The sequence below is a fragment of the Sciurus carolinensis genome, chromosome 7, assembly GCF_902686445.1.
Source record: "Sciurus carolinensis chromosome 7, mSciCar1.2, whole genome shotgun sequence".
Lineage (NCBI taxonomy): Eukaryota > Metazoa > Chordata > Mammalia > Rodentia > Sciuridae > Sciurus > Sciurus carolinensis.
Genome location: NC_062219.1, coordinates 76,942,872 through 77,014,960, shown reverse-complemented (window position 1 = coordinate 77,014,960; position 72,089 = coordinate 76,942,872).

Sequence of the window (72,089 nt, the reverse complement as noted above, 5' to 3'; positions counted from 1 at the left end):
AACCCACAATGTGGGGAGGGAGAATAGAAGTTTAGTGAATTAGACAAGGGGGAATGAAGGGAAGGTAGGAGGGATAGAAATAGGAAAGACAAGGATTAAATCTGACATAACTTGCCTATGTACATATATGAATACATGACAGTGAATTTTACCATTGTGTACATCCACAAGACTGGAATCCTAATCAGAATAAGATATATTCCAGGTTTGTCTCTATATATCAAAGTAGACGCTACTGTTATGTATGACTAAAAAGAACCAATATAAAAAGATGTTAGCTAGCTGGTGATGAAGTCACCTAAAGGCCTAACAGGCTAAAGTTTCTTTTGTTTTTTCTGTTTTTAACTCAAATGACTAACCGTTGACAGGCGACCTCAGTTCCTCACTGGTTCTGGGCAGGAAGACTTAGTTCTTTGCCATTTAGAACTCTCTAGAGGGCTACTTGAATCTAACAAGTATGGCTCATGCTCAAAGGGAGAAGAACTAGAATCCACCTCTTACAGGAGAAGTATCAAGCAATTTGAAAATGTATTTTAAAACTACTGAGGTATGTCTCTCTGCTTAGATCTTTAACTTCTCTCAGAATGTTCTATAACTTTCAGGCACAGACGTTTACATAGTTGTTAAATTTATGCCTAAGTATTGAAGGATTCTGATGTCACTATAAGTGAGTTTTTAAAAATGTTCCCTCCCATTTTTTCACTGATACTATTTAGAAATAATTTTTTTTTTTGCATTTTGAGCTGATATTGTGTGACCATGCTAAATTCACTTGATGATAACAGTAGCTTTTCTGAAAATCCTTAGTAAGAATACAATTATATCTACACATTAATAAATGTTCCACAATAGTCAGAGTCAGGAAACAGAAGCTATATCAATTATTTTCATGGTTGTATATATGTGTGTATTAAAGATCTGAATGAGGGCAAGAATAAAATAGAACATTAGTGAGTAGCAATAAATAGAGATTACACTCAAAACTTGGAGGGATGAACAGAAGAGCTTACAATTAATGAACTGTAAAACTTACAGAAGGACATTGAAATTCAGGTCTCTGAGAAAAGTCTGTTGGCGTTAATGTTTCTAAGTTTGGAGAGGATTTCTATGGATCTGTAACACCAGCTGTCTGGTTCTGAGAGTGTGCAATGAGGTCAGTTCTTCCAAATGCTGGAAAAACTGCAAATTGGATTCAACTACTGCGACTAGAGTCAACTGTGATGGTTTGTGTCAATGGTGAGCCTGAAGTGCCATTGGTAGAATGAGAAACAAATAGGAAGCTCATATAAAACAAGTAGAGTGAACATGTCCATTATCTTCCTCCAGTATTGCCCTCTCCCTCTAGACGTACAGTGTTCTCTTTTTGGTATTTGTTTACAGCACTTGCTTGCCTAGATTTATAGCACCCTCTATTGACTCCATTGGGGGCATTTAACAGGTTGTCAGTAGGCAAAAGAAAAATGTGGAGAGTCCTCAACATTACAAGTAGAACATATAAGAATGATTCAGTAGCATTACTGCATTTACATGTATCTTATAGATCAGAGAAACCCAATGAAAATTGGAGACTTTGTACCCCATAGCAATTGCTCCCTTAATAAGAGATGTCAAAGTGGAAAGCACTGTAAAGCAGGGCAGAGCTTTCAATACTCTTACAAACTAATGATTAGAGGTTAGGACCCATCAGACTCTAAGTTGAAAATTAAATAACCAGGAACATGCCAAATATAGACTGACTATTTCTATATCTGAAACCTAGCCTTGACTTTCATAATGCCTGATTTATAGAATGGATCCGTCACCAGTAGATAGATCAGCCAGAAAGAAGGGTGAATCTATTCAGAGAAAAATATACAATTTTGCACATGTACTGCTGGAATTTGAATAAAATTAAAAGATTTGCTAAAAACAAAATAAACCAAGACTTTGTAACCACTGAAGGTGATCCAAATATGGGAGTTAAGTGAAGGTGTTCCAGATATGAGAGTTAAGTGATAAGGACTTCAAAATAACTAGTATCAATATGTTCTAGAAAAAAAGGAGGTAACATGGATAAATATCAGTACAAAGATAAAATAACCAAAGAATAGAAATATAAATACATGATAGAATTGAATGAACATCTAGAACTGAAAAATATAAAGTCTTCATTAAGAAATCATTAGATTGGTCTAGCAGCAGATTAAACACAGCAGAAGGCAGGATTAATGAACTGGAAAAGAGCATAATGAAAATATCCAAATTGAAGTAAACAAAGAAAAAATAGTGAAAAACCAAAGAACAGCAGAGATATATGGGATAAAATGATAGAATCTAACATGTATATAATTGGAATAGAAGGAATCAATAGGTCAGGAAAGAGGCAGGCAATATTTGAGCAGTTAATGACCAATATTTTTCAAAACCTGGTTAAATAGCTCAACTCACAGGTTCAAGAAACTTAGTGAACCCCAAACATAAGGGTAATTTGGGGATAAATTAGGTAGGATAAAAATAAATATGATCATATGATATATATTATAATTAAAACATTTAAAAATCCAGGAAAGAACTCTTAAAAGCAACCAGGATAAAAACAAAAATAAGGTTCTTCAGAGAAACAAAACCAACAGAATAATATACAGAAATATATAGAAAGTGATTTATTGTGAAGTATTGACTCATGTGATTAAGGTTGAGAAGTCTAATGACCTGCTGTGTGCAAGTTGGAGATCCAGAAGAGCCAGTGGTGTAGTTTCAGCCAAGGACCAAGACCTGAGAGTGCCAAGGGAACCAATAGTGTAAGCACTCATTTTAGTCCAAAGATCCAAGAATCAGAGATTAGATGGTATAAGTCCAAGTTTGAAAGTCAGGGAATCACAAATGGCAATATTTGAGGGCAGGAGATGATGGATGTCCCAACTGAAGCATAGAGCATGAATTCACCCTTCCTCTCCCATTTTGTTCTATTTGAATGCTCAGCAAAATACCTACTCACACTGAGAGGGTGACTTTTTTTTCTATTCTACTGATTTACCTTCAAAGGAGCAACAATAAATTGAGAACTGATTTCATGAATGAAAATAGGAAGACAGAAAACAATTAAATGATGCCCTTAAAATAGTAACAGAAAATGATCACCAGTCTAGAGTTTTATATCTAGAACAAATATCCTTCAATAATGAAAATAAACTAAAAATATTTTAGATATACAAAGACAAGAACTTATCACCACTAAACAAAAAAAGAGTTTTTAATCAGAAGGAAAATTATTAGAGTAAAATATAGAATTTCAAAATGGAGTACAGAGCAATAAAAATGTTGAGTATGTGACTAAATATATTAACTGCATATATCGGCTAAATGTCCTGTGGCATCTGAAGTGTATGTAGAATTAAAATACATAACAATAATAAGGAAAGAGGTAGGGGATGGTAAATGGAGTTCAAGTATTCTAGAATTCTCAAATTATCAGAGAGATGGAGAAAATAATGACATGTAATGGACTATCATAAGCCAAAATGTGTGTTGTAATCTGTACAGAGACCACTGAAAGACAAATAAAACATGCATCAGAAAAGAAAAATAGTAAAATAATAACATTTCATTGATTTAATAAAACAAAGCAATGAGAAGAAAAAGACCACAAGTAGATCAATAGAAAATAAAAAAGTACATATACAATAAATCTAAATATATAATATTAAATAAAAGTGGTCTAAAAATCTAATTAATAACAAAGATTATTATTGTAAAAATTTTTTAAAAGTACATACTGCTTATGTGGTTTAAATATGACAGTATAGTTGAAAGTGAATTGATGAAAATATAAATATACTAAGACAGTTAGATATAATTATACTGATATTAGACATGATAGGATTTAATGTAAGAATATTTTCTAAACATATAAAGGGATATTTTATTATGATAAAGGAATTAATCTACCTGGACTATCACACAAATCTAAATCTGTGTGGGTCAACAATGCAGATGTAATAGAAAAAAATGAACAGAACTAAAAAGAAAAAGTAGAAAAATACACATTCATTATATGACTTTAACATACTTTTTTAAATAGCTGATTTTTAAAGAGCATGTAAAGTCAGTAGATATATAAGATTTGAATAATTAAGAAACTTTGTCTAATTGGCATATAATGAATTCTACACTCAATGAGAAAACATATATTATTTTTCAGTGCTTATGCAATTATCAAAATATATTTTTTGGTCATAAAACAAACCTCAATAATGTAAGGATTGAAATTATTCAGGCTACATTCTCTGAACACAATGGAATCACGTTTTAAATACATAATGAAAAAGATAACTAGGAAATCTCTAATATCTTGGGTACTAAATATAATGTATATCTAAATAACAAATGAATCTAAGAAGGAAGTGCAAATTTTAAATGTTTTGAAATCAGAGATAATTTATATGAGTCATATTTAAATTGGAGGAGAGGTATCAAATGAATTCTTCAAAGGAAATACATAGCATTAAGAACCTACATTAGAAAAAATTTAAAAGATCAAAATCAACAATTTATGCAGAAAAATGGACCATTAAGTGAATGAAATAATAAATAAGAGAAGAAATAAATGAAACAGAAATCAATGAAACAAAATAAATTTCAGGAGAGAGTATCAATGTATACAGTAGTTATTTCTTTAAAGAGCTGAATAAATTTTGTAAGCCTCTGACAAGACTAATCAAGAAAAAAAGATGAAAAAACAAATTACTGATACAGGAATAAGAAGGTAACATCAGTATGAGATAACTGTATTTATGTGGGTTTGTGTCTGCGTCTTCTATTCCATTGGTCTTCAGGAGCATCAAGAGAGAGCCTACAGAATTGGAGGAAATCTTTGCTACCCACACCTCAGATAAGGTGTTCACTTGAAAGAACTTGAAAAGTTTAACACCCCCCAAACAATAACCCAATAAGTAAATGGGAAAAGGAACTACAGACGCTTGCCAAAAAAAGAAATGTGAATGGTCAAAAAATGCATGAAAAAATGTTCAATATTTATAGCCATATAGAGAAATGCATATTAAAACTACACTGAGACTTCATGTAGTTTGTTCAGAATGGCAATTATCAAGAATGCAGGAAATAATAATTTTTGGCGGGATATGGGGGAAAAGGTACTCTCATAGATTGTTGGTGGGACTGCAAGTTGGTGTAATCACTCTAGAAAGCAGTATGAAAATTCCTCAAAATCTAGGAATGGAACCATGATTTGACACAATTATCCTACTTCTTGATGTATATAACCAAAGGAGTTAAAATCAGCGTACTATAGTGACACAGTCACAGCAGAGTTTATAGCAGTGCAGTTCACAATAGCTAAGCTATGGAACCAACCTAAGTGCCCTTCAACACATGAATGGATAAAGAAAATGTGATATATATATATATATATATGGATGTATTTATATCTCATATATATACATGCACACAGTGGAATATTATTCAGCAATAAAGAAAAGTGACTTTATGACATTTGCCAATAAATGGAAGGAATCTGGAGACTATGATGCTAAGTGAAAAAAGCCAATCCCAAAAATCCAAAGGTCTCTCTGACATGTGGATACTAACACACAATAAGAGGGGGTGGTGAGAAGAATAGAAATTCAGTGTAATAGACAAAGGGGAATGAAGTGAAGTGAGGGGAGATAAGAATAAGAAAGACAGTGGAATGAATCTGACATACCTTTCCTATGTTATATATACAAATATGATATCACCACAGTGAATCTCAACATCATGTACATCCACAAGACTGGGATTCTAATTAGAATAAGATATATTCCATGTTCGTATAAATATGTCAAAATAAACTCTACTGTCATATATAACTAAAAAACAAATAAAAAATACAAGCCTCCCTCAGAAAACAAAACAGAAGAAGTATCACTGAATTCTTTGGGAATAATTGGATCCTTTCCTCAATGATGTCAGTAGCAGTGAACCACCAAAAACAAGATATGCATGGCTGTTCCAATCAGTAGGACTGGAAAAACCATCAGAATGGTTGACTACCAAAGTTTTGGTAGTTGTTGACTGGACATGGTATCCCTATGATCAAAATACAGTGGCAGCCTGTGAAAACCTTATTTATATTATTTAAAGAAAACTCCAAGCCTGGAGGAGAGAATCCTGTGTCCACCATAGTAGAATACCACGATCTCACTCACTTCTCAGATTTGAGCCAGTTCACAGACCCAGAACCCCTTGAATGAAGGAGGAACAGGGTTTCCTTGAGAAAGGCCTCAAGTGCATTTCCATAAGTTTATATCAGGAATCTTCCTCCTTACTTTTCCCAAAGTGAATTGTAACTATTTATCGGGGTACTCATTTTTTTTGGAAAAAAAATGAATATTTTTAAACATAGTGAATACTGAATTCTGGTTTACAATGCTGCTATTTTTTGGGTGTCTCAAATCACATAGTAGTCCAAGAGTCATGGAAGTGAAATAACGAATGGATTATTGATCTGGGTCCACCCAGAGGCCCTGAACCCACACCAAGTTTGTTTCCTCAGTGCCTGAATGCATAACTGGAGTAGACATAGCTAGAAATCTGCAGAATGCCCATATTTGTTCTTAGACTTGCAGAGAAATGGTTCTTCTGGCAGGAAGGGGAAAGGATGAAGTAGACACTTTTTAAACTACTGTCTTATCAAAATAATTTTAAAAATAATAAATCCATACCACATTCCTGGAGAAATTAGTGCACCAACAAAGATTTCAAAGATGTGAAGTTGGTGATTTTGAGTGAATTTTCAGGACTTGTTTGGCCTGTTCAGGACATAGGAGAATTTTCGAACATGACAATAGGTTACCAAAGGTTTAATTGATTTTGTAATTGAATCCAATTACAGTTGCTATTCCAGATACAGTCTCTACTGTATCAAATCAACACAAGCTCTGGCACCTGGTTTGTAATTGGTTTAGGGAAATTTTTTTTTCTTTTTGTTAATAAACTCTGTCACACATGCTTTGCTTTTCACTAGTGTGTACAGCAACACCCTCCACACTTTTACCTAAAAGCCACACTAGCTCTTTACTCTGTCATAATCTTTCCATCTTCATGGCATTATCTATCATGTTACTCTGAAAGACGTTATGCTGGTACCCTATATTGATTACTAAATCTAATGACTGAGAATTAGCAAATATACCAGATATCCTGCTAAACCATATGTGTTCCCAAAAGTGAGAAATATTTAAATTCCTTTATGAATTTGCAATATCTTGTAATTCTGTCCATTTTGCTTTACATATTTCAGTGATATTTTAGGTACATAATTTTTCCATACTCCTGTTAGAGCATTCCTTGTTATTATTATGTAATGTTTCCCTTTTGCTTACTAATTTTTCCTCTCCATTTGGTTCTTCCATAGAATTAGAATTAGATGTTGCAGTAGCATTTCCCAGCATTTGGCCAGTGGTGATATTAAGGATAAAGTAGATTGTGTCAACAAGCTAGTGGGATATTAATTTCAATTCCTGTTTGTGAGATGGTATCCAATGTATACTGATGTTTCACCAATATTGTGAGCCATAGCCCCAGGCTGTGATGACAATTTTTTCTGTTTCCATTTGTAGAACAGGGTTGGGGAAGACATCATGGTTTCTGCTCTCACTCCCATATCCTGGTTTAAATCAGTGCTCCTGGCTCTGTCCTGCTCTCCCTTGGAGTAGATTTGGATGCCTTTAGTCAACACTGGTTGCATTCTTGATCATTATTTTGTATCGGAGCTTAAGAACTTTGCAGTCATATGACTTATCTGCTCCATACTTGGCACATTACTCCATTTCTGGTCCGGTGATACTAGTTTTGTATTTTTCATTTTCCTTTTTCAAAGTCTTATCTAATATTAATATGTGCTTGGAACACAAGGAGATATTCTGGTAGGAATACACTGCTATTTTAAACTGACATCACCAACCATTGGGTTTATTACAAAATCATTGGTTTGGTTAAAATCTACTAATTTGCAAATTGTGGTGAATAATAGCCAGTGTATAATTTTTATCATAGTTCTTTCAGAGAACATTTATTTCTTGTCCTACAGTACTTTTGCATTGGCAGGATATAGCTATAAAGGCAAAATAATTTTCATTTTTAAAATGATACTGGAAAGGATACATTTTGAAATCTAAACCATAAATATGTTTTGCATGAGTGAAATAGATCAAGCAAATGAATTCTTCATAATTGCAGGAGCTGTTTACTGCAAATGGGCTTTGGCAATGTGGAAATTCTTATGAGAAAGTAGAAACATTATTTTTATCCTGATGGGGATTTTTAAGTTTTATTATGCTGCTTATTTTGAAGGTTTTTATACATAATTTGGTGAAATAAATTGTTTAAGAGCAAGTTCCCAAAGTTAATGCTCCTAAATTATCCCAAATTGGGACTAGAACCCAAGTATTTTTATTATATTATGCCAGCTAACATTATAGAAAAAGGGTAATTTGGGACTATAACTGGAGATTTTTTAGTTCTAATCATTTACTTCTGAAGTTTTCTGAAACTAAGCCTCTGAAGCATACAACTACTTTTCTTGTTTTATCTCATTGTCTTTCACTGGATTTGATAGCCCCAATCACACAGAAAATGCTTATTCAATGAGTGAATAAATCAAACTTTAACCATAAATAAAAATTTTGGGAAGTAAATCAGATAAACTGAATAGAATTGGGTTTGATGTATCTAGACCATTAGTTCAGTATAGAAACAAATTTGTGAAGATGTCTGACCTACAGTATGTGCTTAATAATGTGGCACCTAGTTAGTGCTTACCACATGCTTGTTATTAAAAATATTAAAAGGTCAAACAAATCTTTCCTTGGCTTAAAACAACCAATAAATAAATAACTCCTTCATGATAAAGAAACCATAGTCAAAGAAATATTATTTCTTGATAATAATGGTGCAATAATAATTTCTTGAATAATTTTGTACATGTGACTAAATTGTTTCCTTTGTTTATTTTTCAAGGTTTCCTTTCCAAAGGAAGAGTTTCTGTTGGAGTGGAATGTATGGATTAATCCTAAATGAGCATTAGTAAAATAGTTCAAAAAATATGTACTGGCACTTGGGAACATTTTTTACTTTCTCTATCCTGTGATTAAGTCTGGACTTATTGGATAGAAGGTGTGGAGATAGCATAGCAATTATCTGTTTAACTTAAATTACACAGACAACCAAAGACGACGTTTCAGGTGACTCAAAGCCAATTATCAAGTTTGGCCATGTATCCTCTCAGGATACCTACTTTAGCCACATTATTACCAAGACTCCTCTTCATTTTTTTCTGTGTGTTTTAGTCAGCTTTTGCATTACTGTGACCAGTTTCCTACAAGAACAACTTAAAGGAAGAAAAGTTTATTTTGGTTCAAGCTATCAGGAGTCTCAGTCCATAGATGACTGATTCCATTGTTCTGGGCCCAATGTGAGGCAGAATATCACTGGAGAAAAGCATGGCAGAGGCAAGTTGCTCCTTTCATAGCAGCAAGGAAGCAGAGTGGGAAGGAGTTACAAAGAAGATGCACCCTTCCAGAGCACACCCAGTGACCCACCTCTTCTAATCACACCCTCACCTCCCTAAAGTTATCACTCAGTCAGTTCATTCAACCCAGGATCAACTGATTAGATTACAAGTTTCATAATACAATCATTTTACCTCTGAATATTCCTGCATTAACACAGTAGTTTTGGAGGGGACCTTATATTCAAACCATAACACTGTGTCAACACTACCAAAACATGAAAAACTTGATAGCCTCAGGGAAACAGGACAAAATTTAGTTTGTATTCTTCTTCATTAATATACAGGGTTGTGGAAATACCAACTTCCACCCAAATCATATATTTATAACATGTATTTGTTTTGGGAGACCAAATTAACTCTTGAAGCACAACAAAAACAATGAGATGTGCACATCGAACTATACAACAGACGAATCATTTTCTAAGTATGTGGCCAATTCTGGCCAATGGAGAGGGGTATGAATGATGTGTGCCCTTCCAAACTTGACTTTCAAAACCACACACAGTCTCTTAACTCTCTTCCTCCACCATGATCTTGGATATACTATAATATCCAGGTGGTTTAATCAGATGATAAAGCTCCCTGAGTTCCTCAGGCATGGTTTAGAGGAGAACCCCAGCTCTACTCCACTCTCCAGGCCCAGAAAATTGCTCACTATGTCAGTGAGATAAGCAATTTTTTATGCCAAAGATATTTGGAGGGATAATGCTTTTTAATAGTAGTGTCTTGATATACGGATCACAACAATGCAGTCTGTTCTACATTTTGGGAAGGAGAAAGGGGGTTGTACTTTAAAGTAAAGAGGTAATTTGTATGGAAGAGATTCAAAAAGTTCTCATACTTTTTAAGGCAAAGTAAAACTCTCAACATTTAACTTTAAATTAGTTCAAATAGAATTAACAGTTAAATTTGAGGTTTTCTTAGTCTTCTTATGGGGTGTTTTGTGTGCCAAAAAAAAGTAAAAACAAAAAATACTCTTGTGAAGCTTTCTTTAGCTTAAAAATTATTGTTTGAGTCATTAAAATTACAACTCCCAAACCTAGGAGTCACTTTTAAGAGACTTTGAATAATGTTTATTCCCTTTTTAAAAATTGTTTAAATAAAATTACTTTAAATGCATTAAATGACACACAAGCATTTATTGCATTTATTTGGTTTCTTTTTAGAGGGTGCTCACTTAGATGACTTAATAAAACTTTTCCAAGTACTGACATAATTCTCATGTCTAATATTTAAGCTAATATTAAGTTAATATTAAGTACTATTAAGTAATATTAAGTACTATGCATATGATTGTTAAGATTTCAACTTAAAATACAAGTCTAAAGAAATTACTCGTGTTCATTCTAGATTGAAATTTTTAAACCTGACTTATAGTAGTTAAAACTATCTTACATATTTTAAGCATGTTATTAAATATGCACATATTATTTAACAGAGAAATGTAAATTTTACTATTTTAAGAATTTCTATACTTTATTATAAGCCATGCTTGAATTGAAAGATGCCAATCCTCAAATAAATAATTTTGCAGAGCAAACTTTGTCCAGTCCCTTATTTGCTTGGTGTTGTATGATGACCAGAAATGCTACTAGATTCTTTGCAGTGACACTAATGGGTTTATCACAGGGACTACTCCATAACTTAACTTTTTATGTTCGTCTTGTTAGCCTTCTTCGTAGTCTCTAGTGAACACGGAGTATTGCTTATTTGATTCTTAAACTTAAATGCACTTCGATGCTCTTTCTTCTTTCTTGTTTTCTTCCTGTTTAAGTCTAAACTAGTGACATCCAATTGAAACGTGGATCTCTCTTATGGCTTGGAGATCATAATCATAACTGCTAAGGTCTTCTCTGATGCGATTGGTGTATGTTGATTGAGCCACACACTCAGACCAAGAGCTCTGCCTCACTGAGTACAGACATTTGGAACTACATGAAGTTTTGCATCTTCATGTTCAATGACCTGTCATCAGATAAACACCACTGGGCCTCCCCACACATTTGTCTTTCACAAGGATATGAGAGTTTGTTAAAAGTGGTTTTGTAATCAGCTAGTCTAATACAGTTGTTTTACAGAAATTAAAAATGAAACTATAACAGCCAAGTGTCCTGCACACATAACGAGTTGTGAACAAAAACCAGTATGTCTCCATGAACTTCTAAGGCTAGATCATTGTCCTTTCTTTAAAAACAAAACCATAAAACAAACAGAAAGAGCTTAAACTTAAGATGAGCAGGGGTCACTCCAGTCCAGAAAGAGGACCCTGTCCCAATACTGCCAGGTCAGCAGCTCCCACCCACCAAGGCAGAAGGAATGCCCTTCCCCCACAACCTTCACAGCATCTCTGCTGAACTTTGCCTCTGGTGAGTTTATTTCTCTGAAATTAGACCCTCAACAACCACACTGATACCTGTGACGACATATTTCTGTTGTTCAACTGCATTACTGCTGAATGGATATCATTCTAGTGAATGCACAAAAGTTGAATTTCAAGAAGAAAATTTGTAGAATGTTAGTTAAGGGTTAAAAGAAAGAAAGAAAAAGAAACAAAGCTGCTTCACTTTCCCAGATGACTGACACCACTAGAGATTACTTCAGGGAAAAAAATATCCTTGAACTGTAATGACTTCAGTTCTCAAATCTAAAGTTGAAAGAGATCCCACAGTTATTAAAGTTAATAAATCAAAGAGAGAGAGAGAGAGAGTGCTAGAGAGAGTGAGAGAGAGAAAGAGAGAGAGAGAGAGAGAGAGCAGACAGGAGAGAGAGAACCTACTTGTGAATCTGAATAGCTTTTGCATTTTTCTGCAAGCAGAACTTAAAGGGTTTCTTCTCCTCACTCCCTCCCCCTTCGTTTACCTCATTCGCCATGGGTATCTTAAAAACAGCAAGGAGACTCATGGGACGTACAGTTCTGTAAGATGTAATTATGATACCTTATTTTTAAGAGTTTAAAAGTGCATCTTTATGGTCTTATGCAGCCAAAGTTACTTTTACATGTTTGATTGACATAAACCATGCCTTGGCATAAAACATTTCCTCGAACTGTAGAAGTGTAGAGATTTTAGTCACCCTGCTCTCCCCTCCTCCAGTGACGTCCCCTCCATTCTTCCTGTCCCTCCTCATTTGTTTAGTAATATTGATCAGCTATAGTTCACAGAAGGCAGTTAGTAACCCCAGAACAGCTCTTCTGGTTGTTGTAAAAGCTAAAATGAACTGAAATAAAGTGCATGTGATTCAAGGTCTACACAGGCATGTGGAACTCAGAAGGACCCACATTTATAGATTATTAAAAGGTGATTTTTCATACAAGGAGGCTTACATTGTCCCAGTTTGACTTTTGATTTTTTTTTTTTTTTTGAGTGAAAGGGGCTGCCTTTCCCTCTCAGATAGAAGATGTGTTTTTGTATAGCAGATATACATACTTCTAATGTTTTATAGGGTGAATAATACCCTACAGGGATAAACCAGGCTGTCAACTTTCCTGAGAGTTTTGGCTAGAACCCCATAAGTTGGCTAAGAACATCAAGGCAAGATCCTCATCTTTAAGAAAAATTTCCTTTCTAACAAGAGACCATAAATTTATGTTTATATAGAGAAACACACATTTACCTCTTCTTCCAAAACTATGGTAATTCCAGACGCAGAAAGTAATCAAAGCAAACTTAACAGTTAGCTAAGTTTTTATTTTTATTAGAGATAACTTCATTGTGTTGTCAAACATGCAAACAAATAAGCATTGACTATTGTTCCTTCAATATTGTTTGGGAGTCCTTTAAAACAAGATTGTCTACTTTAGGGAATAGCCTTCTGTTTGTTAGATCAGAAAGTGTACTGAGTTGAGAAAGAGATAGTTCTCTTCACATTTTAAATTATTTCCATGACCTCTCTGTTGATAATAAGGGCTTTTTCTGATGATTAAAAAAAAAAAAAAAAAAAAAAAAAAAAACCTTACTTCAAACACTCCCTTCACATATTACTGAAATATTTCGTGTAAGTGTTTACCGAAAGCAGCTCCAGTAGTCCCTCTCAAAGTTTTCTTGACCCGCTGTCTATTTTCAGTCACTGTGTGTAGCCACTAATAACTCTTCCTTTGGTTGACTGAGGAAGAATGGTGACTTGGCTAATTTATTTTACCTCCCCGTTTTCCCACAAGTAGACCAGGAATTGTTGCCCAATTAGTCAACATGTATTTGCTAAGTGCCCACAGAGTTAAAGTGGTAGACTGCATTGAAACTTTTGGTCAATTCATCCTGAGAAAACCTGTAGAGGTTTAACACAGAAATGTCAGCTTCCTGATGTCTGCATTTCCAGGACCTGTCGCTTCTAGAACAATTCCCAGTTCAGGAATAGTCAGGAAAATGAACAAATATCATTTTAAATGCAGTCCTGAATTTTCAATGACTCATAAGTGGTAGAAAAAGGAGGGGAAGCCCTAATATACTGTGATGGGTCAGGTAAGTACTCATAAGGAAAAGACCATTGTGATTGGCTTGTGAAGATGATAATAAAAAAGATTCTATACCTCCCATTACCTATTTTTTTCTTTTTTTTTTTTTTTTTTTTTTTGGCTACTAATGAGAAGGAAGCAACAGAAGTAAAACATAGGAAAAACAGAAAGAAAGTAAGACACTTATTAAATTAAATCTCCTTTTGGTTAGTTAATATTTACAAATGGTTACTAATTGGATATCTTTTTCCTTGCATTTGTCCCTGTTCCTTTTATACCTAACTCTGTGTGTCAAATCTTTAGATAAAAGCAGAGAGTAGAAGAGGCCAATAAGATTCTGGATTTGTTTCTGAAAAGCTAAACTCATTTTTAAAAATAGTCTTTTAACTGTGGTTTCAAAAAAGATTTAGGAGTAAAAATCTTCCCCTGAGTAAATGGCAAGTCAGCATTCCAAACATACATATGTGTTCTCCAGACTGGGAAAAAGGCAGAGGTCTGTGGTTCTCAAGCAAAAGAAACCAAGGACTCTTCTCTAGAGCCCTAGCCACAAGAAGGAATTAACTCTGGGGTGCATCTAGGATGACCACAAGTACTGGGTTCCTAAGCATGGCAAAGATTACCACATCCTAAACTTAGTACAAAAGCAGAGTGCTACTGTGGTCCACGTGCCAGTGCTGGCTTATGCATAGAGGATATCAGAGATGCCTATGAACACTGGAGACCAATGGTTCATATTAACTGAAATCATTTTCTATGCAACACGCAAGACTTTGCAGTTCTGGTATGAGTGAGTCTGATGATAACTGGGATGAAATTCATTACCATGCAGACAGTGTGGCTTTGAGTCAGAAAATAATGTGATCTATAGGAAATGAAGTTAGATTTATTCCATACATACAATTAGAGAAGGAGATTCCAACATTCTCCGCATCCAGCAATGCTGTGTAACAGGTATTATTTCTGTTTTACAGATTGGGAAAACTGAGTGGTAAGTTAGGTGACTTGCATAAGGTTATGCCATTAGTAAACAATGAATCTGAGATTTGAATTCAGGGAAAATGGCAGCAGAGGCCAGCAAGTCTGTTGATTAAATGAAGAGAAAATGAAGGTATAGAAATTCAGTGTCTTAAAGGAAGGAAGAAACTAAAGATAAGGAAGATGTCCAATGAGTGATGAGAACCCTGTAAAAGTGTGTGTTAGTCCTACAATTGGCAACAGTCATGCAGCAGTAGTTGTTATGATACAATGACAGCATCAATCCTAGGAAATTCACTTATATTCTAGTTCCACAGCAAACCAAGGCCCATAGATAGAATGTTGGGTACAAACTTATAGGGAGCTGCCTGCAGTACAATAGATTTGCTTAGAAACAGTTATATTTTTAATGATACTGCAATCCAAAACACATAGATAGCAAAATGGAGGAGCAAAACTGATTTTGTAGAGGTCAGAAAGTAAAACCTGAACAGGAGTTGCTTCAGCTTTGGTTTATTAATTGTGTAGCAAGATATTTCTTTTATACATTGATCACAATCCACTTACCTTATTAAGGGAAAGGGGAAAGTACCATTCCTTATCCTCATAAAGTGAGAAGAGGAGAGAAATGGGGAAGAAAGGGGAGGGGGGAAGGGGAAGAATACTTCTTGTCATTAAATTCTAGAATTTCTTCAGAAGTTCACTTTTTAAAAAAAGTTTTACATTGTTTTTATTTGCTTTTATTATACATGACATTAGAATGTATTGACATATTATACACACATGGAGTATAACTTCTCATTCTTCTGGTTGTACATGATGTAGAATTACATTGGTCATGTAATCCTATATGCACATAGAAAAGTAATGTCTGATTTATTCTACTATCTTTCCTATTTCCAATCCCCTTCCCTTCCCTTCATTCCCCTTTGTCTAATCCAAAGTACTTCTAGTCTTCCTTACTCCTTCCACTTATTGTGATAGAACAAATCAGAGAGAACATTTGGCCTTTTGGGATTTGCTTATTTCACTTAGCATGAGAGTTTCTAGTTCCATCCATTTACTGGCAAATGCCCTAATTTCATTTCTTTTTATGGATGAGTAGCATTCCATTCTGTATAAATATATATATTATATATAATATATATATATAATATATATATATATATATATACCACATTTTTTTTTTATCCATTCACCTGTTGAAGGGCACCTAGACTGGTTCTATAGTTCAGCTATTGTGAATTGAGTTGCTATAAACATTGATGTGGCTGTGTCATTGTAGCTTGCTAATTTTAAGTCCTTTGGGTATAGGCCAAGGAATGAGATAACTGGGTCAAATGGTGGTTCCATTCCAAGTTCTGAGGAATTTCCATACTGCTTTCCAGAGTAGCTGCACCAGTTTGCATTCCCACCAGCAATTTAAGAGTGTACCTTTTCCCCCACATCTTTGCCAATTTATTGTTACTTGTATTCTTGATAATTGCCATTTTGACTAGCATGAGATGAAATCTCAGAGTAGTTTTAATTTACATTTCTCTAACTGCCAGAGATGTTAAACATTCTTTCATATATTTTTTGAAATACATATTTCTTCTTCTGTGAAATGCCTGGTTAGTAGTCCCTTTGCCCATTTATCAATTGGGTTATTTGTGGTTTTTTTTTTTTTTTTTGGTGTTAAGTTTTTTTAGTTCTTTATATATTCTGGAGATTAATGCTCTATCTGAGGTGCAGATGGCAAAGATTTTCTCTCATTCTGTAGGCTCTCTCTTTACAATCTTGATTGTTTCCTTTGCCAAAGAAGCTTTTAGTTTGATTCCATCCCATTTGTTGATTCTTTTTTTTTTTTTTTTTTTTTTTTTTTGCGGTGCTGGGGATCGAACCCAGGGCCTTGTGCATACAAGGCAAGCACTCTACCAACTGAGCTATCTCCCCAGCCCCATTTGTTGATTCTTGATTTTACTTTTTGTGTTTTAGATGTCTTGTTAAGGAACACACAATTCACACAATTATCTCAATAGATGCAGGTAAAGCATTTGACAAAATACAGCACCCCTTCATTGTTTAAAAGAATAGAAAAAATAGGGATAGTAAGAACATACCTCAACACTGTACAAGATATGTTATGTTAAATCCAAGGCCAACATCATTCTAAATGGAGAAAAATTGAAAGCATTCCCTCTGGAAAAAAAAAAGGAACAAGACAAGAATGCTTTCACCACTTTTATTCAACATCGTCCTTGAAACTCTAACCAGAGCAATTAGACAGAAGAAAGAAATTAAGGAAATAAAAATAGAAAAATAAGAATTCAAACTATCCCTATTTGCTGATGATATGATTTTATATTTAGAAGACCCAAAAACTCTACCAGAAAACTTATAGAACTCATTAAAAAAATCAGCAAAGACCTAGAATATAAAATTAACACCCATAAATCAATTTTGTTTCTATACATCAGTGATGAATCTACTGAAAGAGATATTAGGAAAACTATTCCATTCATAATAGCCTCAAAAAAATAAAATACTTGGAAATAAATCTAACAAAAGAGGTGAAAGAGCTCTAGAATGAAAACTACAGAACACTAAAGAAAGAAATTGAAGAAAACCTTAGAAGATGGAAAGATCTCCCTTATTCTTGGATAGGCAAAATTAACATTGCCAAAATGGCCATACTACCAAAAGCACTATACAGATTTAACCCAATTCCTATTAAAATCCCAATGATATTCTTCAAAGAAATAGAAAAAATAGTCATGAAATTCATTTGGAAAAATAAGAGACTCAGAATAGCCAAAGCAATACTTAGCAAGAAAAGTGAAGCAGGAGGCATCACAATACCAAAACTTAAATTATGCTACAGAGCTATAGTAACAAAAATGGCATGGTATTGGTACAAAAACAAACACAAAGAACAATGGTACAGAATAGAAGACATAGCAACAAACCCACATAAATACAGTTCTCTCATACTTGACAAAGGTGCCAAAAACATACACTGGGGAAAAGATAGCCTGTTCAATAAATGGTGCTGGAAAAACTGGAAATCCATATGTAGCAAAATGAAATTAAACCCCTTCCTATCTCTCACCCTGTAAAAATTCAATTCAAAATGGATTAAGGACTTAGGCATTAGAACAGATACCCTGCACCTAATAGAAGAAAAAGTAGGTCCAAATCTACAGAGATTCACTTTTAACTCTTTGTGCCCACATATCACTGATAATCATAATAGTGATATTTTCAAGATTAAACATTTATCAAATGCTGTTCATATGAGGATAATTCTCATTCATTAATGTCTGTGTATATTGGTAAAAAAGAACTCTTGTAAAGCAAATTGACAATACATATCAAGAACTTAAAAATCTTCACATTATCCAACTAGGAATTTCATTTCTTATAATCTATTTTAGATTATGAATATGTTAATCACAGCACCATTTATAAATTAAAAGTTGGCATTTAAATAGTATACATTCAAACCAAGGAGAATTATTAAGTAAATCATTGCAGTGTTTTGTTGTTAATTAAAATTTTAGATTCAAAATCCACATAAAATATGAAAAGTTGCTCTTCTTGTGAAGTTCCGTGAAAAAAATCAGTATAAAACTTTTGTGCTTTTATTTCAATATGTAAAATTCATATGTATGTGAAAAATACTAAGAGTGTACATTAGTACTGAAAATGCATAATTGTTTTGAGGAAGGTTATTTTATACCATTTTTTCTTTATTATTTTCTGTTTTTGAAACTTAAGGTATTAAGTTTTTCCATATATGATTAGATGTCTCAATTTTTTGGACAGAGTATAAAGTTTAAATCAATCAGAATTTTAACAAAAAAGTGAAATTTAATACCAGAAAGAATTTGGCTAATTATCATATTTTATAAAGATTTTTACTTTAAATATGTTACATTTGCAAAATATAAGGGTTTAATCATATAATATTTGGAAAAATAAGACTACATAAATTGACTTCCAAATGTTCTACCTAGTGAAGTTTTTATTGAAAGGCTAAAAAATCATTTTTTCTACTAATTGTAACTGCTATGAACTTCAATGGCTATAAATACAAGAATGCATCTTGCATGTGTGTTGAATCTGGGATTAATCACACTGATATATACATCCATTTCTTTTTTTAGTAGTTCCACTTTTTTTGTCTCAGACCTCCCAAAAAACAAAACTAAAGGAATGTAGAAGCCAGAGTCAAACATGTAAATACTACCTGAGATCTGGATAGACAGACAAAATTAAAACCTAGCAAGAATTTTTCAGCCAGTTTTGAAATAATAAAATTGTTGAATAATATGATAGTTGAGTTGTAAAGGCCTTAAAACTGATCACGTGTAAAAGTATATAGAGAGTTGGTCTTTTACTCTCATTCCTGTTAAGATTCAAATGACTGGTGAGGCTTGATGCATTCACCACCCGAAGAATTTTGACAATGGGCAATGAAGGAACTCTTAATCTCTGAAATTAATATTTAATAATATGATCTCAGCAATCAGTTCAGTGATAGGAGAATTGGAGATGAATGGAAGTTCCTTAGATTCTTGAAATCAAGCACTGAAGACAACCATTGATTTAACTTCAGGATGAAACTGATGTTGGCTATTTGCCTGTATACAGTGGCAATTCACAGATTTACATTTCAGGACTAATGAGCCCAACAGCTGAGTTTGAGCTTCAGGGAAATCCTCCTACTGAAAGTTACCATGTGCATCAGCATTGGGAATAAACTGTGTTTTGAGAGTTAGTAATCGACCTTATCATCATCTTTCTGCATATTTACCTTCCTTCCAAATTTGGGTAGTATTACTGATAAAAAGCTAAACTATTCGTCTAGGAGGTCTTCAGAGGTAGGCATCTGATAGAGACTAGAAAGTGAAAGAGTTAGCCACTACATATATAATTTATGTTTTTTTGACTTGAGATCTCATACCATTGAACAAAGGCTTCTCCCTATTTCATCGTGCTAGAGTGGCTCCGTTATTGGATAAAGAAAGTTGATGATCTTGTCTTCTTTGGTTATTTGGTTTTTTCGGTATAACACTGCAGAGTAGCCAGAATCATGTCCTCAATAGAGTTTTCAAGAAATATTAGGTTTGCAAAAACCAAAAGGCAGTAAGTTTGAAAATATCAGCTGGAATAAGGTATGGGTTACATAATGCTCCTGGTTCCAGGATGGCACCAGTTCTATATTCTATTATTATTGATTATTAATAGGTCACTGCACATGCAGTTCACGTGTTTGTCAAATGCTGAATAGGTGGTTTGTGCTTATGTTTGTGTGGGGAGGATTGCAAGCTTTCATGCCTGCCTAGATAAAGGTTGAATCTGTCTTACTAACTGAACTCAGTGCTCTGGGAACTTCTCTAAATAAAATCCAGGTTTTGGATGTGATCATGATAATGAAAATGATGCTTATCTATACTAATGCTCTTCAGGAGTTCATAAAAACAATCACACTAATGTAAATGACTTGAACATGTCTCCTGGGGTAGGTGGGGTAATTTTCAAGGGTATATAACTGGGAGAAAATGACTGGTTTGTAGAGTATGCCTTCAAATTCTTTATTGACATAAACTAATTTTTCTCCATAATTATAGTGTGAATGTGCACACCACCTAGAAATATCTCCTCACCATTTTATTCTCAGACTTAAATGTTTGCTAGTCTGATAAATATTAAACTGTACTGTTTTATTTTTGCATTTTCTTGATTAAGTCTGAAATTGACCCTCTGGACTTATATTCTTGACCATTTACATTTTTCCTTTTGTGAATTTTCCTTAAATACATATTTGCCCAATTGTCCACTGGATTGTTTGGTTTCTTTTCTAAAACAAATTTTAGGAAAAATCTTCATATATTCTTGAAATTTATCACTGCTTCTATGTTGTTCCAAATATATATTTTTCAATCTATTGCTTTTTAAAATGTGTTGTGTGCTTTTGCTATAGAATTTTTATTTTAATGTAATTTTAATCAATATTTTCTTTTCTTGTTTCTCCTTTTTGTGTCTATTTTAAGTGACTTACTCCTGTACAATGTCAAAAAGATGCTCTATTTTTTCTCTAAAGATGCCCAGGTGTCAAGTTTGTTATTTCACATTTAGGTCTTTCATTCAACTAAATTAATTTTTATGTATACTGCAGGTTGAATTAAATTTACATTTTCCTATATCAATGCCCAGTCATTCCAGTCAATTTCATAAATAATAAATAACTAATAAATAGTCCATATTTGCCCTATTCTTTTGTAATGCCAGCTCTGTCACATAATGAGTTCCCATAAATGCAGGGTCTGTTTCTGGGTTTCTTCTTCATCCTGTTGGAGTATTTGTTTGCCTGTGCACCCTACCACACTGTTTCAATTATTATCTTATAGTGTGACTCTTGACTGCTTTTTCTTTATTCTCAATCTTTATTGGTTATTCTGTGCACTTCATTCTTCCATATACATAATAAACTTTTTAAGAGGTTTCACAAAAATTTCTTTTGGAAATTTGATAAGAATTATATTAACTTAAAGATAAAATGTGGAAGGATTGATATATTTGTAATATAGATTCTTCCTGGTATACTGCTGCATTTATTTAAATCTTTTTTATGTCTCACAATAATGTTTTTATTATTTTCTCAAGAAAGATCTGGCAGATCCTTTGCTAGATATAAGCTACTTTATAGTTTCTCTTGCACAACAGAATATGCAATTACCATGAGGTCATCAATATCAGTGTCCAATGTGAATCTATGGAATGTCAACATGGTTAAGGTCCCTGTGAATTGTATTGTGACTTATAGCAGTTCACACAGTTCTGGGGTAAGTCTGAGAATATGGACTACTGCCAGTGCCTTTGCTTCAGACATCTCTGCATCAGATGCTCTGGTTGCTCTCAGGCCTTGCTGTCTATCATAGTAATCATATCCTCCATCCCTATTCCCCAACCATATTCCTTGTTAAAAACCACTGAATCTCTGCTATTCTAGAATCTTGCATCCTCATTAAAATTGACAGACTATATAGGATGAGATTTTGACCCCACTGACACAATTCCACAGCCGTAATCTTTAGTCGTTAATCCTGCCTGGCTTCAAGAGAACAGGCACTACTGAGCTTCTGTGCTGGTGTCCCTCTGTATTAGTCAGCTTTTTTGTCACTGTGATCAAAATATCTAACAAGAACAACTCAGAGGAGGAAAAGTTGATTTGCATTCATAGTTCCAGAGGTTCGGTGCATGGATGGCTGACTCCTTTGCTCTGAGTCTGAAGTAAGGAAGAAGACCATGACAGAAGGGTGTGGAGGAGAAAGTGGGTCACTGGGGCTTGCCTTGGGGATTATATATTTTGTTGATGGCTCCTGACATTTGTTCTGCTTCCTGGCTGCTATGCCCTTCAGTAACTCTCCCCAGATTGCTTTCATTATAAAAGAAGCTTTTTAAAGTCTAACTATTTAGGGCAAGGGATCTTATATTAGCCTCCCTACCTTTGGAAAGCTCAGACTATGTATTCTGAACTCTATCCAAGGAATTAATTAAAAGTTTAAGTCACCCAGTCTTGAGAGACAAACTCAGAAAAAAATCTGCTTAATTCCCTTCTTACCTCTGGAGGACTTCCATCTTGAGATAAACTTTGTCCTCATAAGTCTTGATTGTATTTTCATCCTTTTGATGATTTTAAGAAAACAGAATTTAAATATTTAATGTAAAATTTCAAGGTTTTCTTCTGATGAGATGAGTAATCTGAATTTATAACCAGGTATGTTAAAAGATTCAAAAGCATACACTTACATTTTTAACTTACCTACTTCGCTCAATAAAATCTAACATCACTTGGCATATTAATTATGGTTCTCCATAGAACAGAATCCATAGGACACACACACCTCACATGATTACAGAGGCTGAGAAGTTCTACAATCTGTTGTCTGCAAGCTGGGGAACCAGAAAGTCAGTGCTGTAATTCAGTCTAAGTCCAAAGGGAAAGAAAGTCATTCTCTCACTTTTTTTTTTTTCTTTTGACATTTAAAAGGAGATTTATTAAAAATGAGCCTAAGTTCTAGGAACCAGAGGCTCCAATGTGCAAGAACAGGAGATGGTTGTCCCTGTTCAATGAGAGAGAATTCTTCTTGCACCTTTTGTTTTGTTTGTGCCTAAACATATTGAATGATTCCTTCCAAAACTGATGAGTATGGAAACTCTTCATTCTATAGATTCAAATGCTAAATTAATTCTTCTGGATTTACCATCACAGACACACCCAAATATAATATTTTACCAGTCCTCTGCTCATCTCTTAGTCCATCTAACTGATATAAGATCAACTATTATAATTCAGTTTTACTTTTTTAAAATAATTAAATTGGTTTATATCATTAAATAATCATTTTAATAATATATAATCATTTATATCATTTCATATCATTAAGTTGTTTTATTTTTTAACTTTATTTATTTATTTTAACATTCCACTTTATTAGATATTATGGTTACACAATCTTTTGATTGGTAAATATTCTTCATCATTTTGCTTTTATTTATTTATTTTATTTTTTTATTGTTCTATTTACATGATAGCAGAATTCATTTTGATTCATTTTACACAAATGAGGGGAGGGTGTTAGTGAAGAATGGAGGAACTTTGGATTGTGTAGGGGAAGGGTGGGGTGGGAGGAAGGAAAGATGATGGAATATGACAAATCTCATTACCCTGTGTACATGTAAGATTATATGAATGGTGTATCTGTACATCAAGTCCATCCAGAGAAATGAAAAGTTGTACGCCATTCTCTCACTTCTAATCAACATAGTACTGGAAGTTCTAGCCACAGTAATCAGGCAAAAGAAAGAAAAAAAAAGGGGGGTGCATGTAAATTGAAAAGGAAGAAGTTATGTTGTCTTTGTTTTCAGATGGCATGATCTTATAATAGAAAACTCTAAAGATTACCAAAAAAAAGTTGCCAGAACTGATAAATTCAGTGATGTTGTAGAATACAAAATCAACATGCAAAAATTAGCATTTCTATACAATAACAAACTATCCTAAAAGAAATCAAGAAAACAATCTCATTTAAAATAATGACAAAGTATTTAGAATCAGTAGAGGACACAATCAAGGAGGTGAAAGACTTGTACACTGAAAACTATAAAACATTGAAATAAGTTGAAGAAGACACAAATAAATGGAAAGATAACTTTGTATACATGATTTGGAAGAATTAGCAATGTTAAATTTCCATACTACACAAAGTCAGCTACAGATTCAATGCATCTCTATAAAATTTCAGTGGCATTTTTCACATATGGGAAAAATAATTAAATTAAATTTATTATATTATAATAATTTAAATTTTTATATATCCACAAAAGATTCCCAAACACCCAGAGAAATCTTAAGATTTTTGCTTAAGCAAAAAGATCAAAGATGGAGGCATCATACTACCTTTCTTCAAAATACACTACAAAGCAGTATTAATCAAAACAAGAACACCAGACTGAGGAGATAGCTCAGTTGGTAGAGTGCTTGCCCCACAAGCACAAGGCCCTGGGTTCAATCCCCAGCACCGCCAAAAAAAAAAAAAAAAAAAAAAAAGAGAGAGAGAAAAAACAAGAGAATACAAAAAGAGGAAAAGATAGATTCTTCAATAAATGATATAATGAAAACTGGGAATCCACATTCAGAAAAATAAAATTACATTCTTATATTATACACAAAATTCAACCTAAAATGGATTGAGGATGTAATGGAAACTTGACACCATAAAAATTCTAGAAGAAATCATTGGGAACAAAATTGCTTGACATTGGTATCTTCCATGATTTGGGGGATATGATCCCAAAAGTTCAGGCAACAAAAGCATAAATAAACAAGTGAGACTACATCCCTAAAACGCTTCTTTATAGCAAAGCGAAAAAGCAATCTATAGACTGGGAGAAAATATTTGCAAACCATATATTAAGTAAAGTGTTAATATCCAAAACTAATAAGGTATTCAAACAACTCAAAAGCAAGAAATACATAACCAGACTTTTCAAAAGGGCAAAAGTTCTGAACAGACATTTCTCAAAAGAAGACAAGTGAATAACCAATAGCGATATGAAAAGCATTCAAAATTACTGATCTTCAGGGGAATGTGAGTCAAAACCACAATGAAATATCACCTCACAATTAGGGGGACTGAAATAAAAGACACTGAAGATAACAAACGTTGACAAAGAAATGGAGAAGGAAGAACCATTGCATACTATTGGTGGGAAAGCAAATTAGTACAGTCATTAAGGAAAAACAGTATAAAGATCCCTCAAAAAACTATAAATAGAATTTTCCATATAAGCTAGCAATCCTACTACCAGGCATGCATCCAGAAGAAATGAACTCAGGATATCAAAGAAGTATCTGAACTCCTATATTCATGTAGCATTGTTCACAAGACAAGGAATCAACCTAAACACCCATCAACTGATGAATGATAAAGAAAACGTGGAATACCTACACAATGAAATTATTGTTCACACAAATTACAAGATTTCCTCCTTTCTTCCTTGATGTCCTTGTGTCAGTTTCTTCTTTTAATTGCAGAATGATAATATTTCACTGTACCTTTTGCTAAATAAGATTTTTTAATAAGATGTCAAAAATTCCATTTGTGATGACATGGATGAACTTGAAAGACATAATGTTAAGTGAAATAACTAAATAAAGATCCCACTCATAAATGTTCAACTAATTCAACAAAAACACCTTTGCCCATTAACTTAACTTGTGCTTAATCACTTCACAATTCATTTTTGTGCCACTAGACTCAAAAAGACAAGTACTAAATGATCCTACTTATATAGTGAATCTTTTAAAAAATTAATCAGTAAAAGCAGAGAGTAGGGGCAGTTGGTAGAGTACTTGCCTCACAAGCATGAGGCCCTGGGTTCAATCCCCAGCACCGCAGAAAAAAAAAAGCAGAAAGTAGAATGAAGATTCCTAGGGATTGGAGAATGGAGGGAATAATGAAAAGTTTTTGGTCAAAGTGTACAAAGTTTCAGTTAAGTAGGATAAATAATTCTAGAGATTTGGTGTACAGCAGTGACTACTATTGTTAATACTATGTTGTATAGTGACATTTTTAAGAAAATAGTCTTCAGTGTTTTCACCACACATACATAACGCACACCCAAAAATGGTAATTTTGATGATGGATATTCATTAGCTTGACTGTGATAATGTGCACAGATATCAAAACATTACATTTTATTGTTTTTACAAAACAAGAAAGTGAGAATGAAAAAAAGTTATTGATTCTCAGAAAACTAAATCTCTGAAACATTGACTAAAAGTGAGTTTCAAAAATAATCTTTTAATATTAGATATGAGCAAAAAGTTCTGGTAAAATCATGTCTAGGATTAATCTGGCCTTAGATAGTTTGTAAAGGTCTTTAAACTTTATTTTTCTCTAAATAAATGGAGACTGAGAGTCTGGATAAAGGAACTCCAGTCAGTTCTCCCAGTCTCATCCAAAGGCCTTGACCCTTGGTGAAGGGAGTGGGCAATGTGAGCATCTTGAAAGATACAAACTTAAGACATAGATATTTGTGAATCCTGACTTGATTAACTTCTTAAGTGGACCAAATAACTTTTAGTTCCAAATATGTCAAAGAAAAATAATGCAATTTAGTTTTTTGTCTTCCTATATTGCCTACCATTCTTGAAGTTATAAGTCTTCTATTTATAGCATATTCTGACTCTCATGGTGTTTATTTGTTTTGTTGTTACTGTTTGTGGAAGTCCGGTATGCCCTAGGTGGTGGAAATAATACTGTATAGTAGTGTATTTGCTTTTCTAGGGTTCTAGATATGCCACCAGTTCCAAGTAAATTATCATTTAATTATACTGTTTGGGCTTCCACTGTTTGAGGAACTCACTATGAATTCCTAAATCCACTGAAGGATCACTGGTTTGTTGTTGTTGTTGTTGTTTTGTTTTGTGTTCTTGATGTTCTGTAGATAACTTACGTCTGTAGGCGCTCTAATCAATCGTAATTTTCCTATAGTTCCTGAACTGATGAGTGGAGTTTTCCTTGTCCCTGTTCTTCAGAAAAGGAAGTCTTTTGAGGCTCTAGCTTTACACATCCGTCTGCTTTCCAGATATAAAAAAACTGACTGCAGCCCTTGCAGCCCATGTCTAAGGCACACAAACTTAAGGGCCACCACAGACTCAGCTGCTGCTTGTCACTCAAACTTTGAGGTCTATTTCCTGGGCATTTTCAGTTTTGCCCTTTGCAAAGTTTTTTTTTTAGTTATGTTATATCCCCAGTCTGTTTAGGACCTGGATAAAATATGTCCACTTGGGCTTCTCTATTCTTCCCTTTATTTCATAAATAAGAAAACTGAAAACAGGGTAAAATGTGACCCGTCCAAGCTTCCAGATTGTGTATCCTGAAGTGGTTTCCTCACTCCCAACTCAGAGCTTTGTATTATCTTTTTTTTAATTTAGTTTTTCACTTGTTGATGGACCTTTATTTATTTATTTGTATGTGGTACTGAGAATTGAACCCAGTGCCTCACAAATGCTAGGCAAGTGCTCTACCACTGAGCCACAACCCCAGCCCTTTCTTCCTTGCATTATGTAACTTCTCAGCATTGACACATGGCTTTCTTCCCTCAAGATCTTTTTCTATTTAAATCCCACCCACCGACATGCCAATGCTAATATAAATATACCAAGAGACACAAATCAGAATAGAAATCCTTCGCTTACCAACAGGGTGAATGGGGGGTGATAGTAATAAGAGAGCAGAAGTCAATAGTTTTGCCAAGGTGGTGAGAAAATTCCAGTGTTGAGAATGAATTTCGGATATGAGACGGTTTTTACCTGATAGACTGAGAAACTTGCTTCCACAACTCTGATGGTCTGCCCTTGTATTTTATGATAATTACTAGTATTGCTCTACTACTATCAATGTTAATACCCTGCACTTATTTATTTGTAAGTCAGACACATACATGATCTTATTTAATATTTACCTCGTTACAACTAAGGAAACGGAGACAGAAAAGTTAAAGTAATTTGCACACAGTCACAGGGTTTACTATGTGGCATTGCCTTGATTGTCATTGTTGTTTATTTTTATCTTCAGAGCTTCTGTGCTTAACCCCAAGATTATACCAGCACCATCATTTGCTCTAATCATTGTAACTGTTGGTACATTTTCTCAGAGCCTCCAAATAATTATTAGAGCTCACTAAGCGTTTCTTTAAAAATCACCAAAAAAATGGCAGATGACTAATTCAATCCAACTAATGAACACTTACCATGGGACAAAATACTGGGCATAGTATATAGTTATTAAATTTTAATATCGATTTCTTATTAAGCACACTTATGTCTAAAATTGAAAGAATCCCTTCATAAGTCAATAAATCTCCCAAGTAGACTCAAAAAGTACATGCAGAATAAAAAAGTGAATGATTATCTCTAGTGATCTAGTTTAATAATGTACAAACTGTTGCTTCATTGCTATGAAATGCTCTAAAATTTACGTTGAAAATATCAACCATTGAGAAGATAAGAATACAAAAAACTAGGGAAGAAACTTAGTGTCATATTTAGTCTTTAACATATTTCTAAGATGATTCCAATTTTAAAACATTTCCTCTAGGGACTCTTTTGAATTCCCCATTCCAGGGCTTTATTTGGAATTTGAACTTTGTAACAAAGAGATTTTTTTTCATAGAGTCAGCAGTCTAGAAAACAAAGTAAATGTTATTGCTTTAATAGCCTGGTTTATTTCACATTGAACTGGGGAAATGGAGAATGAAAACCTTTGTTTTTCCACTTTTATAGGTGGAAGATGTACCGTGGAAAAGGGTGCCAGTTCTAGTTTTTGTCCCACATAAAATTCAAACTCATGGTGACTTTCTAATAGTTTTTGAGGTGGAATATATCTGCACCTGCCTTTCTTTGATACAGTCTACAATACCTTTATATATTTCTTTCAACAAAAACACTTAGGCATTTTGTAGCACATGGGTTAATAACTATAATAGCATGGTTTGGGTTTTGCCCTTTCCATGTTGGTTGACTGGTTTTGTAGACTTCTTGACCACGTGGCTTCCCACATCACGAAGACTGTGTTACTGTTTAGATTACAGTGTTTCCTCACTTCATATGCCAATATGTTATGTGCCCGGAGCCAATATCTGTGTCAGATGTGATTTTTTCAAAATGCATAGCAACCAGCATAACACAGACACTATACAGAAAGGATAATGGAGCAGAATCCAAGTCATCATCCCTTTAGTTGCCATATTTATTATACAAAGGTCCAAGGGAGTCCCAGGTGAAGAGAGAGAGTTATATATAGGAAGCTTGGTGCAATGGGTATTTTTCTTCTGGTTCAGAATTATTTCAGTATTTTCACAAGACATGTAGCTCTCCTTGTATATTTTTTATCCATATTATTTCTGTGTGCGTGTGTGTACGCATGCACATGTGCACAAAAGATTTGAAGTGGCTTTTTAAGTATCTGGAATCTTTTTTACAATGGGGACATTTATAAAGGAAAAGTCTCCTGACTACAGGATCTTATCTTAATTAGTCTTCCACCAGAACTCTTCAGTGAACCACACTGCCAAATGAGGATTTAAGAAAGAGTTTGAGTCCAAGATGGTTTTAAAAGTTAATAGAAAGAAATGTTAAAATGTTTTGATGTGGCTCTTTTTTGGTGCTGGGGAGGGGATCTTTCTGGTATAAGAAAAATGAATTAGAAAAAACTATCCATGTTCTTTTCATCTTCATCATAATTGATTCTACCTGTGTACCATTTTGTGTCCAGTTTCCTACACATATTTGTAATGTGGGTTTCATTTCCATAAAATGGGAACATAATAAATATAGGGTTTACTAACGATTGTTTTATGTGGCTGCCAATCTGCCAAGTAGCATTCTTAATTATTACCAGGAAACTAGGCATTTTCCAAACATATGTTTTAGATTTAAGACTAATATGTCATGTCAGCCCTCTCTACTGGACTGATGGGAACCCAGTGGGACTTCAGTGTGTCTGCTTTGGTGGGTGACTTTTTGGGGTTAGATAAAAGCACTAATAGAAGGAGATAGAGCAAAGCATCAAAAGTTTCTGAAAGCAAATCCTGCAAAGAAATACATCAAAGGGTTATGTTTTCATTATAAACTGATATTTTTACTAGGCAAGGATAGAGATCGATCTTCCTCTAGAAGCCATGGAATAAAGAAAACCAGACCCTAACCTACATTAATGAACGTAATTGCAAGGCTCTTGTCTTCTTTGAACAACATTACCAGGAGTTTTGCCTCAAAAAATTTTTTAAGTATATGTGGCTTTTTCATTAGCCTGTGCAAACCCAGTATGTTCTTTCAAAGAATTTATTCCATGACTTGGAAAAAAGGAAACTTAAAATCAAAAAGATCTGGTCCAAATGAGCTATATTTCTGAATGTTTCTCTAAAAAATGAGATGTTTTCAAGTCCACAGAAATACCTTTTTGTGGTTTTAGTTTGTTCATCCAATATCCTTTGCTCATGACCCACAGTTCTCTGATCTTGGTCAAAGAGCTAAGATACCTGTTTTTGCTTCTATAGTAAATACTTCTACATATCTTACTCAAGAAAAAAAGGTTTTCCTTGAAAACTCTTTTTTCATTGTATAAGAAAAATTAAATTGTTCTTTTTATTTGTTTTCATTTTTCTTAACAGTTAAACTTCCCAGGAACAAATGTGAATAACTCTGTCAAATAATGTACTGTTGAGAATTTTCAGAACCATATATGAGAACAGCACAGGTTTTGTGGTTTTGAATTTGTCAAGACCTTAAGCAGATTTCCTATCTTTTCTCATCCTTTGTTTCTAATGTATATAATGGGAATGGGAGTAGCTCTATAGCATCACCACATAAAAATATGATCGTGCATGCAGAGTGCTTGCCACAGTGTCTAGCACCTGGGCAACCTTCAATGAATGGTGGCAGTGACTCTAATGGAAGTCAGACTGTGTAGTGTTGGTCTTCATGCATATGGCAGCATCACTGCTCCATAGCAATGCTGCTTGGCAATGTTGGCAGAGGAGTATTCTCAGCTCAAAAGAAAATTGTCAGAGATGACACAGATCTTCTTTCACCAGATACATCTCCCTCTGGCTTTGTGAACTTTTGCCCAGTGTGGGTCATGGATATGAGCTAAATTACTTTGTGATAAAATGTCCAGAACCAAATATTCTTTCAATTTCACAGCAAGTTAAAGATAGCAAGCATTTTCAGAGGAATTTGGCTGGATTTCAAAAAGGCTTTTTTGCATTGATTTTTTAACTCTTTTTCTTTCCAAAGATCAACAAGCAGAGGAAGCCAGAATTGATCATCTGAATTCCATAATGTTACATTTATTTATATTTTTTCATTTTGCAGTGTGTGCTCTTTTCTTCCTATTTGGGTATAAATTTCACTAAAATGTAGAATTTTGAATTATAGCAGCAACATTAAATTCTCTCCTAGCATTTACATTAAGTTTGTTTTAAGGTATTCAACAATTACTCATTTCACTAGTCATTCAGTCATTCATTTCTACCTAGGTAATTGTATTCATTTATACGTTATCTCTATTCAGGGTCTATTTGTCTCTGCCTATCAAATGCTTACCCATCCTCAGATCTTTTCCCTAGAAGTTTATAACAACCTTTCCAGCCAACGGAAATCTGTCCCCTCCTGTGGCAACTGTCATATATTTTGGATGGCATATCTTACCACTGCCTTGAATGGAAGTTTTACATATTGCATGTTTTACATTTACCCACAAAGAACTTATACTGTTTGAAAAGAGACTCTCATTATCTTTTGATTCTCCATAATACAATGACTTATATTTGCTTTCAAAAAATGTTGGTATACCTCTGTGCTTACAAAAAAGTTAGGGAGTTTCTAATAATAAAGTGAATTAAAAAAAAACTGTATTATTTCTTCTATGTTGTGAGAGTAAAGATAAAGGGACAAAATCCTGAGTAATGCAGAATCAAGATGGGTACCTCCACAGGGGAGGAAAGTCAAAAGAAACCCAATGTTTAACTCTACAGCTCACAGTTCTACACACTATTGTCACCTTGAAATCTGATTTCTGAGCTCAACACCAGCAAAATGATTCCTGAAGAGTGATGACAAGAAACAGCAAAATGTACCATGAACTGTCACCACCTGAGTTGGGTAGGAATGTCCACCCCATTCTATGTCTCCTTAGGTGGGGCAAGGGATCAGAAGGGAAAACAGAGCTACATGGGTATGACTTTCAATCAATTGGAGCAGGAAACAAAGGAACAAATAAGAATTAGATTGAGGCAGAAAATATCGGTGGAAAGGTTAATTTAAGAATCTTATGTTTCTAAAATTCAACTATATGTAACTAAAACAATTAATAGGGTTTAAACTGGACACTAAGCAACCATGAAAGTTAAAAAGAAGCATCTAAAATACAAAGAAATAATTCCTATGAGGACAATGAAATGTTAGGAAATACATCCTGATTTCTGAAAATCTCTAAGAGAGAACATACTGACCTCTGTGAGCATGGTGTGGGCAGTTGCTCACTTGCCCAGGTCCATGACAGACGGCACAACCCCTTCCTAAGACCGGCTGGGAGACTAGGTGCTGGAAAACTGTCCAAAAGGCACACTGACTAAACAACTTCCCTGAAAATAAAAGTATATCTTGAAAGAGAATACATCTCTAAGAAATGTAAAAATGAATTAGACATTTATAGATAGTTTCAAGATTGAAAAACAAAACAAACAAGTTACAAAGAAGGCAGGAGCACTGGGCATCATAAAAGGAAGGACAGGTCTTAATGAGTCCTAAGGAAGGACACCCCTTGTAATACAGAAGGAAAATCTGTTCAAACACAAAGAAACTATAGTACCCTAGTCAACTTTGTTCTTTTTGTAACTTATGTTGCCCATTAAGACTAAATAGTGCCAATTTATGCTGAGAAATATTGTTCACCTGGCAAATGAATGCATGTGCATTTATTGAGCACCTGCTCTTTTTTAAGCTCTGTACTAGACACTTTCTCAATTATTATCCCATTTATTTCTCACAACAATCCTGTCACTTAGGAATAATTATCCTAATTACAATAGTAACAAAACAGACTTGTAAAGTGTAGATAAAAAAGCCCAAGGATACACAGCTAAAAAGGAGCAGGGCTAGATTTCCAGTCCAGATCTTTTGATTTCAACCTGAATTATTTGCTCATAGGAAAAACCATTGCTTCGCTTTTTAAAAATAAATCATCACTGCTGGCAAAATTGTGTTTTGGGAAGACAATTCATTCTAAGGCTTGTCCAAAGAACTTCTGAATCCACCTTGAGACCTTTGGAATCAATCACCAAAATGGAAACAATTTAATGAGAGTCTGGGCAATTATTTCATTATGCCCAACAAGCGGGGGGAAATGAGCCTTCAGCCTGACTCACGTAATTCACTGTTGTTTGAGGAGAGGCCTGACAGGAAAAGAGGTTATGTCAATTGTGCTTTAACAGAGTGACTAAGTTGTGAGCACTTCCAAAAAAATATTTTTCTTCAGAGTGTAGTTTTACTAGCTTTGGAGACAATGAGTCAAGCATCTCTTTGTTGCTCTGCTCTCTAATTAGCAAGTTCTAACGACATCACCTTCAGAAAGGGAGGAAAAGTAGCCTTCATTTTGTTCAAAACCTCAGTCATATCATTCCCCTAAATGAACTTCTAAAAATGCTATCTAGCCATTCTGGGAAGTTGATGAAAGGAGAAAGTATACCGCCTGTTACGACAAGCGTCCCCGGCAGCACGAATCCAGTCCTCTGACACTATCTTTCAGAGGTTTCCAGGGCTTCCAGACATGCATTTAATCAAACACCTATTTAGTCCATGACCCCTGGAGTACCAGTCAAGTGCTGGTGGGCCATAAGATACACAGTTTTATCACCACTTTCCCAAGGTGGAGAGAACCATAACCAGAACACATAGGAGAACAGGACAGGAGGGGAGAAGGTGAAGGGAATTTTTTCCAAATTGGCCTAAGGGAAAACTGGGCCAAGCAATTTCTTTTTCAGTCTGAAAACATTATGAAAAAAAAAAAAAGCCACCATTTGTTTTATGGGATTTTGGAAGAAACTGTCTCAGCGCCTTGCTCCCCCAGAGCTGTAACGCCTCTCCTATTCCCTGGGCTGCCCAGTGACTCTGGCACGGAAGGGGCTGCTGAGTTTGCACGGAGTGCGACTGAGCAGCGGCTGAGCAGCAGCTGCAGTCCGGTTGTGCGCCTTCTGATAGTTCCAGGAGAGACTGATGTGGGGGCACTTAGGCTTCATCATCACCTAGGTGTTTTCAACAGAGCAAAATTCCTGATTACAGAGGAATGCGACTAGGTTTGTTTTACATGGTTATCAAAATCTCCCAACATTTTAAGAGACCAAGCATTGAACATGTTACATATGGGCAGAGTGTGGGGTGATCTTGTGGATAATGAATTAGCAAGTGTTTTTGAGTGACCCCTGTTTAGAGCAACAAATGAGATGCTGTAAGGAAATTCTAAATCAAGGTGTGCAAATAAACTACCCATAAGTGAAATCACTCCCCAGATTTATTTTCTTTTGGCTTTGAGGGTTTAAAAAAATACTTATTTACAAAAATTGTTAAGATATTTTACACAAAAGTGCAAATACCTACCTTCTCTTTAAGAATTGAGAGATTTTGCAACATAGGGAGGCCTATATTTCAGCAAGATATCAGCAAACAACTGACACTGTGAATTGCTTTATCTTTATTTTTATTTATTTTATTCTATTTTTTAATCAGCAAATAATAATTGTATGTATTAGATTTTTATAGGTTACAGTGTATTATTTTGATATATGTTCACATCATGGCATGATTACATCAAGCTAATTAAATCCATCATCTCACATACTTAGCATTTTTGTGATGAAACATTTAAAATATACTCAGTAATTTTGAAACATACATTATTATTATTAATTATAGTCACCATTCTGTACAATAGATCACTAAAGCTTTTTCCTCCTCAGTGAAATTTGTACCCTGTAATCAACATCTCTCCTTCCTTCTTCATCCCTCTGCCCTAGCCCCTGGTAACCAGAATTCTATCTACTGCTATGAGTTAGGCCTTTTCAGAGTCTATGTGAGATTATGCAGTATTTGTCCTTCTGACCTTTAAATGGGTGTGCAAATTCTAGTAGCACAATCCCCACAACTTCCTAAGGTATGCCTACTTAAATCATGTAAGTTACATGCCTGGCTCTACATTTGAGTTTGAAATCACAAGAAATAAATGGAAACCAATAACCTCAAATCTGGGGAGGTATAACCAAGTAAGAAGTAGTGAGTCAGCAATAGCAATTATATTATAGCACAATTTAAATTATTTAGGTTGTATCTTTAATGTTAACTGCAAAATAAATTGGTTGAAATGACAATGCATTATAAAAAAGAAATAATATAAACATTTTCCCCAGATTTTGAAAATGAGCAGCTATATAGAAAGCGGAATTTAGATTTGCTTTCTTATTCTTTAAAAATTATGTCTCATACTATATGTTTTCACAAATAATAAAATCATATTAACTTTAATTATCAAACTTGTCAGCTTTTTCAAACTACCTTTCTAATAAAACTTCTGTGGTCAGAACCTTTAGTATCTTCTAGATAACCAATTTCTGAGGATATTTCAGACCTTATCCTATGTGCCCACTCATCAACCTCTACAGAGATCTAGACTCATGTTCAGCTGCCCACTCTGCGTTCCATTTGGGTGTCTCATCAGCACATTTATATGAAACACTTGATCCTCCTCCATACCTTCTACACCAATATTCCTCATCTCAATGAATAGCACCAGTGTCCTTCAGACTCTTGGGAAGAAAGCTAGGACACCTGGGAGCCTCCCTTTCCCTCTTTCTCCACACCCAGCCAATCCCCAAGTTTGTCACTGGTCTATAGAAACAGCCCCTTTCACTTTTCTCCCTCCGTCATCTCTTGCCATGGCCTCTAATCTGTCTTCAACAACCAATGTGGTTTCTATAAATCCTTGGGTTAGCCCTACTTAGAATACATCCCAGCTTTCATTGCTTCTAGGGTCATCTAAACTTTTTAACATAAGCCTTAAGAATTCCCCTTAAGTCATTCTTCCCAAAACTAACCAAGTGCCAGCCACAAGGGCCTCTTCCCACTGCTTACATCAATACCTTAACAGGTACTAGTCATTTTCCAGAAGTACTTTTTTCCCCTTCTTCCCTTCTCTACCCTGCTTCCTTCATCTCACTGACTCCTCATTCTTCATGGGGTCTGTCTGAAGTGACTGTCACTTCTTCAGTGAAGCTTTCCCAACCTACATGAATATAAATCTCATAACTCCTGGACTTTTCCATCAGAGCACATATATCTGCATTGTAATTATTTAGTTGCTTATAAAATTATGATGTCTGTCTTCCCCTTAATAATAAGACCTCAGAAGGCAGGAAACATTTATCCTAATCACAGACACATATTCCCATGTGCCTAGCACTTGATGGGTGATCAAATATTGAATGAATAAATACAACCTGTGTATCTTTAGATGGAGCAGAAGACCATGATTTGAGGTGTATCATTTCCCCCAAAACACCAATAGAAACATGCAAAGCAAATTGTAATTCCAGGCACTAAACCTTAGTGACCAGTAATTCCATTTGTATGCAAAGATATCATTATAATCATACAAGGTATTGTTGTCATTAAAACTGGCATATTTGCAGCCTATGAAATCATCACAGGAGAATTCTATTTACCCATGAAAATTTTGATATCTGTATCTTAGTCTATTTTTGGCTCAGTAACATCAGGTTTCCATTATACTCTGATTAGTGGTATTTCCACTAATATGTATTCATATGTTGGCATTCATATGTTCCTTATGGAAGGAATAAGTTGAATGTTTCCAAACAAATTTTATTCAATATTAAAAGCTATTTCAATATTAAGTCAAACATTGGGGTCAGACTACAAAAGTTTGGCTGTCCAACATTTTCTTTTTTTTTTAATTTGTTCTAATTTGTTGTACATGACAGTAGAATACATTTGTACATTTTGATAGATCATACATAAATGGGGTATAATCTCATTTTTCTGATTCTACATATTGTAGGATCATGTAAGTCATGCAGTCATATACGTACATGAGGTGATAATGTCTGTTTCTTTCTACTGTCCTTCCTACCCCCATAATACCTCTTCCCCTCTCTTCACTCCCCTCTACCTAATATAAAATAACTCTATTCTTCCCCACCCCCCCCTTTTAGGCAGAATTAATATTGTCAAAATGGTCATACTACCAAAAGCATTTTACAAATATAGTGCCATTCCTATTAAAATCCCAATGATATTCTTCATAGAAATAGAAAAATAAATTGTCATGAAATTCATTCATTTGGAAAAATAAGAGACTCAGAATAACCAAAACAATTCTTAGCAAGAAAAGTAAAGCAGGAGGCATCACAATACCAGACCTCAAACTATACTACAGAGCTATAGTAATAAAAACAGCATGGTATTGGCACCAAAACAGACATGTAGACCAATGGTACAAAATAGAAGACACAGAAATCAACCCACATAAATACAGTTCACATTTTCAATCAACATATAATTGCCTGAGGGAGGTCGGTGTTGCCCACAGAAACACAGGTTCTTCAATTATTTCCTAAGAATTGTTTTTTATCAGTAGATCTTCTGGGGTTTATCCAATTTTTCAAAGATGTCTTATTTGTGGAGTGTATACTCTGTATCAGTTACTGTTCTAATGTTTTCATATATTTATCATTTCACAATCCCCTGAAGTCTACATTACTGCTGGTATATTTCCTATTTTACTACACGAGAAAGCTGAGGTACAGGATTATAAGTATCTTAGCCAAAGTCAGACAACTAGTAAGTCATGAAAATGTGGTCCCTCCCCAGGCACTCCTCCCAAGGACCTTCCTTACCCTTAACCTTTAAGTGAATACCTTTTCTTATTTTTAACATCTCTTCTATTCACTATAGGGTTGCCGTATATTGCCTTTTCCTGGAATTTGTTTGGAAATTATTTTATGAAACAGTCTGTCATTTTCATGTTAATACAATGACTTTTTATTTGATATAATTATCCTTTAGAATCTTGGTTTCATGTTGCAAATACAGGTCGTGAGGAGGTTATCAGTTCATAGTTATTGCACCACTTATTTCAGTTTCCTAAATATTAAGAAATGGGAATAATAAAAATCGGTTCTGTTTTCTTTTCTGACTCCAACACTAGAAGATTCATGTGAGCTGTTTTATAGAAACTGTGACACCTTGTTCTCCAGATAAGTAAAAGTTTTTTCCAACAAGTTTGAGATTTCCTGAGAAACCAGATGACACTGAATTCCAGGCTTGTACCTCATGTCGGACTCTGTGGTTACCTTGTAACTTATCAAATTCTTTTCACACCAATTGACAGAACCTACAGAGAGAACACTTTCTCCCTGGGTTGTTTTTTTTTTTTTTTTTTTTTCTAGTAGCTTGAAAACTGAAAGAAAAAGCAAGGTCAAAATGTGTTTGAAGCAACATTTGCTTCACATTTAACTCCAGAGTACTACATAAATTCCCAAGGACTGTACTAGCCCATGTGAGGTCAAGCCTGTTGTGAAAGAAAGGGGTGACAATTGACCCTTTCTTAGAGCAAAACCTCCTGCCTTCTATTCCACTAGTCAACTACAGAGTCAAGATGCTGAGAGCTGACAGCTTCCTCTATAGATAAATTGTAGCCTGCTCCAAATGAGCTCTTTACTCATGAAACCATAGAACCAGCAGAGAACTCTGGGACTACCTAGCCCAGCAATTTTCAAATGCTCCTCCAGTCAAGATTCCATTTTTCTCCTCTTCCTCATCTCAGTCATGGACCATGAGCTGAGAAAGGTTTTCAACTGAACTGAGTATGTTAAATATAACAAATTATATTTGCCAATGTTGTTCATCCAAAATAAATATAAATAAATATATTTTGACTGAGCTTCTGACCCAAGGTCTCCACACCACAATGACTTGTAATAATTTTTAACCCTAAGCAAGGATTATTTATAATAAGTTTCAGAATTGCTTTTAGAACTTCATTACTCTCTTCAAGAAAGCTTAGGTGTGTTTAGATCTGGAAAGCAATGACATATATCTAATCTTGTATTTTATTTCGAGACACAGAGATACGGTGACCTACCCAAGATTAGACTACAAGGTAGACCAAAAATTACATACACACTGGACCCTGATCTAGCAGGTTGGGTGAGAAACAGGCCAAGCCACTAGAGACAATATTTATTTAAAACCAAGGTCAACTGCTTAACCCAAAGCTGATACCAGCATCAATTCTGCATCAGAAAATGAGAAACAGCATTTAAAACCAATTTGCAGGAATTAGATTTAGCAAGTATCATATGACATTCTGCAAAGAGGAATGAAAATCCACATGTATGAAAAAAAGCCTGGACTAAGCTATGAACTTTTATGAAAAGTGTGTTAGCTGGAATTTAGCTGACAAAGACGAATGCAAGAGGTGAGGAGTACTCAGAGTGAGTGCTCATGTCTTTATAGAGGAGGAGGAACCCAGGGGAAAACAAATTACATCAGTTAAGGCTAACAGGATAGAGATAAGTGAGGCAAAGGAGCCAAGGGAGATAAGGTAAGCCCAAAGGGTTAAAGAGTATTAGGAGGGCAAATCTATCAGAAGGGGAAGGATGATGAGAGAGAAGTCAGGGCTTTGAATAAATAAAGAGGAGGGGCGGAAAATTAATCACGAGTCTGAAATTTGCTGAGATACTGAACTCATTTTTTAAGTTAGCCCTGCTGATGAAAAATCCAAAAAAGGTAAGAGGGAAAGAAATATGATTAATTTGGAAGGACTGAGAGGCTTAGGAAAAATGCCTCTGACGAGAAACAGAAAATGGTTTTCTACATGGATGAGAAGGCATGAAATCATTCCATCCCATTTCTCTAATGGTGATAATAACTATGAGAAAATAAGCCAAAAAAGAAACAAATACTAGATTTAGTCAAGCAGTGTGTTTCTACCAGTTTCTAAATTTAGCCATTTAATTTAATTAAATCCCTCTTTTGAGGGTATACATTTTAATTTCAGAACAAATCTCAGTGACCCCTGCATAGTGAAACTGAGCTTCAAGCTTAGGAGGCTGAGACAGGAGAGTTACAAGTACAAAACCAGCCTCAGTTTCCCATAAGAACAACTATCTAAATATGACTTCAACTATCTAAATATCTATAGATGTTAAGTTCCTTGCAATTTTATTATTTTAAATGCTAAGCAGACCCAATGCACCACCATCCTACATTTCAAATACAAATCAATACACCTAAATGTGACTATGCTCAATGTGTTAGTCAGCCTCCCACTGTTGTGACAAAATACCTGATAAAAAACAAGTTAAAGGAGAAAGACTTATTTTGGCTCACAGTTTCAGAATTTTCAGTTCATGATTGCCTGGCCCCATAGCCTTGGAGCTATGGAGAGGCAAAACATCATGGTGGAAGTGAGTGGTTGAAGAAAGCAGCTCACCTCCTGGCAATCAAGGAGAAGGGTTCAGGGACAAAAAATAGGCAAAGGCACACCCCCAGTGACCCATTTTTTTCTAACTAGGTCATACCTCCTAAAGTTTCTACCATCTCCCAATAACAGGACCAGCTGGGGACCAAGCCTTTAGCCCATGAGTCCTTGGGGGATGTTCCAGATCCAAACTATAACACTCAACTTTTCAGAAATATATCTACATCAAACAAAGTAAGGCTTACCCTGTAGAAATTATAATAAAAGAAAATATGACACTCTGGTTCTACACTCTCCAGGGAGAGATTTATCCATCTTCCCCAAACAAAGAAAGGAGCATTTCCTCCATGAAAAGACTAACTACTATATCCTACTGATTATTTCATTGGTCACCTAGCTGTCAATCTGCCAACCACCATTCCCCTTCCCCGCTCAGAGAAACAAGAAACTAAACCTCCTAGAACTATAAAGAAGTTAAATATGATACAAAAAAAGGGGTTATTTCTCATTCCCCTACCCAGTTGCAAAGAGAAGGAAAGATCTGACAATTTCTTTAATATTAAGATTCCCTATCCACTAGTAAATTTCTAAACTCATTTTGACCAAAAAACACAGACATTTAATTATTCATACATATTACTTCCTATTTTCTAAGTAAAATTGCTCTGAAACAGTACGACTTGGGTATAAGAGGGCATGCTCTGGAGTTGAAGTCCAGCTCTGCTCAGTCAGGCTGGAGAGAATCTCAAGCCCAGTGTTTTCAGATATAAAATGAAAGTACTAATTTTACCCATTCCGATCCCTGTATGAATTAAATGATACAAAATACACAAACTCCTTTGACAATAGACACACTGTTCTTGAGCATACTTGACAGAGGATACATGCTTAATATACAATAGAAATTATTATTTTAGAACTAGATTAGCAGTTCATACCAATCAACAAAGCATACTGTCTCTGTTAAGAATAATTTAAATTCTTACGACAATAATAAAAATAATAGTTGCTCTTTTTGAAGAAAAAAGAATAGTTCAAATTCTCACATTTTTTCTTCTTACTTAAATATAATTCTTATTTTCTTTGATAAAGCATACAAGTTTTGTTTGTATTTATTTGTGGTACTGAGAATTGAACACAGGGGTGCTTTACCACTGGGGTATATTTCCCAGACTTTTTTTTTTTTGAGACAGGATTTTTCTAAGTTGTTCAGGCTGGCCTCAAACTTTCCATCCTCCTGCCTCCTCCAGAATCTCTGGAACTATAGGTGTGTACCACACACACTTAGCTCAGGCGAGTATTTATAACAATAGATTTGCATATTTTTAAGAAGAAAATACTAGAAATATAGTCAATATTGGGAAACATAAAGCATCTAGTAATATAGACCAAGACATCGCTAAACATCATTTTCTAAATCTGGTCAATCAATTAAACTAAATGTCTATTCTCAGTATTTCCTTGATTATAAGAATTTCTTATGTAGACATAGGGAGTAAGTGCATAAGAAATGCCCTCTTCATGTGATGACTTTGGGAGAGAGAAAGAACTAACAAGGTGCTAAGTTTGGTGAATGAACAATGTCTGGTGTTGAGTTTGAGTTTCCTAGCAAACACAGGAATGTCTACCAAGACTTTTTGAGAAATAGGTACAGTTTGTAGGAAATTCATCACAAACCGTGGACCTCAAAATATTGATGTGAGAAAACTGAATATAATAAAAATGCAATTGTTATGCTAAAAATAAGGAATTTAACTCCAGTTCTTTATTATATACTTTTCAGAAGAATGACATTGTCTCCAGATTAAATGGGCTGGAATATTCAAAAAAATGCCTCTGACTCTCTGAGATATTTTTTGGAGAAAAGACGCACATTAATATCAAATGTAATGTGTGGGTTTTTAATTTGCCAATCCATCTGCCAGTGAAATTCAGACACCTGACACCTTCATCCAATAAGTTAATAACAAAAGAAAGTGAGGGACTCTGGAGAGTGATTTTCAGGGAAAGAAGTTATAACGAAATGTCTCTGGGGTACATCTGAAAGGAGGCAGCAGGAGAATGCACAGTCTTTGGGGAATCCCAAATCAGTTGTATGTTTGTTCTAAAAACACTATGGTATCATCAGAGGATAAGATTTAGTATTATCCAGAAAGATAAATATGCAACCCTGGAGGGTATAACATCATTGAAGCTGATTTTTCATCATTAAGATATTTATGAGGATGCAAGATTAGAATTTGCTCCATCTCTGAGGCATTTCTCAAAGCCTGCACTTTGATCCCCCTAGGCCTGTTTGAAACCCTCTGCTTCTCCTTCTTGCCATGTTGTTTATGTACACAGTGCTATTGTATCTCTTGCTGTGACCCAACAGGTTTATATTTTTTTTCTTTTTCTTTCTTTCTTTTTTTTTTAGTATTTTTTATTGGTTATTTTAAGTTATACATGACAGTAAAATTTATTTTGATATAATTTTACAAGCATGGAATATACCTTATTCTAGTTAGGACCCCATTCTTATGGATATACACCATAGTATATTCATATACGTACACAGGAAAATTGTTTAGGATTCATTTCACTGTCATTCCTTTTCCCTAAAATTCTTCTAAAGGTGACAAGTGAAGCTAGAATTTAGAAACACATTTACTGAATAGTGTTCTTGCTATTTTGTTAGTACAAAAACTCACACTGTCCTCTGTCTTGGTGTTTTCTCCCATATAGATCTGATCGTTCAACTTAACCCAAGGAGTAAATGCAAATAAGATGTTTTGGTTTGTTTGTTTGTTCTTATTAAGGTTGGCAACTGTAGCTCTTCCATGGCTTTTGGTAACTAAAGGCAGAAACACAACTGCATTTGAAAAATAACATGCAAAAAAAGTTCTGAGAAGGCTTAAGGTAATATATAATCTTTCATTTTGGTTATCCTACTTGGATTACTGAATAGAGATCTGATTTTTCAAGAGGCAATGCTTTTCAGACAGTTTCTAAAACCCCTCTGCTCTAGCTGTCCATCACTGACACAAAAATACTCTTCAATAAATATTAGTACAATGCTAGGCCGGAGACCAAACATATTTCCTTCTCTCCACAGTCCTGCTTAAACTGTAACCCTCTGAGCACTCAGTCTTTCTACAGAAAATGTTCCTGCAGCCCCTGACCTCCTGCCAGCATGATGGCAGCTGGGATTGGTCTGGTGCCTCTGTCCTCACATGCATGCCCAGCTTTCTTTTGTCAGTCATTTACTTTTCTGGAATGTCCTCTCCGACTCTGCCTCCCCACCAAGATTGCAGTTATCAGTGTTCAAATACCAGTTACTCCCCAATGAAGTAAGAGGAGATATCCACAACAGTCTCAGTGAGGCAGGAAAGTGCTGGCATCTCATCAGTTTTGGGGGTTAGAATTTCACTGTCAAGTGCACTATCTGCTGGACCCTCCCAGATAATCAGTAGAGGGGGGTTTCACAGCACATTCCTTTCATGCTCACTAGTTTCAGAAGAGCCCTCTGCAGTCCACCAGTAAATCTCCTGAAGCTGGTCATTCAGGTGATGCCTCTGGCCTCCTGGCAGTGATCAGGAAGGTGTTTTGTCCTAGCTGTGATGCTGTGGGCGTTTTTCAGTTAATACTAAGGACTGTCATGTCATATGTTAATCCTGGCTAAGATTTACAAACTGTATATGCAATTCAAGTTATTTAAAAATAAGATATATATAGTTAATTTGCATACACACAATACCTGCTGTTAGAAGGATTTCTAGTCTGAAACAACAAACAAAAATATCCTTTTTGGAAATTTTAAATGGCATTTTAAATGATAAATAAATTCAAGAGTTAAAACTTCCACCTTACCCAAATTGGCTGCAGACAATTTACGATGACGTTTTTCCCATTTCATAGGGCTTCCCCTTTTTGTTAAGTTAAATTCTGTTCTTAGAATGCTTTCTCAATAGCAACAAGTATCATTATTCATATTAGTCTTACACCTTGATTCTGTCTCTCACCAAACCCAATGACCCAGGGAGTGAAAAACACAGCATCAAGGTAGGCATTTGTCCTCAAGGCCTGATTTTTCTTCAGCGTCTTCTCATGATTTCAGCCAAGATTCTTTCCCTAAATCTTCCCACACCATTGTGTCCACCGTGACCCTCTTCCATCTTACCCTTGTGAACATAACTGTGGACATTCTTTTCTCTTTGACCTCATCTCATCTTTGCTGAGTCTTTTCCTTGCATCAAACATTTCCATTTGAATTTTTTGCCAGCTTCTCAGACTTAACAGGCCAAAACCAACCTCACCATCTTTGTCTCTGACTCCCATCTTTCAGTCATGGTACCTGTACTCTCCTATGACCTCCTGTCCAGGCTTTAATCCTTAGAACCATTGTGGGCTCACATTTGCTCACTGTTTCTCCTCTAATGCCTGCCACATTCCTCTTGATTCTACACTCAGTATCCCTCTCATGTCCCCTTTACTTACATTTATACCATCCCCACTCTAGCTAATATGTCATTCTGTATCTCTGTTCTGTCTATTAGGAACACTTTATGGAGAGTCTCCCCACTTCTAAAGATTCTAAATACTCACCATTTTCCTGGTGCACTCATTAATGTTGACTATCTTTGTTCAAATACATTTGATGTCTCCTTATTCTCCGTGGGAAAAAAAAGTACAAAGACCTGTTCCTGAAAAATGTGACTCTGTGCTATTTTCCCCATCCATATAACACCTCATTTTTTATCCAAGTAAAACTTTTTACCTACCCTTTACTTCAGTCTGAAGGAATTCCAAGTACTTGAAGATACAAAAGTCTCGCAACTCTCAACTTTATTTGACTGTCTCTTATTTTTAAAAGTCCTGTTTCCCTCTCTGTTATTGAGCTCCTACTTATTCATCAATACCTAGATGCCATCATTTAGGATCCAGATTTCTTAGAAGAAAGGTGATTTCTCCATCCTCTATTCTCCACATTACTTTGTATTTCCATTATGTTAGTATATAATAGGAAGGGCCTCCTTATATTATAATTTATTTGCCTACATTACATTTAGCACATTGAAAACTTCAGAGTAGGGCTTTCCTTTTAAGAACCTCCATAGTGATTAGTATAAACCATGAATTCAGCAGAAAATATCATTTGCAATTAATAAATGCATCACCCTAATGTGTAAATATTGTCATATACAAAGGCATTCTGCCTGATCTTTATGCCTCAATATTGAAATAAGGTAGTGTTTCTTGGAATACATGCTTTTTCTTCTCCCTTAAATATGATTAAGCACAGGGATGGGTAAAGGGAATAAAATTAAGAAATATGCCTTTAGCAATCCTGAATGAAAGAAGCATCGAACAACTAGTCTAAATCATGAAATCTTGCCATCATTCCTCTCTACAGAAGACAGAGTAATAACCCCTAAAGACGACTCCATTCTCATCCCAGAACCAGTGAATGTGCCAAAGGTCCTCAGCAGATATGATTAAGGTTATTTACCACATGACCTTAAAATAGGGAGATTATCCTGGATCATCTGGGTGAGTCCAACATAATCGCATGAACTCCTAAGTGTGGAAAAATCAGTCAGTCAGGGAGATGTGGTGGAAGAAGAAGCAGAAGATATTCACAGAGTGGGGATTTGAAACCTCCTCCTCAGCATTGCTGGCTTCAGTGTTGATGATGAGGGCCATGAGCTAAGGAGCATAGGGGCCTCAGAAGCTGGGAACAGCCCTTAGCTAAATTTGCCTTGTAGAATCTCAGTCCTGCAAAAAAAGTGAACTGAATTCAGCCAACAATATGAATGAACAAGGAAACTGATTCTCCCTGGAGGCTCCAGAATGAAACAGCCCTGCCAACACCTAGTTTTCAAACTTCTGAGATCCACACTGGACTTCTGACATAACACTCTGAAGTAACACTTTTGTGCTATTTTAATCCACAAAGTTTGTGGTAATTTGTTACACTAGCAATAGAAAACTAATATACCTTCCAAGTGGCTACTCAGAAATATTTGATCTATGGTGTTTGAATAGTTTAGAACCGAGAAGAGCATATTTGTTGAATTAGAAAACTAAAGGCATGTTTTGTTATTTTTCATATGGAATCATGTCAAAGCATTACAGGTACTTGGTCCATTCATTCATTCTTTTAGTCAATGACTCTACAGACATTTCCCAAGTGCCCATTGTCTAGGTTCACAGCATGTTTTTGTAAGAGTTTGAAAATATTCTTGATTTGATTTCATCATGGGTCATAATATAACCTGAACCATGGCAGGCACTCAATACATGTTTAATGAATAAGTTTAAGTGCAACTTTGTCATTTAATTTTCCTCTACCTGAAAGTCTTCCTCTGTAAGATATAAATGACAACTTACCTAATTTATAGGGTAGCCTTAAAGACATATGCCTAAGTAATTTTTAGAAAGTAAGTTGTAAATATCCCCATAATACTGCTTCTACAACCTGAATCCTGATTCTTTAGTGCCTTGACATGTACATCTATATTTTCATTTTCCTGAAATGTCTCTCATTTCACACAATTACTTTCTTAAAGTACTAGTATATGGTTACTTTCTTGCTCAAAATTCTTTAATGACTTCTTACTGCTTTCAGGCTAATACAAGTTCTTTTATCTGGCATGCAAAATTTCATGATATGTCTACCCAAAGATCTTCTCCCACATTAGTGACCCACACTCCCCTCAACTAGGGCATCTTCCAGCCCTTTTCCTAGCTTAATATATGAATACACAACCAGTGTTAACTCCACATCATGTACAACCACAAGAATGGGATCCTAATGAGAATAAGTTATACTCCATGTATGTATAAGATGTCAAAATAAATTCTACTGTCATGTATATCTAAAAAGAATAAATTTTTTAAAATGCCACATCCAGCCTGGAAGCCAAACCTTTGATCCTGTGGTACCACGTCTGCAGTATCCTGGCCTTCCTGGTTTCTCAGAAAGAATAGTGTATTTTTCTTCCAAAAAGCCTTTCCTGAATATATCAACTTGGAGTAATTTCCCCATTCCCAGGTATTTCCCCTCCTCCTGTTATAATAATCACCTGGTTCCAGGACTTAATCTTCCCTTTTTCATATTTGTTTGTATTCTTCCCCAGTTAGATCACAGAGAAAATTTTTCATAATTTATGCTTTTTTAAATATCATTTTTAATATCATTCCACCCTCTACTCTGGTAAAAGTACTGGCAAAAATTTTTGACATATTTAGTGCTTAATATGTTTAGATTCTATTCTAAGTGATCAGCCAATTTCAAAACAATCCTATGAGGTAGATTAAACAATCCTCATTTTACAGGTAAAGGAAAAGAAGCACAGATACTCAGTGTCTATTCTTTGGAAGAATTAAGAAATATGGAAGGAATTCTACGTGTGTAAAATGATTGGAATGTAGTTTAAGGGGAAACTCATAACTAGGAGGTTTAAGTTTTGTTTTATTTTTATATAATGAAGGGTAATATGTGTCTAGCAAATAACAGTAAATCAGAAAGACTGTAATGCACACCTTTTAATACTAAGGGGAAGTTGACTATAAAATCAATGGCACACCAAATCACAAACACTTGAGTGGGGTTGGGGTTATATCCATTATAACAAGCTACACTCTCAGGCTGGTAAAGTTATATGTGGTAGAACTATAAAGTCATGATCTCTCTATATTTTGCTATAATCCAGTTTGCCACAGCTCCTGCCTGTTTGACTTGTGGCACTGTGTGAAGGATTTTTGGTTTTGTTATTGGTGGTGGCGGGTATTGTCTTTCTTACTTCACAAGCCACCACAAGCCTGTAAGGAAAGTTCCATAAACACTGATGCTCAGGTATGAAATTCAGTCCACTCCAAAATTAAGCCTTTCCAAGCTGGGACTCACAAGAGCCTCATGGTAGTTGTGTTAGTAGCAGTGAGCTTTCTAAATGCATGTCTAGAACAAGTATAGCCACAACATTTAAAGAGCTAGCTCAAATATATAAAACCCAACTCATGGTTCCTTGAACAATGTTTACATTGTTGATTTCAGACAGGTCAGGTGATAGTTCTCAGCTCAGTATTCTTCATCAGTTATACTGCAATTTTTAATTATTTATTCACACCATGATTAATTTATTAGTTCTTTCTAGCTCATCAGAAGATAACAAAAAAAGTCTGTCTCAAAACCAGTTTACATAAAGTTCAAGGAAATTTTAAAAATTTAGCTTCTCTGAATTGAAGCAGCTGTATAAGCTTTTCCAATCAAGATGACAAAAGTGTTATCTGAAGGCCAGGTCCCCTCCCAGACACTTTTCTATTCTTATCTCCTGCACCATCCACCACTGGGAGAAGCACAAAACCTGCTGTATGTTCCATGGTGGAACATTGCTTTCAATTAAAGATAAACAAAAACCTATTCCTTCCAGCTGGGGATACTTGACTCTCCCTATTTTTCCATGAGAGAAATGAGGCAGAAAGATCCTTTAACTCTTCTGAAATGTCACAAGTGTTTTTACTGGGATTGGCAAGTCTCCTCTTCGCTCTGAAATGAGGACCTCCAGGGCTGTGGAGATTCTCTGCCTTCCCACTTTCCTGGCATCTGTCTACCTCACCGGCAGTCATGCAAAGACAAATTGACCTTTCTACAGCTAGCTGGGCAATGAACTGGAGTGGTCTTACAAAGATCAAAGGATCAGTCGACTTGCCAAAATAGAATCTTCTGCCAACTTTATAAAGAGTTGTAAAGAAGGGAAGAAAAAAATAACGATGAACTAATGGAAATACTCTTCATTTGCATCAATTGATGGTTTTGCTTTGGGGACAGATTTAGGATTCTGTGGTCCATAAGAACTAGACAATTTACATGATGTGGCTTCTTGGTCAACCAATTCAGCTTCAAAAGTCCTTGAAGCTGAGTGCCATAAATTGACTATACCCAAATTTATCTATAAAATAGCTTTAACCACTTTTCAATAATTTTACTGCCCTCGGTATTTCTTTTGTGATGGAGACCTTAGTGAAAATAGTTAAAAAATGCACTTTAGATCAAAGTCCTTCATCTTCACAAAATCCTTCGGTCTACTTCCAAAATAGTCCTAGGACCTGGAATATTTTCAGTGAATTTCCTTTAGCAACATGAGGAGATTGAAGATGAGGAGCAAACAGCTAGGTAACCACAAGCAATAGGAAAGGACAGAAAAGGCCCCAAAGAGGCCTGTGGTGTAAAAGCCCACATTGCCAGCTGAACACATTAAGACATATTTTCTGCCTGAAACAATAACAATCATAAATGAACTATTGTTAACACAAAAATAGCAAATACTGGTAAGAGCTGTCATTTTGGTTTTCTTTAGACATGATAAATTACATTTGCAAATTAGTGTCTGATCTGAGATGACATGGAACAAATGGTAATATTTACATTCTGCACATTATCCTTGTCAGATTAAGCTTCAGTTGGCCAGTGTAGATGTAAAAAGGCCTCGGGAGGCTTGCCTGCTAAACCAGCATGTAAATCATCTCTAAACCATCCTTAAACCAGGAACAGACATCCTATTTACACATCGGTTTTGCCCAATTGGGGTAAGTTTACCAGGAAAAAGACTAGTGAATAAAACTTCCTTTAAGAAAGTACTTCAAAGTAGGCTAAGGACCACAAAATGCATTTTGTAAAGAACTTCTCAAAGGCTTTCTATTTCTTTAGCAGTTTAAAAGGAAAGAGGAGGCTGAAGACAAAAATGTGTCAAGGTGGATCATATGTTATCCCATTTATCCTTACAAATTAACGTCCCATATAGACATTGTCATATTCATTCATGGACATGTACACTGGAGTTGAAAGACGGTGAGTAATTGCTAGCACATTGAATGAGACCAGTTAGTATTTGAATAAGAGAAACTGACTAAAATAATCTGTGTACAATATTACCATGGAACACTGGCCTTACTTAGAGCTATCTGAATATGATGGCAGGTTGTGGGGCTTTGTAGAGAGTATAACCTACAAAAGAGAACCAGACTCTTATCCATCCATTACCATATTTTGCAGAAATGCAATACAGAGGGAAGAGCAGGGGGAACCATTGCTAAGTTCTTTCACAGGATGCAGTGAACAGCAAACTTCCCTCCTCACTTTCTCCATTTTCATTATCAAATCTGTAACTGAGTCAAGACATCCATGTGAGGGTGGTTTAATTTGACTTCATAATAATATCCCTAAAACTAAGCATCAAAGACGTGATGTGCAAGATGGCATGAGAAAAGAAGTTGCTTTTCTTGCTCCCAGAATTTGTGGAGGGAGAGGGAAGGGGCAAACAGGAAGAACTGGGGAATTCTCCATGCTTGTTTTAGGACATAAAACCTTGTGATTTGATAGGCTACTTTCATATGTTTAACTCCAGAATTTCTCACTAAATGAAATCATTATTGTGCAGATCCTTATTTAAATCAACCATCTGGAAAAAGACATTTTTAGACATTTCAGAAAATTTCATTATGGACTGGGTAGAAGATATCAACAACTAATAATTGCTAAAGGTGATAATGGCACTGTAATTAGGTAAGAAAATGTCTATTCTTTTTTTGGAGATTGTTCAACATATGTAAGGATGAAATGACATGGGAGGTAGGGTTAATTTTCAAATACTCTGATAAAGAAATAAACAATAAAGAGTAAATGGAAACAAAATTAAAAGGGAAAATACTTGATAATATTTGCCTTTGGATAATTGTCTAAGAGGGTTCATTATACAATTCTTATTGTACATGTGTTTGTGTTTATAATGGCTCATAATTTTTTAAAAATAAAGTATCTCGAAACACAGAACTGATTCATTCAAAAACACATTTAATAAGCAATGTGTTTTAAGTGTCTTTGAATCTTGGACTTTTCCAAGTTTACTCAGCCAATAACTAATGGACAACTCTGGGAAAGCCTGCAGCAAAATTCTGCAGTCTGTCAATATCTGCTGCTCACTCCTTAACAAGAAATCTCATGGAGTTACTATTACGACATGAGGAAGGAAGTGCTAAAGTTGCCAGTGTTAATAAGACATGTTTAACTCCCTGCTTGGGGAAAGAGGTCTGTAAACTACAGAAGAGAGTGGTGTTCCTATAAATCATACTTTAAGGCCTACCCTTGCAGTGGGAAGCCAGTGCTTTACAGGATGCCTTCCATTGGTTCAGTTTTCAACCAAAGCTAGGAAGTTAGTTCACTTTGCCTGTAGAGATTTTCACACGCTCCATAAGGGTCACAAAAGATATTTGGGGAAGAGGGATGTGAGATGAGAAATGGACTCTCTGGGAAAAAGGTCACACTTGCTATCCTACCAATAGCATCCTCATTACCAAGGGAACAGCCCACATCTGGCCTTCCCGGGACCTGGTGTCTGAATGTGCTCTCCAAGTACAGAACAAGGTGGAAAAGGCAGAGAGGAGGGCTTTGGTCACTGCACATCATGTTTTCATTGTTTGACGTTTAAAGTTTTTCAAAATGAAAGCATGTTTTTAAAAGAAATATATAAAATACCTGTTTCTTTGGTGCTACAAAATATCTATTAATATGATCATCAGGAAGGTCTAGATGAAGTGAGATGGCAGAAGAAATCAAACTGTGACAGGGATTTATGATCATACAAAGTGTTTCTCAAAATGCAATAAGAAGGAACCAGAATCACTTGGGATGCTTTTTAAAAATACAACTCTGTAACACTGCTTAAATATCAGAATTTTTAGTGTGGAACTCAGATACCTGCATGTTAGAGAAGATTTCCCAGTTATTATGCACACCAAAGCTTGGGATCTGCAGTTCAGCCTTTTTTCCTTCACCTGCATCTTTGCCATTCAACACTCATCAATTTCTTCCTCCCAGTGGGTTCCCTCTCCAGAATGGACCCCTGAGTTTCAAATGTGTAACTTTGTAGTACCTATTCCTTGCATTTTCCCTTAAATAGGACTCACAGGCTGTTACCCTATTGAATGTTCCATAGTTTAGCTATGAGCACTTTGATTTCTTAACAATGAATCCTGCCTCTTCTTTGAGTTCCCATAGCACCAGGTTTTCTGTAGCACAACTTACATATTGTATTATAATTGTCCAGAGCTCATCTCTGGGAGGACTACTTGGTACAGGTCAAGCAGTCAATGATTATCAAATGAGGAAATGATTGACCATTTCTGACTTGTATTTCTTACTTAGTGCTTACTCAACAGGCATTTTTATAAACATTTTTTCCTTCTCCTTTATTCTGAAAAAAAATAGTATTGAAATGTTCCTTATACACCAGGGACAAGATCAGAGATGCCTGTTTCAATGCTACAAACATACAAGAAATTGCAGTAAGGACTGGAAATTGCCTGTATTCTGATGAGATCGAGAGTCAGCTTCCTGATGAGGTTTAGCTACTGTCCTGAAGATCACCAGAAAACAACAATGCAAAATGCGACTTTTGAAGAGTCACGAATAGTCTTGAAAATTGCAAGGATGAAGGGCAAACATAAGATGGTTTTAACTAAGTCTATAAATGGGAGAACTGAAAATTAAGTATTTTTTATAGATTTATTAATTATTTTCCATGTGCTTCAAAAGAAAAAGATTAAGATAGCTTATAATAAAGGACACATATTCAACTGAATCATTCAAGAAACCTAAAAGATCAAAAGTTCATTTCTTTTCACTGAAGATATTGATTGGCAAAATCAGGCCTATGGTTTATTTACAGGAAGCCTGGCTCTAATTTGGCTGGGTTACGCAGAAATCTTTTGGTTCTTCAGTTTGAGAAAGATAAAGAACAGTCATTTTTTGATATAAGGCTGACAAACTTTGAGTCTAACCTACATTATACCTAACAAATGAATAATGATTGAATAAATTTGATAATAATATTATAAACATAAGTGTGTTCATAAGTGTGTCTACTTCCTTTTCCAGTCTTTTTGTCCTCCTGAAGGTCTTGTCATTCTGGTCAACATGCATTGCTTACATATAGAATGGTCGTGATTTATTTCAACCTACTCTGATATCCAACCACCAGAAGGCCCAAGAGAAGACAACTAAAAAGAATTAGAGAGGTCTTCTATGCCTCCATCATCTTTATCTTGTATCTTGCCATTGGGGTTTTGTGTACCATTAGACTTAGAGCTGATAAGTTTGATATCCTCCTGAATCCAGTCTGAAATAATTATGTTATTGATCTTTAGCTAGTGGTATATGAAAATTTTATTGTGTACTTATAGGAAAAGTCTTCCTCCTCCAACTATTCTGTAGTTGTAATCTTATCAGAGTTATTGCCAATCTTTGCATTCAAATCCTAAATGTTTATATCAGCTATCAATATAAAATAAAATTGGAAAATATTTTGTTTTCGGACTAGGCCACCAAAGAATTGTGGACATCTTTGCAAGGAGAACACAGACATTGAGACATACCAGATAGCCCTTATGAAGAGGCCAAATGAGTGAAGGATAAGTTTTTGCTACATATGACAATTAAATCAGAAATCACTAGTCTGAATCAAAATCAATCATCATAGCCCTGTCCCCCCTCAAAGCCACATTGCTGAAGTATAGAATTTTGAGTTGGGTCAAATTGTCTTTGAATTTTTTATTAGTAAGTAGTCATGATTTTTTAAAAACTGGCTAACTTAAATACAAAATAGAATTTGTTGGAGAGATAGTGGACAGTTGGCAAAAGTATGAAAAACCAGACAATGAGGCTCAGGAACAAGGACAAGCACAAAACAGCAGTGGTACTTAGTCAAAAGCAACTACTCCACCATCTTATATATATACATTTTCATTATTAATTGTTGAAAGTAAATGTCTTCTAGCCATTTGACCCATCACCTTATTGTTCATCATCTTTCTAATTGAGCATCCAGGGGAAAAGCAATCTGATTGGTCTAGTTTCATCCATATGATACCTCTTGGTTAGAGGAGGACAGAACTCCTTTCTTTACTTCTGTATCAAATTGGAATTGAGGTGCTACTAGAAGTGCAATAAATGTCAGGCATAAAAATACCAACTAATTTTATTAAAGTATTTTGGGGTTCTTTTTTTATATATGTGCCTTGTACTTATTTCTTGTATATATTTTTAAACATTTTTTATTTTTTTATTTTTTACAGACTGCATTTTGATTCATTGTACACAAATGGGGTACATCGTTTCGTTTCTATGGTTGTGCACGATGTAAATTCATACCATGCATGTAATCATACATGTACATAGGGTTATGATATCTGTCCCATTCCACCATTTTTCATCCTCCCCTCCCTCTCATTTCCCCATTTCCCTCTATGTAATAAAGTTCCTCCAGTCTTCTCTCACCCACTATCCCCCTCCCCCATTAAATATCATCATCCACTTATGGGGGAAAACATTCGACCTTTGGTTTTTTGGGATTGGTTTATTATATATAAGTATATAAATATATATATTTTATATAATAAATATAGGTAATAAATATTTATATAGTAATAAATATAAATATATATAAGTATATAAATGTGTGTATTTTATTTAATAAATACACATACAAATATGTTATATATATTTTTTATATATATATAATATATACATATATAATTTGGCCAATATCACTCCCCAGCTCTTACCCTTCTCTTCCTGCCTCTCACCCCTTAGTCCCTTTCCTCTACTGTTATCTCTTTGATTTTTAGGAGACCCACCCCCACCTTTCTTTTCCTTTTTTCCTTTCTTATCTTCTGCATATGAGAGAAAATATATGACCCTTGACATTCTGAGTTTTACTTATTTTTCTTAACATGATAGTCTTTAGTTCCATACATTTTCTTGCAAATTCCAAAATTTCAATTTTCCTTATGACTGAATAAAATTCCATTGTGTATATAAAACATTTTTTTATCCATTCATCTGTTGATGGACACCTACACTGGTTCCATAGTTTGGCTATCAGGAATTGTGCTGCTATAAACATGGGTCTGAATGTATCACTATAGTAAGATAACTTTAATTCTTCAGTATAAATACTAAGGAGTGGTATAGCTGGATCACATGGTGGTTCCAAGTCTAATCTTTTGAGGAACCTCCCTGCTGATTTCCATAGTGGGTGTAGTAATTTACAGTCTCACCAACAGTGTAAAAGTGTTCCTTTTTCTTCACATCGTCTCCAGCAATTATTATTACTTGTATGCCTGATGACTGCCATTCTGACTAGTACGAAATGAAATCTCAGTGTAGTTTTGATTTACATTTCCCTAATTGCTGATGATGTTAAACATTTTTCATGTATTTGTTGACCATTAGTATTTATTCTTTTGAGACGTGCCCGTTTAATTCATTTGTCCATTTATTAATTGGATATTTTTGGTGTAAAGTTTTTTTGAACTCTATATATTCTATATATTAATCCTCTGTCAGAAGATTAGCTAGCAAAGATTTCCTCCCATTCTGTGTGTTTTCTTTTCACATTCCTAATTGTTTGTTTGCTATACAGAAGCTTTTTAATTTGATGCCATTCCATTTTATTGACTCTTGGCATTATTTCCTGAACTTCAGTGGTCCTATTGAGAAAGTTGTTGCCTGTACTACGTACTGGAGTGTTGATCCTACGTTTCGTCTAGAAGTTGCATAGTTTCTGGTCTTTGATCCATTTTGAGTTTATTTTTGTGCAGGGCAGGAGGTTCATTCTTCTACATATGGATAACAGTTGTCCCAGCACTATTCGTTTAAAAGGCTGTCTTTTCTCCAATGTATGCTTTGGGCACCTTTGTTAAGGATCAGATGACTGTAGATGTTTGGGTTTGTCTCTGTGTCTTCCATTCTGTACTACTGGTCTATGTATCTGCTTTTATGCCACTACCATGCAGTTTGTGTTACTATATCTCTGTGATATAATCTGAAGTCAGGTATTGTGATGTCCCCAGTATTGCTTTTTTGACTTAAAATTGCTTTGGCTATTCTGTGTCTTTTGTTCTTCCAAATGAATTTTAGGACTGTTTTCTCTAGTTCTGTGAAGAATGTCAATGGTATTTTGATAGGGATTGCATCAAATCTATGTGGGAGCTCTTTCCATCTTCTTGTGTCTTCTTAAATTTCTTTCTTCAGTGTTCTCTAGTTTTCATTGTAAAAGTCTTTCACCTCCTTGGTTAGATTTATTCCTAGGTTATTTATTTATTTATTTGAAGTTGTTGTGAATGGAATTGTTTTCATGATTTCTTTGTCAGCAGATTCACTGTTGGAATATAGGAAAACCATTTAGTTTTGTATGTTGATTTTGTAATCTGCTACTTTGCAAAGTTTATTAACTTTAGAAGTCTTTCAGTGGAGTTTTTGGAATCTTCTAGGTATAGAACTATATCATCTGCAGTAATAACTTGACTTCTTCCTTTCCTTCTCTTACCTAAGTGCTCTGGTTAGAATTTCTAGCACCACATTAAATAGGAGTGGTGAGAATGAATGTCTTTGTCTTGATCCAGATTTTCAAGGAAATGTTTTCAGTTTTTCCCCACTTACACTGAGGTTGGCTTTGAGTTTTTCATGTACAGCCTTTATGATATTAAGGTAGGTTCTTTCTATTCCTGGTTTCTTCAGTGTTTTTAACATGAATGGGTGCTAAATTTTGTCAGAGGCATTCTCTGCCTCTCTTGAGATGATTAAGTGATTTTTATGCTTCTGTTTATGTGGTAAGTTATATGTATTGATTTGTATATATTAAACCATTCTTGCATATCTGGAATAAAACCAACTTGATCATGGTGTACAATCTTCTTAATATGTTGTTGAACATGATTTGTTAATATATTGTTAAGTATTTTTTCATATAATTTCCTCAGGGACATTAGTCTGTAGTTTTCTTTATATGTCCTTATCTGGTTTTGGTACGAGTATGATACTGCTTTCATAGAATGAATTTGGGAGTGTTCCGTGCCTTTGTATTTCATGGAATAATTTGAGGAGTATTGGCATTAGTTCTTCTTTAAAGGTTTGGTAGAATTCAGTTAAGAATCAATCTGGTCCTGGGCTTTTCTTTGTTGGAATGCTTTTCATTACTGCTTGTTCCTCATTACAAGTTATTGGTCTATTTAGGTTTTCTAGGTCCATTTGGTTCAATTTTGGCAGATTGTGTTTTTCTAGAAATGTATCCATTTCTTCTAGGTTTTCCAACTTATTGTAGTCTAAGTTTTTAAAATAGTTCCTAATGATCTGCTGGATACTGAGATGTCCATGGCAATTTCTCTTTTTTCACATCTAATTTTATTAATGTGGTTTTTCTCTCTTTTTCTTTTGGTAAGTTTGACTAAAGGCTTATCAATCTTGTTTATTTTTTCAAAGAACCAACTTTTTGTTTCATTGATTCGTTGCATATTTTTTGTGCTCATGTTCATTGATTTTGGCTCTCATCTTAATTATTTCCTTCCCTTGACTGGTTTGGAAATTGGTTTGATCTTCTTTATCAAGGGTCTAGAAATACCCCATGAAGTTGTGTATTTGGGATCTTTCTGATTTTCTTATGTAGGCACCAATAGCTATAAACTTGCTTCTTAGAACTACCTTCATAAAGTCCTAGAGGTTCTAGTATATTGTACTATTCTCATTTGAGTCTAAGAATTTTTAAATTTCACCTTTGATTCTTCTATCACTCATTCATCATTCAAAAAAACATTGTTCATGCTCCATGTGTTAACTTAGTTTCTGTAGGGTTTTGTTGTGTCAATTTCTAATTTCATTCCATTATGATCTGATAAGATGCTAGGAATTCATTCTTTCTTTCTTTCTTTCTCTTTCTTTCTTTCTTTCTTTCTTTCTTTCTTTCTTTCTTTCTTCTTTTCTTTCTTTCTTTCTTTCTTTCTTTCTTTTCTTTCTTTCTTTCTTTCTTTCTTTCTTTCTTTCTTTCTTTCTTTCTTTCTTTCTTTCTTTCTTTCTTTCTTTCTTTCTTTCTTTTTGTATTTGCTAAGAGTTGCTTTGTGATCTGAAACATGGTTTATTTTGGAGAGGTTCCATGAGCCAAAGAGAAGAAAAGTGTATTTAACTGTTGTTGTATAAAATATTCCATAGATGTTTGGTAGGTTCATTTGACTTATAATATTTTTCAGGTCCAAAAAGTCTTTACTGAGCTTATGTCTGGATGACCTATCTAATGGTGAGACAGGTGTGTTGAAATCACCCAGTATTATTGTACTGGAGTCTATTTGAGGCTTTGAATTGAGTAGTATCTGTTTTATGTAACTAATTGCACCCACATTTGAAGGCATAAATATTTGTTATTGTATCTTCTTATTGGATTGTTCCCTTTACCAATATGAAGTGACCTTTATCTCTTTTGACTAATTTTTGGTGTGAGATCTGCTTTGTTAGTATGAGAAAAGCTATTCTTACTATTTTTTTCCCCAAATCTTGATTTACATGGTATATCAATTTCCATCCTTCCACTTTCAGTCTACAGCTATCTTTACCTGTACGTTGCATCTTTTGTAAATAACATATTTTAAGCCTTGTTTTTAAATCCATTCTGCCAGTCTATTTCTTTTAAAATTGGAGAGTTGAAACCATTTACATTCAATGTTATTATAGAGAGATGTTTATTAATTCCTGCCATTTTGATTTATTTATCATGTTTAATTTGGTCTTGTTTCTCATTTTATTTAGCTACTGTTCAAATGAGTTTTGTTCTTTTGTGAACTCAGGTTGGTTTTTTTTTAAATTTTTTTCTATGTGCAGTATTTCTTTAAGTTCTGTGGTGCTGGCTTAGTAGTCATGAATTCTTTCAGTTTTTGCTTATCTTGGAAGGTTTTTATTTCATGTTCAATTTTAAATTATAATTTTGCTGGATATAGCATTCTTAGTTGACAGTTATTTTCTTTCAGGACTTGGAACACATCATTTGAAGTCCTCATGGCTCATAGGGTTTGTACTAAGAAATCAGAAGTGAATCTAATTGGCCTGCCTCTAAGTGTGACCTGATGTTTTTCTCTTGAGGCTTTTAAAATTCTATCTTTGTTCTGTATGTTAGGCATTTTAATATAGTGAGTTGTGGAGAGGTTCTTTTTTGATCTTGTCTATTTGGGGTTCTGAATGTCTCCTGTATCTGGATGTCCATCTCATCCTGAAGGTTTGGAAATCTTTCTGTGATTATTTCCTTGAGAAGATTATTCATTCCATCAGCCCACATCTCACAGTATACCTCAATTCCAGTGATTCTTAAATTTGGTCTCTTCATGTTGTCCCAGAGTTTTTGTATATTCTGAGCATGGTTACTTTTTTTTTTTTTTCTTTTTCCTTTAATACTGTCTGAATGTTCAAAGCTGGCCACTTTGTCTTCCAGCTCTGAGATTTTGTCTTCAGCATGTTCTACTCTATTAGAGAGACTTAAAACAATGTTTTATTTAATTTACTGTGTCTTTCATTTGCAAGATTTATGTTTGGTTCTTTTTCAATATTTCTATCTCCTATGCATTTCTCATTCATATTCAGTACTGACTTCCTTAATTCATTCAGTTGTTTTTCTGTGTTCTCTTCAATTCGTTGATCATTTTTTAAATGATTCTTTTGAATTCTTTATCTGATGTTTCATTGACTTTGATATTTTGGGAATAATTTGCTGGTGAATTATGAACTTTAGGAGGTATTGTGTCAGCACAAACACACACACACACACACACACACACACACACACACACACACATATATATATATGTGTGTGTGTGTCCTGTATTCCTGTGTTGGATTTTATGCATCTGTTGGAAGGGATTTCTCTTCCACTTTTATGTGTGAACCTTTTTAGGGCACAATTTTTACTTGTCAAAGTGTCCTGGAGTGATCTAGATTGAGACCCCCTCATAGGTGTGCTATCCACAGCCTTCATGTTATTTCTCTGTTTTTGCTATAGCAATAGGATGTCCGTACATAGGAAGTGGGTGCCCACCCCTAGCCATTTCTAACTGGGGCCTCTTCACTAGCTTGGAATTTTTGTCTCTTCTATTCTTTGTATTGAAATATAGCTGAAGATTGAATGTCATTAATTTGTGTGTGAGCAAGGAGCACTCTCTTTTGGTTAGATCCACAGAAGTTTCTACCCTATGAACTTGTAGTGTCCCTGTAGGTTCCCAGCACAGTTCTGCAAGGCTAAGTCCAAGACCAAGGTTCTTGCAGGATTTGATTTCTGGAGAGAGTTTTTATTTCCTGGCCTTGTAGATGGCCACCTTTATGCTTTCTCTCCCAAAGTTGAGAAGAGAACAAGTATCTGGTGGTTTCTTAACCTGGATTTCATTACTGAAATGGTTTGGATTTTTTGTAAATGTTTACATGAAAGCTGTTTTCTTCAGATTCTTAAGAAAGTCTAGGTCACAAAGCAGCTGGGATATTAGAAAGTACCTGTTGGTTGGGTGCAATGGTGCATTCCTGTAATCCCACCATCTCGGGAGGCTGAAGCAGGAGGAATGGGAGTTTAAAGCTAATCTGAGCCAAAGCAAGGCAATAAGCAACTCAGTGAGATCCTGTTTCTAAATAAAATACAAAATAGGCTGGGGTATGACTCAGTGGTCAACTACCCCTGAGTTCACTCCCCAGTATCCACTGTCCCCCCCAGAAAAGAAAGCAACCTATATGGTTTAGATATTAGGTGCTCCCCAAAAGCTCATGTGTTAGATGATGAAAGAAAGTTTAGAGGTGAAGTAATTGGGTTAAGAGAGTCTCAACCTAATAGGTGCATTAATTCACTGATTGGGATTAATGTGGTGGTAATTGTAGGAAGCAGAGTGTGACTGAAGGAGGTGGTTCCCTCAGGGCATGCCTTTCAGGTTAATATTTTGTCTTTGTTGAGCAGTGCTATCTCTGATTCATGGTGCCATGTCCCCAGATGCTTTCTTTAGTCATGAACTTCTGCCATGATGTTTTGCCTCATAATGCCTGAAGAATGGAGTCAGTCATCTGTGGACTGAAACCTCTGAAACCATGAGTCCCAGAATAAACTTTTCCTTCTCTAATTGTTCTTGTTAAGTCTTTTACTTAAAAAATTCCTTCATGTTCAATTTGTTTTCATATAATTGAGTCTGAAAGCAGAATAGAATACTCCAACCATCCCTAGTCAGAATCAATAGGCAGCACACAGCACAATTATATTCCAAGCTTCTTAATTTGAGGATAAGGTTTGAAGTGGAGGGGCTTAATTTTTCCAAATGACTCATCCAATTTTTTAAGTTAAAAAAATACTTCTATAGCAAAAAAAAGTAGTGACAAATCATGTTATGAATATCTCTAAAGAACATCTAACACCATTTACTCTTATTTGAAACTCATTAGAGATCTTAAGATTTATAATTTAGTATTTGGTGTATGAATCAAATCTTCTGTCTTTGAAACATAAACTGTTTTAAGGAAGTCTGATCAACTCTGTAGAAATGATAAAATCAAGACTTTGAAATTGCAAAGCTGGGACCAGATCCATTTGAGGTGATCCCCAGGTATGTGACACCTTATGAAGCTTAACCTATTAAAACAGTCTGTTGCTTTTATTGCTCTTACTTATTTTTATTACAGCAATAAAGTCATTTTTCTTAGTATTATTTTTAGGAATGCTCTGACTCAGGACATCAACTCTGACTTTCTGAAGAGTAATACCTTAACTTCTTCTCTGATTAGTACTGAATAGTGCCTACAAGGGAAGTACAAATGTTATTTCTTTTGTTTTCTTTCCATTCACATGGAACCACTCTTGACTCATTCTAAATGGGATTTAGAGAGTCCAGTATAGCATAGTGTGGCATAAAATGTCATTGAGAATAAAAACAGAAAATAGAATGAAACCAAAGAATATTTAAACCATTAAAAGCAAAGAAAATGCACAAGCCAATATATTCAAATACTCTAATAACAGACTTCTGGGTCTCTAAGTCAGATAATTTGTGCTTTGTGATATTTTTACATTCTAAAGCCACTCAAATGTGCATTGGGAAATGCAAAGAGTAATCTAGTAAATAAATCAACAATCACCCTTCTCTGCTACCATATTCTACGGAAGTATTTTTTCTTAAAATTAAGGGAAGAATAAAACAAAGAGCAGAACCATGAGCTTTATGGGCACCTTTGGAACTTGGGCATACGTCTTTCTTAACTTGAGAAAAGTGTATCCTCAGACATAGGAGGTCATTGATTCCTGCCAGTCTAATTCCATTTTCCTCCCAAACTTTCATTGTTATTAGTCCTTATACTCTAGTCCTTTCCCTTGAAAATTGGGACTGATTCTTGTAACTTTCTGATAACAGTGTCTTACATATAATAGGTACTTAATAAACAACTTCTATGATAAGGAAGATCTCATGCCTACTCAGGCTATAGTTTTACTCTAATCCATGATAAATAAGTATGGGATATTAGACCACAGGATTTAGAATTCCTTTAGAACTACTCTTCCATTTTACATGACTTTCCACTTTCTTATAGCCTGTTTTTCCTAGTTCCTGAGATAATTTCAAATATTCATTATAGCTTACAGAACAGAATGCTTTTATGAAGTATATCACTTTTAGACATGTTGTTTTACTGAGGTGGATTAACACCTGCTAGGACTGAATTCTTGACATCATCTGAGGTATTCAGAGTAGCATGGTACCACCTTGGAGGCACTTATTAAATACCAAGTCTGCAGTCACGTGCTTACCTGCTTCCTGACTTCTCTCCCAATCTTCAAAGCTGATTCTGCATTCAGATAGGAACAAATAACTGCAGCAGTCGGCTCCCAGGAACATCTGGCTGTCTCTACCAGACATCTACTACTTCTGATATTTTCACCCCTCTGGCACCTTTGGTTAGATTTTGTGGAGTTTGTCACAAGAAACTCTACTATTAGGTCAGTTTCAGAGAGAGGATTATTATTATTATTATCATTATTTTTTATAGATCTGAACAACCCAAAGATCTATGCCTACTGACTAAAATGCCTTAGAGCAATCTTAGCCTAAGTGCCTACCAAAGAGAAACCCTTAGAAAAATCAGTTCCAGAAAAAGGAACGTGTCGAGGATGATTTTGGAATAGTCCCAGGTAATTTCACACTGGTATGAATCCCTGAAATATTATTATTAATCAAGCCAAACTCTTTGAACTTGTAGTTTATTTTCATGCACAGTAATAACACATGGGATATTATGGTGATATGAGATTTTGCATGTGAATGACAGCTGTCATACCAGCTCTGAGGATATAAAACCATTTGGTCTAATGAACTTGCTAGTTTGCCTCATCTTGGGTGCAGAGAATATTGGGAATTTTGTCCCAAAGAACTTTAAATACCAGAGCTTTGTGAAAGAGATTAGTTCATTTCTCCCATTACTTTTTTTTCCACACACAGAGAAAATACCTTTGTACATAAGTTACAAGGACCTCTGGCTGATAAGTGATTTTATACTAAAAAACACTGAACATAGTCAGGAGAAAGCAATTCCTGCTATTTCCCCAGTTTGGAATTTGGACTCATTCCAGACATTTCTCTCTGAATCAGGCCCAAGCATCCCATCTGGGGTACTAGCAAACTGATGAGATCTTCTGCCTCATAAAAATCCTATCTCCTTAACAAAGCACAAGGAAACTGAGCTTATCTTATAAGTCTCTGAACAAAATACTTACGTTTTCTCTGATTTAGCTGAAAAGTGATGGTTTCTTTTCCATTTCCATACATTTCAAAAGTGGTGAGGAATGCAATTTTATATAACCTTTAGCATCAAACCCCATCTACTGCTGCCAGAATTTACAAGGTCTAGTTGAACTTTCTAAAATAGACTGGTCTGGTGTCATCTGATTAGATCCACAACTTGTTTGAGCCATGCTGGTTGATGCAATCAGCAATCTATCCAGTAATGCTTGCACACAAGTCCTCTGAGGGGACCTGACCATGAGTGGAATCCATACCAGCCTCAGATGTTCACATGCATTCTTGAATAATCAGGAATCACTATATTTCACCTGAAACAAATGGGAATTTACTAGTTAAATCTCATGCTATTGACTATTGTTCACAAAACTGTAATACTGGTAGTTCAACAGGTCATTAGGTCTATTCCTCTAAATTTCTTTATCTAAACTAAATCAAATGGATGTCAGTTTAATCTAGGCTTAAAAGAATGCAGAAAAGGAAAAATTTCACCCCACTTGGCGATGTTCTTGAACTCTCCCTTCTTTCCCTACAAAATGTCCTTTATGAGCTTCCTATTTCCATTAAAACCTATTTCCTTCTTTTCTATTCTCATAGAATCTGGAGAACACTACAAATCAGGAAAATATTTTCTTTTCACTTTCTCCCTGTAGCTCATGCACTGCCATGTGTAATGGCCTGTCTTAGTCTGTTCAAGCTGCTTTAACAAATATCTTAGACTTGTTTTTATAAATAAGAAATTTGTTGCTTACAATTCTTGAGGCTGAGAAGTCCAAGATCAGATTCACTATCTAGTCAGAGCCTGTTTCTAACCGTCCTCACTTGGTGGAAAGGGCAAAAAGACTCGTTCAGGTCTCCTTTGTAAGGGTGCTGATCCTGTTCGCAGGGGTAGAGCCCACAAGTCATAATCACCTCCCTAAGGCCCCATCTCTCAACATCCTCCCTTGGGGAGACAAGTTAAAATATTAATTTTAAGGAGACATAAATATTAAAATCATGCCTGACCAAATCAAAGAGGAAGCCCTTTCTGGTGTCTATTCTGTAACTGAAATTAACTTGGAATTCTCTATTTAATATCTCAAATTAGTTCTCCCCTACTATCCACACATTACAAATTCAGTAAATAATATAAATAAGACCCAGAAGCATTCATCATTTAAAATGGAGTATTTTTTGAAACATAGGACATGACTTAGTCCGAATAAAATTAAAACAAGTAGAACTTGTAGTGGAGGTGGAGGTGAGAGTCTTAATTTAAAAATAATACATGTTCATTATTTTTAAATGAGAAAATCAATAAAAGGTACACAAACATGCAAAAATTAAAGCATCCACAATCTCACTACACAGACATAACTACTAACGTATTTCTTTCCAGATATATATATTTTTAAAAATTCATTCACTTCTGTAAACCCTGCTGCTAAGTGAAAAGTCATTAAATTACAAAAATGTTTCCATTAATTTTAATAGGAAAAATTATATGTTCCATCCCAATCTAAGATGCCAAAGCACTTTTGCAGATAGTAGTGCACATCAACGAATGATTAAATGTTTCCATAAATAATAACTTAAAAGTAAATAGATACAGTTTGAACATAAATGTAGTGTAATGAAAGTTAATTGCACTCATCAAAGGAAAAAGAGAAGGAAGCCTGGATCATGAGTGGGTTGGTTGGAAGTCAAGGACCAAGGAGCCATTTTCTGAAAGGTGATAAGGAGTCAGTGATCAACTTTTTAGACTGGCAAACAGAAACCTTTTCTTCCCCCTGCAGTACTGGTGATTGACTCAGGAGCACTCTACCACTGAGCTACATCCCACCCCTTTTTAAAATTATTTAAAAATCTAAGACAGGTTCCTACTAAGTTGCCCAGGTTGGCATCTAACTTATGATCCTCCTGCCTCAGCCTCCCAAGTGCTGGGACTATAGGTGAATTACTACCATGCCAGGCATCAGGTGACCTTTCTTAGACTTATGGTCATTTCACATTTAAATTTCATGTTTTAATGTTGACAGAAGTACCTTAAATTTTAATGGTTTAAAAGAACAAACATTTATTATTTCTTATGATTTTATGGATCTGCTGGACTGAGGTTTAAAAATTCTGGTCAACCTGGTTTATCTCTGTTGTTAGCTACTGATCTGGTTGGAACTGGTTAATGTAGGACAGAGTGAGCAAACTTGAGACACTGAAGGTAATGAGTCTCTGTTGCAACTACCTGACTCCACCATTGTGGTATGAAAGCAGCCATGCACAACATATAAGCAAATGGGTTGACTGTTTTGGTCTTGGGTGGCCTCCTTCATGTGTTTGGAAATTGGCAGTCTAGTTGGTCTGGAGATAAGGTTCTCAGGGGTATATATTAGGATAACCTAAAGAGATTCTTAAAACACAGATTACTGGGCCTCATACCCAAATTTTCCAATTCAGCAGGACTGGAAGGAGGCTGGAGAATTTGTATCAAGTTCATAGATGCTTCTGGAAGTCTGGAACCATACTTTGAGAACCACTGTTCTGGAGCATTTCCGCTAGGAGAGTTTATTCCTGCTCCATGGGTCTCTCATCCTCCAGAAAGCAGAGCTGGGTTCCTTTATGTGGTGGTCTCAGGTTTCCAAAGAGGACAGAGTAAGCCCCACTGAATGGGTGTTCTTCAAGCCTCAGCTGTATCACACTTGCTATTTTCCATTGGCCAAAGCAAGTCACATAGCCAGGCTCCTTCAGTATGGCAGGAGATTATTAAAAGGTGTGGATAAAAGGAGGTTTCAACAATTTGGACACCATTACTACAACGAACTAGAACCACAACTTTAGAACAAAATAAATTCTAGTCACCAGGGGGGTTGGAAACACATGAAAATAGCTCACTCACACTATGGATAGGAGAATCATTTAATATATTACTTGGTTTTCTCTCTCATTTTATGTATGTTTGCAAAGCAAAGCACTGTGAGTTCATCCACACAGGACACATAAGTCAAATTCACTCCATATGATATCCCCTGATTAGAAACTGCTGTTGTCAAATAAATTGGTGAATAGATCTTCACCTGAAATCATAATATCAGTACATGACTTCTTTCATGTTTTTAGGGGGTTTGGGAGTAAAAAGAGTTGTATTGAGGAAATATTGATTGAAAAGTAGAAGATTGCTAAGTCTTTCAAATGTCATTTTAACCAGCAGTCATTTGTGTGAGATAACTCTGTGTATGTTAAATAATCTCATGATTTCTAATAAAAAATGAAATAAGTTTTATTTAGCTAAACACACAAATTGCATGTTATAAAGATAACAAATAAAATTAAAGATCCCGAAGAACTTTCTAGTGGGGCTCAGGATGTAGACAAAGAAGATAAGTCTGAGGTCCCCTTGTTGTGTTATTATTTCACAACTTCACAGATTAGTGATATAACTTTGATTTATAAAACATGTCTCATAATGGTTTTGTTTTTCAGAAGTCTGTCTTTAAATGAAAGCTAAAATTGATCGAAATGACGATGGATCTAAATGGCTTACACTGTATCTAGCATTGTGTTTTATGAGATACAGAAATATTTATACATTTTAGTGTAAGTTGAAGCACACTGAACTTTTTGCACTTGAGTTTACTTTGTAGAGGATTAGAAAAATTGGTTTGTTTACATAACAGTGTGTCTTCAAAATTGATGACAGACCAAATGATTCTACAAAGAGTGTTTTCTCCTAGACTATAGAATTAAAGCACAAATTGAAAAATAAAACATCCTACCTATAGGGAGTCCCACAGAAAGCAGCCATATAAACTAATAAACCACATTTTATAGCTCTGAGAACTTGGTTAAATCCAGAATAGAAAAGACAAAGGAGGGGAAGGAAGCAGAGATGGGAATAGGAAAGACAGCAGAATGAATCAGACATAACCTTCCTATCCTTACACATGAATACATGACCAGTGTAACTCATCATTATGTACAACCATAAGGATAGGATCCCAATTAGAATAAGTTATACTCCAAGTATGTATAATATGTCAAAATATATTCTGCTGTTATGTATACCTAAAAAAAACAAATTAAAAATGAGAAAGAAAAAGAAAAGACACTGACCCTAGTCTCAAGAGGCTTACATCATAGGTGAGCACCAGAAGGGCAAACTTACACGGGCCAATAAAAAAAAGAATTATGAGATAAGAAAATCAGCAGGTCAAGGCTGTGCTGCAGGTCAGAACCCTGGGGGGGTGAACCAAAAAGCTTCCATTTCCTCCTTGGGTACAAAAATGAAGATGATCCCACCAAGGGCATGTGGTTACTGTGGTAGATCTTATGAAATCTACTACCTGAAAATGCTGATCAGTTTACTGGAACAGAAAGAAGTAGTAAGAAATTGTCCCCAGATCATAAGCACTGAGTTGGCTCTCCTAGTCCCCTATGATTGCCATCTGCAAGTCCTATTGCTGGAAGGCATGACTCCCACCTTTTGTCCTTTTTGTCCTATAAAGAGAATGATCTCCTATTATGGACTGAATATTTGTGTCCCCCACCAAAAATTCATGTTGAATCTCTAACCCCAAATGTAATGGCATTTGGAGGTAGGGTCTTTGGGAGGTTATTATGTTTAACTGAAGTCATGAGGGTGGGGATCCTGGGACAGCAGTAGTCTCCTTTAAGAAAGTGGAAGAGAGATTAGAGTTCTCTCGCCCACACCCACAATGTGGGGACACATCTAAAAGGCAGCTATCTGTAAACTAGGAAGAGGTCTCTTACCAGGAGTAATTGGCACCTTGATCTTGGACTTCCTGGCATCTAGAACTGTTAAGAATAAATTCCTATTGGTTAAGCGACTCAGTTTATGGTATTTAGTTATTGTAGTCTGATCTATGACACCTCCAGACTATTTGGAGGTTTTCCGAAACTGCTGAACAGTTTCAGCTAAGGTACTTTGGATTAAGCTTCTGAGTCAAGGGCCAGAGGGAGTATTAGTATACCCAGTTTCCTTCCTCTCAATGACTGACAAGAATAACCTCATCTCAGCATCACTACTGCCACCCTACATCTTCTCTGGGGAACATCCTCCCCATAATACCAACAGTTCAGGTTGTCAAAAAATCATATTAAGAGCAGGAGCACCGACTGCTTCTCTTCTGAAAAAATACTAAAATGCATGCTGAAGAGAAAGATGCTACTCTGTGAAACTTCTCAAGTGAAACATGTTTCTTCTTTTTTTAAAAAAAAATTTATTTGTTCTAATTAGTTATACATAACAGTAGAATGCATTTTATGCATTTTGATAAATCATACATAAATGGAGTACAATTTCTCATTTTTCTGTTTGTGCATATTGTAGGATCACATATACATACATATACATACAGTCATGCTTCTTCTTAAATATGAATTGTAGTGTAGGATTAAAAGCATAATGGATTTTCTGGTAGCCATAAATAAAAAGCATTATGCCCTGATGTTTCATGTTGATGTGCTGTGGTCTTTTAGTATTTGACTTCCAAACTTTCTTCTAGCAAAGTATTTGTTAACAGAGGGAAATTTGGCATAGAAGGATAAATTAGGAGATGGAACCCAGCAGTGGGAATTTATAAGAGATTGGATCTCGTCGCTTGTTTTTCCACCAAGTTTAGAGACTTGCTTATGTCTCCAGGGTGTCATCAATTAATTGAACTCTTGGCCTTACAGAAGTTGATTGATATGCAGGTGATTGAAGCGATGGCTGTGTCTCAATATTAATTATTCTTCCTGAAAACACCAGCTTGTTCTTAACTTCTCCAGAGAAATGTGGTAGTGAGAGAAACGGAGAGTCTGCTTTTCATAGGTCATGTGTTACCTACTCGTTTCTTGGGAGATGGTACTTGTCAACAAAGAAATGGAAGCCATGCCTATAATCCCAGCTACTTGGGAGGCTGTGGTGGAAAGATCCCTTGAACCCAGGAATGAGAGAACAGCCTGGGCAACACAGCAAAACTCTGTCTCGGTAGTGGGGGGCGGGGGGGAAGAAGCAGGAAGAAACTTCTTTAATGCTGCTGAGTCACTGTTAGCATACTAACCATTAACCCATTTCCCCCAGGATACTTCCTTTTTTAGGAAAACAAACCCTATAGGGTTCAGCTGGAGCCTGCAAATGTGGAAGTATTGAGATCCATATGCAATTTAACCCTAGCATTTTTATAGTAATGGACTTCGTTCTTTAAGCACCACCTTTGTGAAGAGTTCATGCATGCATAGGTTTCCTGTACATTTTCTTAAATAGTAACAACAGCCCCATTTGGCAGATAAGCAAATTGATTTCAGAAAGTTTTCAGTAATCTCAGATCTGGGAAGGGTAGAATGAAGATTCAACTTATATCTACCTCAGTTCAAAGTCAATGGGAAATTCTTGGGAGTTTGGGGATTTTTGTTTGTTTTGTTGCCTCTCTACTTTATCTTTAAAATACATTTGGAATTGTATAAGAGGGAGAGGTTAAGATGGAATAGAGGACTTCATATGCTAATTTTCCTAGACAAGACTGTCTCAAATGAAAATTTTATGAAACATAGAGAAGGAAGCTTAAATGTGGGTCTGTGAGTGAGTGCACGGAGTTCCCACACTTATGAAATGCAAAATCCTCTAAGAATAAGAGAAAAATGAATCCATGGGAAATCACCATATATTTTTGGACCTACTTCATGAAATATACACAGCTATATTATCCAAACACAGATAGAGGAGATGCTGCTAAGAAGGCAGAAGACAACTGCATTTGCCTCTTTATTTATATGAGAAACTTTAAATCTATGACTTCAAGATTGCTAAAGCATTATTCTTTATTTTAAAAAAGAATTTGCATGATGTGAGATGTTATCTTATGTCTTTACATGCCAAGTGGCTTCTGCCCTTTGGGAGTGGCACACAAATCTCTGTTGAGAGACAGAAACAATAACTTCCACATCCCTATTAGCCATTTCCAGAAGCAAAGAGACTGGCTGCCTATGCAGAAGCTAGTCTTTGTCTACCCTAATATGAAATATTAGGTTCAGCCCTAGAAGAGGGATGCTTGGATTTAGGCTGGCAGCCTAGGTGTGGGATGAATGATCCAACTGAAGCAGCCCAAGATAATAGAGTGTTTCTTTTAAGGAGGCTAACTGTCCTCTAAGGAGAAATGAGAAGGTGGTGTCGGGCAGTGGTGAGGGTAGAGCCACCTGCACTCAGTTATGTGGGTTTATCCCCATCTTCGTTGCTTGCTAATGGTGGGAATTGGGATCAGTGGTTCAATCATCCCACAGCTGGCTCCACTTATTTATAAAAGGGAGATAATCATTAAAGAATTACTGTGAAAATTAAATACAACCTATAAAGCATGTAAAACAGGACCTGGCCATCAATAAATCTTGTCTATCAATGAAACTAATAAAGAATTACAGGCATATCTGTTTTTCCTTTCTAATATTTTCCTCAAAGTTTTTTTTATTGTTTATCTAGTCTTTAATTGTCACATATCGTGTCCCCATTAGCCTTCACATTCTGGATGTATATATTTGACTGTTATGATAATTCTTTATTTAGTCTTGGTTCCAAATTAAGAGCAGACATTCACAACAAAAATGCATGATGTAGAGTATCACAATATTATTTAAGCTGGATCAAAACCAAACTTTTTTTTTCCTTTTTTTTTTTAATACAATTACATCATATTCCATCTCTAAATTTGGATATTTTAAGAGTTTTGACATATTAAGCTAACAAATTGTTTAAGGTGCATTATCAACTGACAACTTATTTGAAACATTTTTATCTGCTTTTCTCCCAGGTCCACACATCTTCTAGTGCCTGGTAGTATCTGGAGATGATACTGTGAGGCACAACTGCCCTACCCAGGTGATGGATGGGTAGGTGGTGGTAACTCATAGCACAGTCTACTTTTTC